The sequence below is a fragment of the Semicossyphus pulcher genome, unplaced genomic scaffold, assembly GCF_022749685.1.
Source record: "Semicossyphus pulcher isolate SPU_LCO1_2020_fin unplaced genomic scaffold, fSemPul1.0.p SCAF_3, whole genome shotgun sequence".
NCBI lineage: Eukaryota > Metazoa > Chordata > Actinopteri > Labriformes > Labridae > Semicossyphus > Semicossyphus pulcher.
The window spans coordinates 21,038,371-21,106,025 of NW_027211704.1; the positions used below are offsets into that span (position 1 = coordinate 21,038,371).

A 67,655-nucleotide genomic window follows, 5' to 3' on the forward strand; every position below is an offset into this window, starting at 1 on the left:
TTGGAGGAACACCTGCACAGTCGTACACACACGATCTTGTTGCTGCTCAGCTGAAGCAGATGTTCGAGGCAGCGCTCGAAGACTGCCCAGATGTCTTCTTCATGCTCGTCTTTATTGGCAGGAAAGACACAAAGCAGACCGCATGCATTTAGAGAGTATTATTCTGAGGGAAAGCATATAGGGACATTTTGTACTTAGCTTAAATTCCTCTCCATGCCCTTCTGTCCCTTTTTCCTCACTTAAAGTGGTTTACTGGAGCTGCTTATTTCTGGGCATTATCTCCGCGGAAACGGGAGGATAAATATAATTGGATTGAATTGTTTATTGAATCGCAGAAGAGGAAAAAGTGACTTTTTGACCCAGAAAAGGGAGCATGTCGCAACTACCGAAGCCTATCCAGGTCAAACGTGCACAAAGCCCCAATTCTGACACCTCTCGTCTTGGGGGATTTTTTGAATTGTAATAACCTTGAGGCGTTTCTGACTAATTGCGTGCCAGTGTGTCACACATCACATTTCTGTGAATTTATGAAGCTATGAACCTCCCTCCATCGCTTATCGCAGGCCACTTTAAATCACTGCTGTTGTGAGATGAAAAAAGGTATGTAAGACTTAAAGTCTTATCCCCAATCTGTAATATAGCTGGTGAAAAATCCATCACTGCAGGCTAATATATATAGCACATAAAGCTTAAGTTATGCTGTCTTATCCGACTATTGTTGCAGGTCAGTAAATGCAGCACTCTGCTGTCAGTGTAAGGGGTCTGTCTTTATCTTCGAACATCCCGTGGGCTTTTACAGTAGGCCAGCCTGTTCCCGTCCTACTTTCCAGCACGCCTGTCCTCCCCTCCTCGATGTCTGTTAACGGTGACGTGCCAGGCCTTCCTTCCACCCACCTCTCCGAGGCATCAGACTGCAGAACAGCTAGCCGTGGATTGGTCCGCTTCCATCCATCTTGTTTGCCTCTGTAAAAATCCAATTCCCCGCTCTCGTGCAAGCCTCCCCACTGACACTCATCCATCTTTTGCTTCTCATGAATCTGGGCCGTCTGGTCAGGTGCTGCAAGCACATCATTTGTTTCAGTTAGGTTTTTATCCCCCTCAGCCGACTCGCTACTGAACACTACTCTCCGTTTAAAAATGTGCAGGCTTACTCATGAAGGGCCGCTATGTTCAAGGCTAACAATATCACACTGGCAGGGAGGGAATGAGGTTCGACTTTTTTCCGCTCTAAACCAATAAGCAGGATGTTAAATTGAGAATCACTGCCAGGTTGTTGGTAATACTGTCAGCAATATTCCAGACGGCGGTAATAGCATCATTGGTAATGCTACGGGTCTCAACGGGCTGTAATTGAACGTAACTTATTCAGTTACACGTATATGTCTATGTCTCCCTGTGGGGCTCGGAAAGTGTCTCATGGTGCAATAAAACCAGCAGAGTTTAATAACAGTAATGGCAGTTTAATGGTTGCTACCTGCCAGTGTAATTGAAAATTTGAGGTGGCATATTGGTCTTTGTTTTGGTGGTTTAGTGATGAGATTCTATTCACACCTTGTTATAAAGCTGCAAATAAAATTAAATTGCAACACATCTCTCCTAGTGATGCTTTTATTGCAGCGTCCCATCACAACATGGGAAATAATCACGCTACAAGCCAGCCTCAGCGCTCGCACGCAGCGTTTGGCCTGATGTGGACACTTGTTAACCCGAGGCTCACTTACCCACATTTCCATTCAGCAACCTTGCTGAGAGGCAGAGCGCTCACATCGTTTCCTGGCAGCTTCCCTGACGTGAGTTTGTTGGTTACAGAGCTCGGCTGGCAGCTGGAACCTGCTGTAGTGAAGACGCGGGCAGGGGAGCTCAGAACAGGCCTCCAGCTACTGTGGCGACCATACAGAAATTCATTCACATCATTAGGTGTCCATCTCCCTTTGTGTGTTGAGGATAAACATTCATTAGTAGACAGCCTCTTACTTTTCCTTCTATAAATGGAAGCGTGTGGGTTGGTTGGTCCACCCCTTTCTTTAAGGCAGAACTGTCTTACTATAAAATGTATGGCCTTCATCGTCCTCAGAGGTGATCCACTGACTTTTCCCTGTAACTTCAAATGAGGTTCATGTTTGAAGTGTTGTAGCAAAATGTCTTGGCAGCTATTGGAGCGACTGTCGACGGTGCTCTTAAGATGAGACCTTACAACATCCTGACTTTTCCTCGAGCACTGACATGAGGTTCACATTTGTGGTTTGGTGAAATAGAGAGAAAATGTCTCAACAAGACGGATTGTCAAAAAGCTAGTGAAAATATTCATGACATCCACAGGCTGAATTGTAATAACTTTTAGTTTCTTTACAAAACCAAAATGTTACACATGAAATTCCAACCAGCCCCAGCTGGAGACTACTTTGTTTTCAGTGAGCGTTCAGCCGATTAGCATATGTTAGCATACTTAAATGCTGTGTGGAACATGGTTGCCATAGTACATCAGCATCTTAGCATGTCATAATTGTGTTCTATTAAGTTTCTATTTACAGATTCTACATAGAAGTGTAGAATCTGTAGGCAGGGATGTGCATTTCCAGGATGTCAAGTGTTCTGGTTTCCGTTTGTACGTGCTTGTAGTCCGAGTAATATTGACCAATCACTTCTCAGCAGGTTGCAGCGTATGCAGGAAAAACAGTCCCTGTGGAGAGCAAAAGCAGCGGGACGTAACGCGCCGTAACGACATCCCAGCTCCCATCAGCGGCTCTCTGACGACGATTTAGCTTCTTATTAACCTCAGTAAACAGACTTCAGCATGCTAACAGCTAACAATCTGTTCTGGATCTAAAATGAATAAAACTTGAGATAAATTCTCTTGACGCTGTGTAACGAAAGCCATTCAGCATTCAGATTTCCCGACTTCCTCGAATGCATCAGAAATGATTGATCCGACATCCGTTCAACAAACGAGCATTTTAAACGTTTTCTCCTCCTCTTGAGGACAGACCTGACAAAGCTTCCTTTTGACTTTTTATGAATCTGCATCGCGATGTTGAAATTTTGGCAAAGGTAAGACTCGGTAATTAAAGTAAATCACAAGAAAAACTGTTTAGTTTTCTGTATACAATGCAGCATGCGGAAAAGGAAGTCGTTTATTGCTAACCGCCGGCTCCATCCCCCAGCATGTTCACCGTTGTGCCCAGAGGCTATATCATAATCAGAAAATACTCCATGGGATCCGAGAGTGGCATTGATCCAAAGGTAGCACTGCGCCCAGCGTCACAGAGCCACTAGCAAGGCACTGAATAATGTACCTGTGTGAGGAATCTTTACCTCGTACAAGAAAATATTGTAATGTCACAGATTTCTTTGTGTGTGGAAAGACTTGTTCCCTGTTGTGACATTTCTGGCAGCAAAGCAAAGACCAGTTGTAGCATCTTTGAATGTCTCTCCTACGTTAGAGTGCACCTGAAACCTGCTATTATCCCATATGCGAGGGGTGGTCAGTGATCCATCGAGCCACAACACAGAGGCTAGAGTAGTTCTGTTTGTTGGAATTTATCAATACTTGACTGGATACCATCCTCATTACATATTGTCAGCAGTGGAACTAAAAACCCGGATTAAACACTTCTGCAGAACAAAACGACACAAAAACATCCACTCACAAAAAACACACACACACTCCTCTGTGTCAAGGATGGAAAGAAAAGGTGAGCTTTCATTATCATCTTTTTCAACTCACTTCAATAAGGTTTTTTTTAATAAGGTACTAAATAATCACCTGTTCCACTTCACACACCGACACGGAGGCAGCAGAGATAACCTTTTTTAAGCACGAAAAATCAGTCTGAAGAAATTTGACAATTCAGTCTGTATTTGTCAAACCTCTTCCTATCGGTCAGTGGAGTCCCAGACTGTGGACATGTGTGTGTATGCGTCTCTGTGTCTGGTGATGCGAAATAAACTTTTATTTTACTTGTTGACTTTTTAACCCTGTGCTATCACTACAGCCCCAGAGAGACAGGTAGAGAGAGACAGGTGTTGTCTGCCTTGAGTACCTGCTTCTTTGTCCTATATGTGTGTGCCCCTGTGTGTTTGTTCATGTGGAAGTGTGTGCCCCAGGATGCACGTTCGTGTGTATGTGTCTTTGTGTCTTTTGTTTAGTAAAGGTATTCATGCACAAAACGCATATGTACAGTATGCTCTGTGTGCGTGCGTGCGTGTACGTGCGTGCATATTGGCTGAGGGCAGTGCATCTCACTCGTGTGCCAGGTCCTGCAGAGCTCGCGTGCTGCGTTCACAGTCGGCCTGCATTATAGCAGCAGTCTCCATTTACACCGTCTGCCGCTCGAGCGTGGACAGCTGAAACATATACGGGTTATCTGTTTTATAGCAGGTACAGCTGATTGAGCTTATTGTTATTAAATGGGGCATCTACTGGTCGTTCTGTGAGGATTTTAAGGAGACAAATAAGGTTATCTTTTATTTTACTATACACGGCTCTGTCTTACCTCCACTCTTTAACACAAACAGTAGAAGTAATATTGATTGCACTGAGAAGGAAAGCTAAAGTACAAAACACCAGGGACTGCTGTCTCAAGTCTAATTTATTGTAATTAAATGTTCTCTCTGATGCATTTAGATGCCTAATTGACTGCTACCTTTTAATTCTAGGGAATAAGGGAACCAAGTTCTCTGTCAACAACTAGTTTCCCCCTGAGGTTTGTCAAGATCGAAGCTTCTTCATCGGATAATTACAGAGGTAGAGGAAAACAAGTTTAGCTATTAGGCACTGTAAGACTGTAAATCAGTACATTGCCCATCACTTAATATAGGTCTGTATCCTCCAGGCCTGATATGTCCACTGCTCTCACACTGGAACAGGTTAGAAGTATATGAACATAAGAATGTCGTCAATCACTAAAGTGACCATAAAACTACTAAAAGTAATTTGTTGATTTCTCTGTGGAAGAATTAGAGCAAAGTTTTTGGAGCATACGACCGGCCAGCTCAAAATATAAATGAGGTTTTCAGTTTCCACTTTCCCACCATTATTATCCGGCCTTTGGTTGGCAATACGACTGCCGAACAAGAACTGGGTCAACAGAGAATTAAATCAGGGGCAACCTCGACAAAAGGTTAAAGCAATTATGTTTAATGAAAATCTGTGGAGGATATTGCTGCTGACCAAATTGAAACATTTTCAGGAAATGGAGGGAAAAGACACTGATTCTCCCAAATAGAGCTGTGTCAAAATGTTGTCTGACGTTTCTGCAGATAACGTGAAAACCTGCGTTAGCTATTTGTAAATGATAAACAGACCAAATAGCTTTAAATGTGCAGAAAGAAATGTTTCCTGTACCTGCAGAATGAAGGTACATGAGGACATGCAGGTCAATGCAGCTTAAAGCAACTTGGATTGTTTTAAAATGAATGCACAAAAACGGATAAAATAAGAATTATGTAATTGTCAGTACATGTAATACATTTTTATTTTCAAGTTTAGTATAATATAATTGATTAAGCATTCCCCTGTATCTGCATCCTGTGTGAGATATAAGGTCTGATAAAAATATAAGAAGACCAATTGATCTTTGTCTAACACCGACACTGCTTCCCTGCAGACGTTATGGTTTATTTAGAACTTTTGAAACCAAAGTGCAAACTCATTAAAGTTCTGAAGATGGGCGAGAGCAGCAACTTGGCATCCACTAGAAGAGTTTTTTTTTCCCTTCTTCTTAATCTTGTGTGTGACTTTTTAGCCCGGAGCACGGGCTGAGCTGGCTGTTTTTCCAGCACTTTCTCTCTGAACTCCATTCCCTCGCTCAGAGCATGGAGGAAGTTCAAAGAGCGAATATGAAAACAGACAGCAGTCCTCAAACGCTGTCTGATCTGCTGCAGAGGAGTTCGGTGCTTTCAGTGACTCGCATAGGAGCAACTAGAACCCTTAAAATCTCAATCTTTATTTGCGCTCAAAGTTTTGGATTTCGTTTTCCAGACTTACAATTTAATTAGTTTTGTCAGTGAATAACTAATGTGAAGAATTTAAAATGTTTGCTAGCAGAACTTAATAAAAAAGAATGGTTATGCAAATGTGTTGCCGGAAAAATAGCAGTGGAATAACCTGGGGACCTATTGTAGTTGGGGAAGCTGCACAGGTGGGAGGTTCATTCAAATGAAGCAGCACAAAGAGAGGTGTTGTTTTTTTATGTTGAAATTGTGTGTTAGGCTTTGCACTGAGAATAGACCTCTCAGAACCATTTGTGATTCTATCAGTCTGCTTCCCATCCGATCAATTTGTCAACAAAGGCATAAACTTCTCTTTCATTCCATCAAAATCCCTGCGGATGTCTGAAGGCAGCAGGACACACTGACAAATCTGCAGCCTCTTTGAGAAGCACTGCACCAGAGTGCAGGGCCCTCACACAAGGCCATCCATTGTGTTAACTTTGATTAAATAACATTGAAATGAAACAGATTAACCCCTCACACCTCTGCACACGTCAGACTGTTTGGCCCTGCATTCTGCTATTTATGTTGGAGAGATCAGATTACTGCAGCCAACCGATCCCTCCTGTCTTTGCATCAATAGAACTTTGTTCTTTAAAAGGTATAATAAGTAGGATTTTTCCTTGCATTTTGTCAACAACACACTCAAACTGGGCCCCTCCTCCTGGGCTCTTCGTCACCAGAAGCTCACTCTCAGTCTCTCTTGTACAAGAACACGCCCACCCCGCTGAGCTAACACCAACAGCATCACGGTTACCTTTGCGCTAGCATGCTAACCGCTGGTTACCAATGCACTAGCATGCTAACCGCCGGTTAGCTTGTCCTACCCTGTTTGAGGCACCTACCTGTCCAACAGAAAGAAGGCAAACTCTGCATCGCTCTTTCGCCGTGTTCGCCGATCTGAATGGGGCCCAGTTGCTAATTTGAACCACTCCCACACTCACCTATACGCTGTGATTGGCTCAGGGAACCACAACAGCTTTCCCCTCCGTGCAAAACAACAGAATAGATGCAGAGGGAAGGGTCTCACAAGGGTCTGCACACACACTCACCAACGCACATGTATATAGCCCCATAAGTGATGATTTATATTATATTATATTTGTAAAAGTCTGTATTTTATTTTTCTAGGAAAATCCTACTTATTATACCTTCAATCAATAAATCAATCAATCAAAACAATCAACAATCAACAACATGTGACCAAACCGTAGCCGCAGTCAGGGGTATGATGTTATTTCTTACAAAGGCAATATCTCAAGATTACCTGGAGCGAATATCTTCAAGGGCAAACTGAGTCGATTTTGGTGGTCAAAGGACAAAGGTCAAGGTCACTGTGACCTCATGTCCGTCATATACTAGTTAACTCAATATCTCATCAACACGGAGAAGGAATGTAATTAAATTCATTATGAGGTTTTTGCCTGTCCTCGAGATCCTGGCCACCTGTTATCGATCAGTGGACAATCTCCCTCCCTCGACTGCTAGTGTACATGTTCGCTCTACTGTCACAAGAAACTACTGACTAACACATGCTCTGCAGGTAGAGAGAGAGATGTTCTCTGGTATTATGTCCCTCCTGTAACTGTTGTTGTCAGTCTTCTGCTTTGTTTGTTTTCAGGGTAATTTATTCTTTCATATAACGTCAGCATACAAATAAATCCCACATCCCAGCCACAGTTACACTGAGGGATGTAAACAGAACTTTTTACATCCCTGTGTTTTCACAGATGTTTCAGAGCGATGATCCAAGTGACTTGATGATGTGATCTGATGTATATTTCACCTCAACTCGCCTTTTTGCACTTTGCCCCGCTGCATCTATTTCAACAGCAGGTGCCCTATGAGACGCAAGCTTACTATGCGTGCCTGAGACAATCTGCTTTGCACTTGTCGTTGCACGCTGACAATTAAAACAAGGCACAAAGCGTGACAGTGAGTGTGCTACGTTTTGAATACAGCAGTGAGATTTACCCCCTCTTCAAGATTGTACTCTTCAGAATACAATATCATGGAGGAGTCACAGAAGAAAAAGACAATGCTACTTAAAAATCCATTTGTGGAGTGTAGCATCTGTTCACTTACTAGCAAAACGCTTAAGACAGGGACGACATGATACGAGTAGCTCTCAGTGGCATCTGAAGCAAATTTTAAATTCCATATTGTGACATCTGTTAATGAACAAATTACTGCTCTTCGTACACACACACGTCCTCAGCTGGGTGCAAACTGATGATACCAAAACCTGGTTTATATGGAAGGAAATAGAAGGAATTCACAAGGATTATTTTCAACATGTTGGCATATGCTTTGTCTTCATAAACACTCACACCTCTCTCTCTCTCACACGCACACACTTACTCCGTTATTGCAGTGACCAGTTAATCCAGTCGCCATTTCCACTGCCAGCGACTGACTCATTAGCATAATTATAACATGCAGAGATTTTTGGAACCAGCGTGCGATTCCTTCCAAAAGCGCTGTCACACTGCCTCACTTGTGGGATTCGTCTTCAGTCACACTCAAGTCGCTTCCCATCTGCTCAGTGAATACTACAAATTGTGTAAGTAGGAGAAGTTCTAATCCTCGTCTTGGTGAAATGGCCCAACACATTTTTGGAGGACTCTTATGTCTGTTTGGCCTCTTTCACCAGCCTGTTCCTCTCTCCGGCTCGATACACTGTCTACAACGTTTGTGTAACAGAGCCTTTGAATAATCAATGTTTGCTTGATAATGCACCTGCACATAGTGACCTTCAGGGCCCGCGGTAAATTGGATTTCATGGTTGAGAAGTGACAACAAGGGATTGTTTGATTGAGAGCTGATTACTTCCACAACTTTGGCTCTCATCCCTGCAATTTGTAATTAGTCTAGAAGAGATAGGCGCTATTACAACGGGCATTTAAAAAGAGCATTTTGTCAATGTTGCTAACCTGGGAAATCATTGTGTGTCTCATATTTGTATCCTAATTCGCACACACCGGACACATCGTCTGTATATAAGCATGTTTTATATAAATTTTTTTAAGTCTTAAGTCTCATGTGACTGTATGCATTTTAAAACAAGCACGATGAGAGTTGGTTCACCGTACAGACCAACTTTTTAACCTTCGGCCGGTTACAATCTGCTACCTGACTCTGTGCTTAATGAGTAACTTCATGAGTAACTTGGAAAACGATCCGTGCAGACATCAAAGGACGCAGAAAGCATCAGCCATAATGCAATCCAGAACACATCAGCTATCGTCTGACAACAATGTACCATTTTATTAATCTTTATAAGCAGAAATCTGCATATAAGTGCAGCTAACAATCCCAGTCATAGTCTTCTCTCAACTCCAAGTCCAATCTTACATCACAAGTTGCTAGTCGGACTGTAAACAATGACTATTGCACAGAAAGGGAAGTCCCTGCCAGGAAGTCATTGATTGCTAATCTGAATAACTGCTGGCTACACTGGAAGCCCCCCAAAAATTGGGTATCAATCCCAGAGGCTACATTAGGGCTGTGCCATATCATATCATTCAGATAATACCCGTATCATTTTTATACCTTTTTTATAACAAAGTGTCATATCACAACATCAAAGATGTAAATTTGTAAGAAAATTGTTACGGCTAACAAGTTGCCTGTTCATAAAAGAAGCGCTCGCCTCTGCTTTAAATCAATAGGAGCATTAGAGATGCCTGTCTGTCCGTGTTAACCCTGCCCCTACATGCTCGGAGTGTGTGAGTTACCATTACCATGTTATCCTGGTAATGCTTAGCAGGTTGATGTTTACCTTCTAAGGTTGCCGTATGAGCATGATGAGATATGCTAATTAGCAGAAACCCCTGTTCGCAATTGTGGCTGGTGGGAATGATGATCATAGATTTGTACATATTTGGTCATAAAGCAAAGTACTGCACATTTCATAACTTGGCGATGATGCTACATGAATAGTTGAGGTACCATTAATGCCAGTACAAGAATTAAATGGAAAATCAACCTTAAAGTATTTGTGATATAGCAGCCTGGACAAAAATACACTTGGTTTGTGTGTACATCTGTACCGTAAGTGTACGTCTTTATAAACTCCTTTTATAGAATCTTGAAAACAAACGTTTGCTAACATGTTTTTTTTTAATCATAAAGCAGGATTGTCCTGCCAGACATCTGTCTTGCTCAACATCTGCTCTGGTAAATAGTAATCCTCACTCATCAATGCACTCAATTTATCCTCAAAATCCCGAACAACTTATCTAATGTAATTGTTTTTCTCAATTGAGGCCAATTTCCATCAGAGAGCGAGCCACTGAACAGACATTTATAATGCTTTCCCCAAATGAAGAGCCCAATCAGCAGATCCCTCCGGCCTGATGCTTCAATCTGTGTCCCCATCTCATTTCTAATTTATCTAACTCAACAAACCTGGTGCAGTGAAGTGCAGTTAGACATTACTCCTTAGAATCAGCGGCGGGCAATGAAGTGAGAGAAGAGTGCTTTGGCGTGAATCCCATTCCCAGTTCAATCTGCAGAACTCCTTAAATCGTCCTTCGTTTGTGCTACTTCTGAGTTAATTTGCGTGAGTTTCTGTTCTTCCAGGAAGTGTAAGGAAAACCTGATGTAGCTGCGGCTGCCACTTTTTTATCTTAAACATTTGCAGTTATTTGGTGTCTTCCTTCCTTCAAAACCATTTTAATCTGAGAGTACTATCAATATAGTTAATACTGAGAATAGTCACTAACAAGTGATGTTGGCTTGTGCTCTTCTAATTCTCCTTGACATGAAGCAACCTTTGTTTGTGTCTGTGCATTTTTTGACCTTTTATTTTGAAAGGCCATGGCACTTTGGAGGTTTGTGTTTGTCTGGAAATCAAAGCTAGACAAAGCAGTAAAACTGTTTTTACAATGGTTGTGAATGCTGGAGGCAGAGTGAGGCCTCTCTGAATGGTGAAGCCGAGGAAATATGACATTTCGTTTTGCCTCCATTTCTAAAGCTGGCTGAATGGCAGCTGGTTCATCCTGTTATTAAAGTCAACCAGACAGACAGCTTAACATTTTCCAGCCATCACTGTCTCATGGTTCTATTTAAGGCTCATCCTGCATTAATATTTGCCAATTTCTTAGTCAGCCTGGTCAGACTTAGATTTGATTTTTGCTCATATTTTTTCTTTTCCGATAACGGTTGCTCATTTTAACATCCCCATCAGCACTTCACATCTGTTACATGGGATGGCCTTTCACATCTCACAAGATGTCAACCATTAACCTCTTATCAATCACTGAATGTTGATTACAGCAATGTCGCTAACTAAGAACTGTGCAACACATTATAGATTATTTGAGAACATGTGCCTATCGAAGATAAGAATACTTACTTGAGGATGCTCATGTAAATGTAAGGCCATGTCTACACGTACACGGGTATTTGATTTAATTTTTTGCCTCCTTCGTTTCCAAATAAAACCCCGTCCAAACAACCCCGGTTATAAAAAATCCCCGTCCAAGCGAAAATGCAAAAACACAACAGAAACGCTGGCATGAGATTGCAACACCAACAGGCGGCGATATAACCCGGTCATGCAAAGTAGAAGAAGAAGAATCGCAGTCAGTCAAAAGTCTGAAAAAATCTATCCCGACGCCTTTGTTCCTCAATATAGTAGACGATAACTGTACATATATGTGTGTAAACATGTAAAATGTCCTGTTAAGCATCACTGTTTATCTCACGGCCGTCATTTTGCAAGGAATGTTGCCTCATTTGTGACGCCTCACATAAGGAGATAACGGCGTTTACCCCGTCTACACGTCTCCGTGGAAACAAAGTTTCTAAAAGTCTTCACCCTGGCCGGACTTTTACAGAAGATCCATTTTCAGGGACTTAAAACGGCGTGTGGACAAAAGGTCAAAACACAGAAAAAAATCTACATTTTGAAAAATACCCATGTACGTGTGGACATGGCCTAAATTGTTCCCTTTGACTCAACAGTTTTGAATGTAGGCAAGTGTACTCACTGACTCTAAATAATAGAATTGCATAGTTCAAACTATAGAAACAAGCACATTTTTCTTGCAAAGGTCCTCTTGTGATGCTACGAATAATGACTGGTTTCGGAAGTGGTGCAACTTTTGACTAAGGGGTTCAGGATGGATCGTTAAGTCAAAAATGTGAGTGACTGTTTGCACATGTTCGTCTCCTTATGGATGACAATCTCGCCAATAGTTGATGCCTTAACCTACCTTATCCATAGAGTTAAATATGTGTTTAAAAAGTATTATGAACGTACTGATAAGCGTTGCAACCCTGACGATATTGACACCAGATTGAACTATGCGCATTTGGTTGACTTTGGCGGTCAGGGAGAATCAACCAAGGTTTAAATTTGCAGAGAGAGTTTAAGTTGCGTTTGTTCAATAAAAGATCTGCGTTAAGAATCGGAAACAATCTTTACCTCATGGATATGAGTCATTCTGAAACAGGAACACAGGTTCCTATGTGGATACTGTAATGGCCTGTAATGAACACTCCTGCTGTTAATGTGCCATCCACCCTTTTGATTATCTTTGTGTGGTTGCAACTATCAAAGTCTCGAACAGATGAGTGCCCAACTATCAAAGAGAATTTCCAACAGTTTTCACGCTGTGAGTCGAATATGTGTAAGAGAATAAAACAGCAGCATTTGAATATTACATCAAGGTTATACCTTTCTACAACACTGTATATTTGATTGCTAGAGGGACTGATGAACAAAGACGTATTCTTTTTCCAAGTAAAAGAGGAATCCAAAATTCAAACCGAGGGGGACAGGATGCAGTTTGATACATGACCTCAGACAGTCTTTCTCCCAAAGATTAGAGATGGCAGTTGTTAAAGGATGAGCCTTTGTAGTTCGATCTGAGTGGCTTGAACTCCTCTGACAGTGGAAATGATAAAAAGAAAACCGTGTTTGTAGCGGGTTTGACGAGATTGTAATGTAACTTAATACAGAAATCATAAACTCACATTCACATGAATACTTTAGATGTCCACAGGCACGACGATGCACACGCACATACACAATCTTGTGTCCGTGCATGGATCAAACTCTTCCGTGTGGACTCGGTAGCGTTATCACACCGGACACATGGTGAGTACGCGCTTGTTTGCAGAGCCCTTGGGTGAAAAGAGGCCTGATCCAACATTGTCATAGCTTCTGTAGCACTGCAGGTGTTATAAAAGCGAATGGAATATGGATGAGTGGGAGACTGCCGTGATTGAAATGTGCTAAAGCGAGTCGGTGCCTCTGTACTACCCTCCCCGGTGTGGGAGAGGAGGAAGAGGAGAGAGAGAGAAAGTAGGGTAGAGAGGAGTTAAGAAGACAACAAGGTGGAGCTGCTTGCTGATACTTTGCCGGCCTGAGCGTGAACACCAGTTGCCCTCGAGCACTGGTTCTCAATCAGATTATTTTAACCCGATTCGCAATGGTGCATGGCAAAGCCTTATCCCCCTCTCTGCGTGTGCGTCTGTAATAAAATCAGCTTTTTCTTGTCGGCTAGAAAGTAACGCACACTTGTTCTTAACACATAAACACTAACACAGATTTTCTCTCATCTCTTTCAGGAAACCTCCTACTCAGATCGAGGCCTCTGAAAAATGAGCTGCCAATGTAAGTCCTTTGCCTGACCTCAGCACTCGTGTGGTAATGTGGCTTTTAAATTAATTAAACCGACTCAGAGCCCCAATTGAGTACAAAAAATGCACCCCTAACCTTTAACTCCCCTCCCCTTGCTAACCATCAGGGACAGGATTCACCTCTGACTTCATTTATTAGCAGCTAATTGCTATTCCCAGCAAACACGCTGATGAGACTTCAAAGCATGACTCACTGCAGGACAAGCTAGTCGCATTCAAATTTCAAACGCAACCCCTCCTTCAGTGCGACGCTACGGAGTTGCCACTTCTGGTTTTAGTTTGTCATCCCGAGTACCAGGAAGGCTTAAGGCGCCATCAATAATGGATGAGGATGTGAGACTTTTCAGCAATTTTTCCTAAAGCTTCAGCGCATGAATTTTAAAGCTAGCAGGGCTGGATCTCTGTACACCTGGAAACTGGTGTTGTAGCTCTCAGGCGTGTGTTGAGGCAGTGTAGTCGGTCAGCGCTGCTTACAGCAGAGATAAGAAGCTTTCAGAGAATCACAGCCGATACAAAAATGTCAGTGAAACAGAAGTTTTGTCGAGCATCACTTATAAGTAGATGAGTGGCCATAGTAAAATGTAGAGCAGATAACAAATGCAAAGCAAAAATCCTGTATTCTTTTTTTAATACTCCATTTATTGAAGTTTAATAAGCTGCAAACATATGCTGGACATACTGTTTTTGATGTTTTAGGATGCCAACAACATCTGGCAAAAGGTGCTACCGATGAAAACTAGCCTTTTGGCTAACTCGGGTGTATTTACATTTTGTTTGAATGTTGATTAATGCACATTGTCCCTTGTCTTCTTCAAATAAACTATCAATCAGTATAAGAAACAGTTTGACATTAGTGTCATGTGTCTAACCACCTGACAAATAAAAGTCCAATGTTCACCCTCTGTTTTGGTCTCCACCAACCCTAAGGGAAATACGTTTTAGCACCTTAATCCTCCAATATGTTACCCAGCTACTTGCTAGCCATATATCTGCTGGTTAGTGCTGGAGAGTCAGTAACCAGTGGGTTTATTAGAACATTTCAGCTGCTGTGCATCCGCTGGAAACATGAGAGTGATAAGACTTAACCAAACATTTAAGTTACAGGCTGTTAAACCAAGAGCTGAAAGAGGCTTAATTGTTCTTAGGATGTAGAGACCTCAGAGGTTGTTGATCATTATTTGTGGTCTCGTTTTAAGGAGCAGCCAATGTGTCTCATTGTTGATAGAAAATAAGTGAATAAAGCAGCTTTTTTAACTAATTAAAAATGTCAGTGTAGAAGAATATTTCAGCGGATTATCGGCCGAGCCGATTATCGGCACCGATATCGCCGACGGCCGATTATCGGCCCGGCCGATAAGAGATCCCACAGCACTGATTGGTTACACGCAGAGCCATGGCATCAGCAGTGAAAGCTGTGCATGCAGAGTGCTCACACACACGGCGGAGAGGAGAGAAAGTTCATTACTTTGCTAATTTTATTTAACTTTGTTTTATTTACTTAATAAAACTTCAGGAAGTTATTTATTTATTTATTTAAATTTTCAGTTAACTTTATAAGAGATGCTGCTGACCCTGGGAACTCCCTGCGCTTTTTGTTTGTTTGTTTAATAAACATATGCGTAAAGGCATTTAAACAAAGTTAAGTGTTGGAGTTTGTATTATTCAAAATTTTGACGCCAATATTTTTACTTTTACTGCAAATGAACATCAGCTCCAAATATCGGTTATCGGCCTCCTTGACTACTAATAATCGGTATCGGTATCGGCCCTGAAAAAAACATATCGGTCTATCTCTATTTCCAATGCAAATCCATATATTTGAAGTAGTTTTTTATGAAGTCAGATTTTTTGTTTTTCTAGTGCAACAACCTGCCTTTTTCAGAGACTTAAATCTAAATACATCTTCTCATCTCGACACTAGTTGCAATGATCACTGAGAAAGTTTTCTTCATTTGTTTCAAGAGCGCACGACTTGCAGGACTATCAACAGAAATTGCTTGAGAAGGTGTACACTTTAATCTGCGTCAGGTGCCATTAGACATTGTTACAATGTAAATGTAATGATTAAAATGGGGAACATGTGATTGTAATATTTCACAGATCATTGAACAATGTTTCTGCAGGACTATATCGTGTGTGTTGGGGTCTTGGACTATGTAAATATCAGTGAGCACAAGATGCATAAATCCCAACGTGAAAATGGCTTGCTAGGGCCTATGAATGCTATTCTAATAGAAAACTGAAACTGTATACAACATACTTCACCGGATTCAATTTCAGGATTATGCCCACGAACCTGACCTATTTTCAGATATGGGGAGAGATGCAATGTCAAGTTATTGTCCTTCATTCCTCTATACACACATACACACACTTTCTGTCTTTGTAGTTCCTCTCAAATATTTACACCCACACGTCCTGTATCACACGTACACACATGCACGCCGAGGCATGCTTCTGCAAGCAAATCCAGCCCTTGACATTCACACGCACAGGCACCACACATGTGCACAAATATCACCAGTTTTTGCGAACAAACAGGGGTCCTGCCAGGCGTGCTGCTGCAGTTCGGAGATAACAGGAAGCTCCAATCACAGTACTCCTCTACATCCTTCCCATAAGGCCCCTGTTGGGAGTCTCCCTAGGGTGGGAGGATGAGAGGGTATAGCAGACATCACACTCACAATAGGCCATGCTAGAGGTGTTACAATTGGATCTGGAGGTTGCATTTGACACCAGCTTTTGTACAGTAAGCGCGCACAAAAGGTGAACAGTCGCTTGATAACAAATCACATCACACAATGTGCTCCGTGGTGGATTAATTCATGCTTTCCTTCTCAGGTCAAAGTGAGACATGCAGCCTTTGCCAAGGGATAATCAGATCAATGATAACTTTGCGGGGGAAAGACAGAGAGGATTCGAACGAGCACCGTATTGAAAGACTCTGATCAAAGCCGGGATCACTCTGTGAATGAGAATGCAGGGAGCAGAGCGGGGCTGCAAAGGACAGCTGTGATTGATGTGTTTCTCTATCCTGGCTGTCTGCACACAGAGAGAGGGAGACTTTGGCAATTTCCCTCAATCACAGGGCAGAACTTCTTTTGTCTCTCTTGTGCTCCACTTGCATTTTAAAGTGCTCATCTCGTTCGATTAAAAAGCCTCTTATGTGTGAAGACAATAAGAAGCAAGCGTGGAAAACCCTTTAAGTCTGTGTAAAAGTGCTTTTACTATCCTACACGTTTAATTCAAACTGGGACGTTTAATTAATTTGCTCTACAAACACATATTTAACTTACCACTTGCCACACTGTTACCTCTGAAATCAATATATTTATAGATGAGTCACAGAGGAGAAAACATTTGTTAAGTGGATATGTATTAAAATGACTTGCATACACACTGTGAATAGATCATGGAAGAAATGAATGTCACTCTGTGTTACTAGGTCAAGGTCAATATCCTCTCCGACTCAGAAATCCTATCAGCAAAGATCGACAGCGCCTGCTTCGGCGCAGTTTAACCGGGTAATGAGTCTCAGAGGTGATACTCAAACCACAGTGGGGAGGAAGCCTCGCGGGAGCAGGTTGATTAAGCAGACTTTTTATGTAGTTAAATAACCTCTAATTTATAAATGGACAACACAGCGGACCAGTAGATGTGTATTTTATTATTTAAAGGTGTTACATGCCTTGCTCTCAGCCCAAGGCAGTAGGGTTTTTTTAGATCATGGTACATCTTACTTTATTCTGGTTATTTTGTGAGCTAAAAGCTATAACTATATACAAATATATATATACACTCACAGAATGGGGGAAACTAAAGATAATAAACAATACTGACCAGGTAGCTTTCAAGTCTTTTTTTTTTAAAGAAACATACATTTCTGAAAAAGCATTACCGGGCATGAGTCACGTTTCAATATTAAAGCTCATTTAATGCCTTGTATCATATAAGCATTTCAAAAAGCTAAGCTAAGATGAAACATTATAGCTGTCTTAATTCAGGCGCTGCATCCTTCAAGGGCATTGGCTAAGAAGGAAGGCTCATCTGTAGCCTAGATCTGAGTAGAGGGCTAAGGCCGAATTCAATGAGACGGTCTGGTCTATGGAGGCTTTCGTCACACAGAAGTCGGGGTTGTTAACATCCCACTGGAGTAGGATGCACATAGTATTCTCATGCAGTATAATACGTGCATGTGACTTTGGGCAGAAGCTTCACAGTCTGATGGTTGTAGCTCACGTCTCCTAAATGTCAGAGCTCTGTGTGATATAAATCGTATATATGTACCATCTACGCCCATCCTGCTGGCTTTATGACTGTTGTCATGGCAACAGCTCATCCCTGTGTCATTGACGTTTTGATAGGTTGACAGACGGCCATTAGGGTATTATTGTGACGTCACCTGGGGATTGTGAGGCCCGAATGCAATGTTGACCCACTTGGCGTCCGGTGGGGACCCTTGTCCACCCGCCCCACGTCACATGACCACCCCTCACATCTCGACAGGAAGTAACTTTTCACCTTTTCCATTTCACAGCAGGAAATCTCGCTGCACTGCTGCTTCCTCTGTAGGGGGGGGTCAAGTCTGAGTGGGTGTGTTAGACTGACCTGTGGCTATTGTGTGTCAGGCCAAGGGCGTTTTGAAGTGGGTGAGGTTTAAGGCTTATCCTGCTGGGATTTATGGCTGTGCTGTGGCTGTTCATAACAGGCTGTGGGTGACTGCTCACGGCTCACACACATGCGATGCAGCAACTCTCAGTCGCCACAGGACATCAGTGAGCTGAAGCTTAGGAATAAGATTTGAGAGCTTTCATTAAAGCTTTCAGGTCTTACAAAAGTTTACTCATGATGAAAACATCACAAACCTTTTTTTTTTTTTACCCCTTTTTGTTGAACTCCGGAGGTCAAACGCAGCTTTAGTTGTGGGAAAACATGAAAGACTGGCTGAATATTGAACTAAACATCAAATATTAATGCTCATTGATGTTCCCCATGTTGTTTGCCATATCTTATAATTATAGGGAGACTGCTCTAATTTGATGTGATATCAAAGAACAGCTGAGGTTCAGAGTTAAAAGCACATTTTAGAGCATATTGCGTTCAGTATAATAGATAATGTCTTTGAGGCTTTAAGTGGATCCTCACTGTGTGTGGGAGATGGTGTGTGTTGTTGAATGGTGTCTTTACATTCAAGCCTTTAAATATATATTCATAAAAATATGCTAGTGTCTGTGCGTCATCTCTGTTTGCAGTAGTACTTGTGATCTGCCCTGAATCTAGAGATAGAGGCCCCAGCTGCAGCACACAACCCTCTCCTCCCACTGTTCTCCAACAGCGAGAGACTCCCATCTCTGTCTCATTCCCAAATATAAAAATACACTGTGAAAAAATAAAGTAGCACAAGGCCATGTCTGGCCAGCTTGAAATTGGGTTCAGATTGGTTATACGACGGGGTTAGTGTTTGATCGTTACGAATGAGACACTAATTCAAGCTGCTAGCTGTAGCCTTGCTTCCTGCAGATTTAATACTAAAAAGAAAAGTTCACATTTTTTCAGGGTTAGTGGCCTTCACAGTGTCCATGACGATATCACCCCAATCCCAGTGTAAAAAGTAAAATCAATAAACCTCATCTGGGCCAAAGTTATATTTTAAAGTTTGACTTAAAATATTTAATGGGTGTAATTATTACAAACTAGTGATAGACCAATAGTGGGCCGATGACATTTTGACATAATCGGCATTGGCTAATGTCGGTGCTCACAAGGCCGATTAAACAAAATATGTCTGCATACACAGGCAGCCTCGTCTGTGTGGCTGCTGCAGGTACTTTCTCTACACAGTCTACGCTCACTTCCCATAACAAACCTGCCAGACGTCTATATGTCACACATAAGGCCACCGTTCTTAAAGGGGAAGGCTCTGCTGTTAAAAACCTAACTCAATAACAATAACTACAATAATGTTGTTTACTTTTTTTTTTAATGCACGTTTTTTTCTTTTTCTCTCAAGTGCACTAAAACTTCATTTTTCATTCATGTATATTAATTTATTACCAGTGGGCACTTATTAAGTAGATATATTTATTTATCTAAAATAAGTACTGCAGACAGAATGCAGCGTTTAATAAATGTTCATTCAAGTTTAGCAATGTTGAGTCTCCTTTGATATTATTATCAAATTGTTGTATTTTATCAAATGGAAAAATAAGCAACAACATGATATCGGCCTCATATATCGGCCATTGAAAAATCCATATCGGTCGACCTAAAACATACAGCCTTTTTAGTCTGAAATCCCCTCTTTGTGTTCCCATCTGTCCTGCAGCTCAGCAAGACAACACTGTCTGTAGGAGACACAGTGGGAAAGATACATAGCCTTCATCTCAGACTTCTGAAGCTCATAATAAGGTCTACTTAACTTTAAAATGTAGGCTACACATAGGAATGCAAGTACTGTTCTTTATTAGGACAGACTTAAAAAATAAATCCTTATCCTTAAATGTTCGATTTATCCATCAGAGCTTCATCTAACCTAAATGAATTGTCTTGCTTCCCAGTGATTTGCTGCATTAACACCATCAAGGTCAGAGGAGTGGAGGATTTATGTTTGAACATGGCTGCCACAGAGATTAGAGGTGAAGGTCAAAATAATAAACATCATTTTAAATCATCTAATGGCTACAGGATAATGTTTCACTTTCCCTTGTTTTTAGTTTCAAGTGTGAAGCAGCTCTGGTTGATACAGAGGTTTTAGTCAGACCCCAGTGCAAACATTTAGAAAACACTTGTGTGTTTGTTTGATGTGTGGATAATAGAATTGATTGAGTAATGCTGTTAAGTCAATAGGTTTTATGCAAACATGCAACATAATTGGTAATCGCTGCTGTCACATCAGAGGCCCTGGAAGTGGATTTCAGTGGGTTTTGTTAACTAGAGGATGATACCAGTTGAATTGTTTCTGAAATGCTGGATATTCATATGATTTTTTAATAATGTTCATATGCAAATGTAGTGGAGGTCAATGGCAAAATTTAATTAAAAGAATCTGCTCGCTTTTTAGCATGCAAAGTTTCTCTTTGACAGTGTATTTAGAGACCAGAGCAATATAAAAATGTGACCTTTAAGCTGACCTCTCGTCTCTTCACTTGCTCCCCTCCAGGCGGATTAGAGGTCACGAACAGTGTTAGCATAGCAAACAGAGCCTTTGTCATCCTCAGAGAAGAAAGATCCCTTGAAGTCTCTAAACACTGCTTATGTTTTATGATAATCACGACTGCAAATTCATAACTCCCGTTAGAGCACGGAGGAGTTGCTTTCTTAAATGCAAAACACTCTGAAGATCTCCAGATGGCAAATTCAGCTCCTAAATTTAATTCTGAAACGAGGCTTTCGTCATCCTGAAAAAAAAAAAAAAAATGGCAGCGCCATCACCCCGCAGCCTTTTAAATGCACGAACTTTAGACGGCGGAATAGTTTTGAGGACATGGAAAGTTCCACCGCCGTCATGATACGCTGTGAAGTGGTGCCACCGACTCCCTTTCTGGCTCGGTCTTCAGAGATGGGCTAAAATGAGTGGGTCATCTATCACAACAGAGGGGAGAGCGGTAAATTTATAGCTGCGAAAATAGGCCAGAGCACAGCACTGATGGAATAGATAGAGTGTAATTAGGACAAGGTTAGACTGCTTCACACACACACACACACGCAGGCACGCATGCACACACATGAACGCGACTGATTATTCAATTACTTCTCACTTCAAAAAGCCTCATGCCTTAAAACAAACTCAAATCTCTCAAGCGTTTGTTGGCATTTCTTTCACACACATATGCCTCACATAATCACACTCACTCTCACCCTCACACCTGTTCTGGGATGAACACATGCATCCTACACTCACACACTTCCCCCTCCTCCAGCAGCTCTCTGTAACTCAAAACTTGGCTTGCTCTCCCTTTATAAAACCGACTCTCTTGACACCAACCTCTCTCGTTCATCCTCCTCCATGCTATGTTTCTGTCACTCATCCCTCCTGTGCTTTTATATTTCTTTACCTTCTCTCCCCGGTGTACAATTTACAACACATTTACTCATTTTCACACCCTCTCGTTCCCTTCAGATTGCTTTCATTTTCACTGCAGTCGAAACCCACACCTTTTCTCCCCGCAGCTTCTTTCCTCACTTCCGTCTGTCCCTCTCCTCCTGCAAGCATTTCTTGTTACATGTAACACAACACACACACACAGAAAGAGCTGCACCCAGTTTTCAGGGGCAGTGCTGTAAGCTTTCGGAGCAGATGGGCTCGCTGACTGACAAACTGCTTCTCTGTCTCTGTACAGTGTTGCTCCGATGAGGGGATGACATCCTTTGCACAGTCTCTCCTCTTAATCTAGCCGGCCGCAGACTCGCCAATCTAGAAAACTGGCATTCGGTCGAAAAATCTGGCAACTCAAGGGCTGCAACACAACCCAGAAGACATTTTGATGCAGAATCTAGCAATCAGTTTGGATATTTAATGGATGGCAAAGTTAAGGTGTGTGAATTAAATATTGGGAATGAAAATTCTCACGTAGCGTCGGCCAGGAAATATGTGATTGGAGTCAATATTTTTGGGATGAAATGGAGGAAATGTTTATTTTCTGCTTTCTCGTAGTCAAATATTGACAGACAGGAGTTTTAATGAATGTAAACAGAGGGAAGGCTGGCTGGGTAGAGACTGACAGGTAGTCCCAGAATGATGAAGCACTATATATTGGACCTGACAGGCCCCATTAGAGTTCAACCTATTTGGGTTTTTAGAGAGAAAAACTTTATCCCACTATTTTGTTTTTGTATTTCATGCTTCTATATATCATTCTTTTTCCATTCCATTGAATCAGTTTCCTCCCAGACATCCTGCCCCTTGGTTTCGCAGCTGTAGTTTGACAAATAAGCAGTTGTGAAAAGTAGCAACAAGTGCAATTACTTCTGTGGTTCATTTAAGTGCAATACGTGCTTCCCCTGTTATGCTCCTCTTATACTTCCTTCCACATTTCAGAGGGAAATATTATAGGCCAAATCTTTACCTTTAAAAAAAGTACAATTTGATGTGTTATATAAGGGTCATATTAATGAAACCTAGTGAGGAGTTTCGAGGGTAAATCTTCGGTAGAACTGCTTACTACTTAGACACATCTGAAGACCAGCAAATGTAAGAATACAATACGGCTCTGCTTTTTGTCAGGGGTTACATAAAATATACTGGTTTTATGTTTAACATTGCAATGTATTTTATAAGCTATATTGTTCTAGTAACTACAGATGTCAAAAAATGCTGTGATGGGGCTCCGGTTTAGCTCAGCGGTGAAACCGCACGTCCCATATACAGTGGCTCGATGCGGCGGCCCCGGGTTTGTCTCCCATCCCCGGCCTTTTAGTCGTGTGTAATCTATGGCTGAACAATTAATCAGAATTTTATCGAAATCGCAATGACCTACTGCAATTTACAAATCGCAGGAGGCGCAATATTTGTTAAAGGTAAAATATGTGTCAAAATTAGGGCTGCAACAACTAAGCGATTAAATCGATTTAAATCGATGATTAAAATAGTTGGCAATGAATTTCATCATCAATTAGTTGGGTCTTTGTTATCATGCACGGCATACGCTGTGAAAACGTCACTGGGGGCAGCCAGCCAATGCCGCAGCTTGTGTAGCTCACGTGATGTATTAAAGGAAGTTACACCGTCTCCTGTCTCCTTTGAGATAAACATTAATTGTTATTCACTAAGGAGTATCCGTTTGTTGCAGTGCTGATGATGTGTCCGCCTCTGGTAGATTAGTGTCTATTTACACGGACAAACGCACGATTACTGTTTCTAACGTTCATTTAAAAACAAACGTAACGGACTGAAACGCCGTCTATTTTCTCCCTTCTGCGTTTTGTGTTGGGCCCATAGCCGGGCCGCTGTTAATAAGCTAACACCACTGGTAAAGCTAATTTAAAGCTATTTCTTGATAAAGCTAATGCCCGGCTTCATTAAACCATCACAACATGAAGAGAAAACTGGGGGAAAGTATTTCTGTCTGTCATGTTGTGTTTGAATGAACCTGTAATCGTGTGTTTGTCTTGAGCAATAGGCTATCTGATGAAATATATTAGGTAGTCACTATTATACTCACTTCATCCCCAATATCCTTTATTTTAGTGGCCTTGTCTGAACTTTCCTTTTTCCTTTTGTGTGGAAAAGAAAGAAAACAAGATATAATATTTTTTGTGTTTTGAAATTTAATGCTAATACTAAAATTAAGCTTTTTTTCATTTTATCCGATTAATAATCAATTAATCGTAGAAATAATCGACAGATTAATCGATGATCAAAATAGTTGTTAGTTGCAGCCCTAGTCAAAATACCATTTTAATGCGTATAGTGCTGCAGGGATGTTCTGGCCTGCACATCATACACAGACAAAAGTATCAAATATCTTTGTTTGGTAGAGATCCCCACAAAAAACACACCATAGTCACATCATAAATACGTTTTTCAATGAAAATGAGAACAAAGATGTAAACATTATCATTCCCTTTAGTATCGCAAATCATATCCAAATCGCAATAACAGTCAAAATAATCGCAAGAGGGTTAGGGTTAGATATTTTTTCTAAATGGTTCAGGCGTAGTGTAATCCTTACTCTCTCTTCTCCTGTTTCCAACACCATCCACTTTCCTCTTTCTCTCAATAAAGGCAAAAACAGCAGGAGTTTGTTTTTTGTCTTTTTTATCATCTCTGGACCCCTCAGACTTGAGCAGACTCAAATCCAAAGTTGGAATCAATGGACTACAAATCCTCACTCTTTATAAAGCAGATCAACACTAGATCCACCCTTACCAGCTACAAAACTATGCTTATACGTCATTGTACAACATTCTCATCTCATCTCTCATGCTCTGGGTCAGATCCTGTTACTGAGAAATATTTCTACCAATTCTGACTTCAACAAGTGAATCCTCCAAACCTCCCAAAAAGCTGAATGAAAACATCAGACAGTGACGTAGCATGGCAGCAGCACACTCCAGCTTCTATTGAGCGTTATCGCCCCCCTCTGGTCAGTAGTGTGAACTGCCTGTGGCTCTGAGGCTGTGGCTGCTGAGAGAATGAGTAAGGTCATGAGTCGGACTCGGTGCCAAACGCTCCTTTTTCCCACTGGAGGAGCAGATGGCAGCTCCCCAGTGCACGAGGCAGGGAGATGCTGCCACCAGACGCTCCGAGCAGGGTGTTAAAACACACAAACACAGACACAGTCACGTTCTTGTGTGCACTTGTTATTGAGAAAAGTATTGTACACACTGCGCGCACACACTTGTCTGTCCAGCATCGAGCTAATGAATGAAGAAGCTTGACCTAGATTAATTTATTTCATTCTCGGAGAGTCAAAACGCCTCAAGACCTCTTTTATAATACTTCGCAGTGCTTCTGCAGCAGGTTACAGACACCAGTGGTTACACGTGATGCTTTTCATTTTCACTAAGCTCCTTTTTACATCTTTAATTAAAACCTACATGAAAATGTTTGAATCTAAACACTAACAAAAAATTATTTTTTTTTTGCCCAGTAGACAATTTATCGCTGTATTTTCCTGCTTCTATAACATTTGAATATTTGTGGTTATATCTTAAACAATGTCCTGTGTGTGTAACATTATAATAATGAAGTGAGTCATTTATACTGAAATTTGATGGCACATTTGGGCATTACAAAATCAGGGGGTGTGTCTTTAAGGAACTATGAATCTATGAATATGACTCAGCACTTTGTCTTGCTCTTAACTCCTGCTTTATTAAAGCCAGAGCACTGGGATGTGAAAATGTGTAACATTCCACATTATCAAGTGCAACCACTTGATTACATAAAAAATCAATTATAAGACACATTTATAAAAGGACTTCTGATACTAAGCCTAAATTAGATTGACATTAAAATTGACATATTTAGTTCATGTCCCCTAAAAATTCATAATTATCTACAATTATTGAGCATTAACAAACAAAAACATTTGAGTTGTTTAAAACTTTCGACTGTCAGTGTGCAGTGTACAGTCCCGCCTCCCTTAATAATGCGTCCCTCACTGTCATTTCGAGCCGCGCTGGTTGACACATTGAGGAGGGTATGCTAAGCTTAGCTGAGTGGCGTGTCACGCCGGGATATGAGGCAGTTAGCTAATGTGGTGTAAAAGGATTTAGAGGATTTGACCCTATCAGCAGAGATGACACTCAGAGAGGCTCTGTTAATGACACTAAATGAGTCTGTGCCTGCAGCATGCTAATGATGGTGGCATGAAAGCCAGCCTTGTAATTATATGGAGACTTTTTTTTTCCGCAAACAGCTAATTGGTAGAAGTGTGCTGAGGACATGTGTGTGTGTCAAGCAAGGTAACACGCAATATGCTTCAGCACATTGTCAGTAAATCACGGCTCACATTGTGCTCTGAATTATGGGAAATGATGTAAGTGAGCTACTTCTCAACTTCCTATCTCTTCTTGTCTGTGTCGTACTGCAATGCAATATGTAATTATCTCATTTTGTCCAGGTTTGTAGCTCTCTGAAGGTGAACAAGCTTCACAACAACATGTCAATAAATCAAACTCATCTATTTTGTAGATTCAAACGGCCTTTTCACAGACATACACAGCAGACATGTATTTATTTATCATTAATGTATTTAGACTGCACCAGATGGCCTGCCCTTATGACAAAATATATAGGCTTATATTATGTGGGGGGGTTTGTCCAATTTAAATCTAACATATGCATGCTATCTTCCATTACAACTACTATGTATCATTTCTGAAGAGGAATTTGATGGTGGTAGTGTGGTATAACTATATAAAAAATCACAGTGAATATGCATGGAATGATCTCAGTATTCAGCATTTCAGTTATAGGGAATGATTTAAACAGGTCACTCAGCTGCAGCTGCCAAGACTAATAATAACTGACAGATGGACTCAGGGAACGTTTGTGAAAGCTTAGAGAAGGAATAAATGGCCCAAATATGTCTTTCTGGTTAGGTAGACATGTTTTACAGAAATAAAATCATGTCTGGGGCTTAGGCTGACCCGTAGGCCCAAAGGAAATCAGTAAACTACATGTACATACCTGAGATAATGAAATACTTGTGTTTGGAAGAGACTTTTAATAAAGTTATCTGCATTAGTCCATTAGGAATTTTATAGATACTCTTTATATCTCATTAATGCATAAATCCTAATAAACCTGAACATAGAAAAGGGAATAGTATACTTTTGTTAAAATGGGAATGTCTCACCTCATCCACTATCATTTGTCATTCTTAGTGACATGAAGAACCACGCTTCTTTTTGCCAGGCAGGGCATTGGCACAGCTTGACTAGCAGAACAAGGAGGTTTGGCTGCCAACTACTGCAACCCACCACCTGCTGGTCAAATCCTCTTTACTGCTTTTACTATGAAAGTCTACCGGCCATCCTTGGCTCGCTTCGCAAAGACAGGACAGCAGCCCCGTGACCAGCGCCAGGGAAACCCACAGTAGGTGGATAGAGGAGATGGAAGGAAAAGTTGGAAAAGAACAGATGGAGTAATGGGCAGAGAAAGAGCTTTACAAGAAAGGGGGCTCTCCCAGATATTTGGCTGCTAAGTTAAAACTAACCTGTAGGCAGTAGCAGCGCCAAGGTGTTAGGCTTGTTTGTTTGTAGCAGATAATGATTTCTGACGCAACAACAATAAATTATATTACTACAGAAAAACGAGATTCAGTTTTTCTGGGAGTATGATCAAAATGCACAAATGCATGTGGAAAAAAGCATCTGTGGCTTTACAAAATACTTCAGCTTTGAGCAAAAACGACTGTAAGCACTGTCAAAGCAGAATCATGCTACATTACAATGTAAACAACACCACAAAACTCCAGCTAGCTAGCAGCCGCGCTTGCAGGCTGTAGCTAAAGTTAGCCCATCACACAGCACATAATAGAAGTAGCTAACTTTTAGCTCATGAAGCTCACTTACAGGATTAATGCAGCTCGTCCAGACAGTCCTCCTTGTCTTCCTCTTCGTTGTCCTCATTATCCTCCATTTTTCGCAGCACTAGGTTTTCACCAGGTTAGCATCCACATTGCTGAAATTAGCTGTCTGTTCGCAAAAGTAACGCGTCAATAGTCAACAATGATCGTAGTTAGCAAATTAGCTAACAACACTAGAACACTGCAACTTTAGTATTTCACAGATTCAATTCGACACTTTTTAGGAACTCCGACACTGTAAACTGTAAAGAGTTGTGTATGCCTACAGTTTCCCATCTCGTAATCAGACTTGTAACACACTGTACAAACGAATCAAATCCAACAACAAGCAGCCAATGTCAACGGTCATAGGTCATTGTTACAGCACCACGTATTGGAACGTCGTTACGTAAATAAGATAGGTAGTTTCTTTTAAATATTATAAACAAGATAGAGGTTTCCATATAGTCTATTTGCCAGCCCATCTTTTTATACAGTCTATGTTGTGAACCTTGAAATTTGGAGTACCCCAAGGTTTTATGTTAGAAATGTGAATTATGGGTCCCCAGAATAGAAACTGCCGGATGTTGTATTACATTAAATATTACAAATGTATATATTACATTGCAACATTCACACCAATGATATTGAGCTCTCTTGATTCTGAAATGCAGGTCCAATATATAAATGTGTACAAATAACCTCAAAATCGACTCAAAATGTATCAAAATTGGCCCACCGGGAGTTGAAATATGGCCACTTCTGGTTTAAACGGCCAATTTGAATTTTGAAGATATCAGAAATGGATTCAGCATCCTCGATAAAAACATTTTTTATTTCATAACTATTTTTCATCACAAAATTACTTGGGTGGGGGGGCTCAGCCTTTTTCAGGGCGGGGCTTAAAACCCTGCCCATGTGAAGACTGGTATTTATCTGTATGCTTTTGTTGGTTTGTTTTCTAATGAAAGAGCACATTATTCAATGTCCACACAGACACAAAGTTTAATTTGTTGATTTGCTGTGTGAATAAATCTTCTTTTTCAAATATCATTACACAGAAAAGAGTGGATATTTGTTCACTGACTTTTGGCATGTACTGTTGCCCCACATAGCTGTGGAGGTGTCTGGAGTTACAAATGACTACCAGCACTTGTTCTTTTTTCCATAATGTATGCCTTGGCCCACAGGCTACAGCTTGTCATTGTTCCACATGTTGTTTTTCTATCCTCTTTCGGCATTTTAACACAGATGTTTGCTGTGGGAAGCAGCAGCAGGAAAGCTGGCCCGTTCTACTGCACAGTATTTCCCTCACAGCCCTAGAGCTAGCCTGTTTGTAGTCTGGTTTGGCACATGAGTGGGCGCATTTGTGGTGCTGAGCTGATATGCGCTGTAGAGTTTGAATGTCGCTGACTGTGTTTATGTTTGTGTTTTGTACTTTACTATAGTAACCAGTTCTAAACCTCTTTCCTCTCTTTTGTGTCGTGTCTTTCTGTCCTGTTTGCCTCTAATTTTTTAGGAATCACCTTCAAGGACATCAGTCTTCTCTCCTTGGCCTGGAGGTCTTCTAGAGGGTTGGACCTCCTCGCCAACATGAAAGGGTTGGGTACCAACCGTAACAGACACCTGTCTGACTCCTGTGACCCTTCCTCAGGGCATCCAGACGCCCTCTACAACCAGAGGACCAGCACTCTGCCGAGAAGCCCTTACCTACTGAGCCCCACAATGGACCACTACGGCACCATGGACCCTCATCTCTATCAATCAGCCAACCCAGGCTCCCTCCCACCGGAATGCATGCTACCCCTCAACAACCAGCTGTCTAACAGCAGCACCTTCCCCAGGATTCACTACAACTCCTATGACCAGTCTGACTTCTCCCCACCTGGAGACAGCATCGGGGGGATAAGCACTGGCACCATGGGCACCTCCATGTCCATGGGCATGGGAACGAGCATGGGCATGGCAGGGCTGAGTGCACGAACGCCTATGATTACAAGCGGCTCTGCAACTATATCACATCACATGACTAAGAACCAGGCACCAACCAGTCTGCTGGAGTTTGATAAGCAGCTACCTGGAGGCCGTGATGGTTTCAGCACTTTGCAGTTTCATCGAACATCTGCTGTAGCTGCCGCCAAGCAGCGCACGGACAGTCCTGGACGCATCCGTTACATGCTGCACTCAGTGCAGAAGCTCTTTGCGAAGTCCCAGTCACTGGAGAGCCAGCATATGAAGGGAAATGTCAACGGACGTTCCACTGGCAGTGGTGGAGGCTCTTCTGGCACAGAAGACGGAGGGAAGCAGACTCGCAGGTCCAAAAGTAAAGATCGGGGTACAAAATCAGAGGCGACTGCCAAGCGACGGCCGCGCTCCAACATGTCAGGTTATTGGAGCTCAGACGATTTGGACAGCAGCGATTTGAGCAGCTACCATAACACCATGGCAATGATGACTCTAGGACGTCCAACTGGACAAGACAGCCAGGGGGGGCAGAGCAGATACATCCACAGCGGCTACAACACTATCAGCTCCTCCAAAAGCAGCCATGACATGAAGTATCAGGCACTTCCTGCTCCTGGGGGTGGGGGAGGCGGTGGACTAAGTGGAACAGGAAGAATGGTAATAAATGATAATGACTATATGAAAGGAGGGTCCTGGTCCACATTGACCATGGGCCAGCCGAGGCAGGTGATCCAGAAGGGCTCAGCTACTCTGGACAGGTCCATGCTCAAGTCCAAGTCCTGCCAACAGGAACTAACCTGCAACTACCTGCAAGTTGGACGAAGGGTGAGTTTACCGGAATGTGGTGCTTTGTAAAGGATTACATTTTATTGCATTGTACAGACTCATAAATGCCTTATTCCATGTGTATGTCGTGTCGTCATCCATCCACTAATTTATTCCATTTAATGCTGCCTGTAGGGTGATTGGAGTAGCACATTAGGCCGCAGTGGTGGTGCCAATGAAATCCCGTGTCGGAGGATGCGCAGTGGTAGCTATGTGAAGGCCATGGGAGACATGGAAGACAGTGACGACTCAGAGGGAAGCCCCAAACCCTCGCCAAAAACGGCCGCACGACGCCAGAGCTACCTCAGGGCTACGCAGCATTCTCTGAGCGAGCAGCTACCCCCACGCAAGTAAGACATAAACTGAGATTTATTATGCAGCTCATATTAGTGTTCAACCTTATGTTATATTTCTGTGTGTGGATAAAATAGATGAAAAATTGCTGTACGGGCCTTTGAAATTAGTTGCTATAAACATGCTGATGTTCGGGTAATAACCAGATCAAAGGAAAATAAAAATGGCACAATTTTCTGTGAATACAGGAACAAAACTATCACGCCTAGCCTCACAATACCAGTATGCATGAAAATACAAATGCATTCAACGTGCACACACAGGGCACAGAGTCCACGCTGCGCTTACTCACGCATAGAATTAAGTGGTGTCAGACTCCCCATTGTCCTCCACATGCCAGCCTTACCAACAAACCTCCTCCGTGATTCACCTTCCTTCTTTTGGACAGTTTAGCTAAGACGATATAGAAAAAATCAGTGAAGTTTACATAAAATGATACTGATTTTTGTTCCCACTCAACCAGAAATATCTCCAAAAATCAGCCTCATCTCTCCGTCTGACTGGAATTGCGACTCACTCGTCTTTGAATTACACGCTTTCTGGAGCAGACATATTGCACAGTATGTGATGCAGGTGCATTGGGACATAGCTGAGTTTACTTTTCATAAAAAGAAAATGAAAACACACTCACACTATTGCATTTGTATCTAGGGCAATGTTAAGTATATTTAAGCCAAGACAGAACTGTCATGTTTTGTAATGTCTCCTCAGATTTCAGAGCTCACGGTGTGTTTGGCGCATTTACAGAGAAACTATCACAATGCCCAGAAGTGGTAAAAAAGTTTTTTACCATCTGCTGTCTGAGATAAAATAGTTTCTAGGTTTCTATCAAACTGTCAGCAGGGATTTGATGTTGGGAAGCCCCAGTGTGTAAATGTAGTAGTTAGAAGTTTTTATAGATATTGCTGGAAGTGGCAGGGTTCATGTGTGGTCCAACTCCTGAAACTCTACTTTAAAATATTTAGCACATGCTTTGACATTATATACAGTTTTACCCTGACCATTGCATTCAGGCACTTGAATGCAATATATTCATTATAAAATAAACGTCTTACATTTTTTGTCAGTATACATAATAATATAATTTTTCGGTGGTGCCAGGGATTGAAAAACAGTGCTGTGTGTGAATGTTGGGGTGTATAAAGCAGCTCTTGTTTTTGTTGTCACGAATGGCCTCACGTAGGGAGTAGCAGTGTCAAAATATCAGTACTGCACTAAGTCTGCACTAAGTGGTTTATCATTTACCGTTGTGACAGTGTGATTATTTCTGGTCACAACCGAGATGATCAGATTATTGTAGTAGAAAATACAATTTCATTAAACTGAAAGTGGACAGAAACACAGCAACGGGCCAACTTGATACACACACCTCCAAAGGATAAAATAATTACATCCCTGTAAACTAAGTCTATGTTTAGATACATATGGTTTTATTCTCCCCTTAAGAGTGATTGAATGACTAACCCTACTCCCACTGACAATCCCTGACCATCCACCCTCACTCTTTCCCGCTCTGCTCCACCTCGCTCGGCGTGAGCAGCAGAACCCTGGATTACTCCATGTTGCAGGGGGAGCTGGATGCCCTGTGGTCTCCTCTCCACAGTGTGTCCTCTCTGCACCAGCTGGGCAGGTCAATGAGCAGGTCAGTGGTAGGTCTGTAAGCCACGTCTCAGGGGTGCGGTGCAAAACGCTTCCGTCTCATTGGATCCACTACAATCAGTGACTCTGCACTGCACCCCTGAGATGTCTGTAAAGTCAGCGGCTACTCCGACTGCCAGATTCATGCCCTGCTGCCAACAACTGCCAGCCTCCCTTAAGCTTGTAAATACCATCTGCCCAGTGCTTTTAGGTGAAAAGTGGCTGAGTGGCTGACACTTCAAGTAGAATGAGGAGACTCTTGTCTCCATAGACCACAACATGGCCTACAGCCATGTTACTATCACTGTGTGCCGACAAAGAATATTTAAACTTCAGAGCTGCTGATTGATTCACCCTGTTCTTTGTCTTTGGCACCATGATGGCGCACAGAGCTGCGTACATACGTCGCCTGACATCACTAGCTTTGCATGCTAACATGCTAAAACTAAATTGTGAAGAAGTTGTATTACAGTAAAGATTTGGATCCATAATGGCTCATAAACAAAGTGGAAATCAAGAAGATAACTTCAATAACAACCTTTTATTTCTCTTTAAATGTTTGCTCATTTTCTCCCCCATCTATTTCCCCCTCTGCCTCACTGACATCCAACATTAACACCAAATGTTTTTCCATTCCTCACGCTCTCATGATGTTGTTTTTAATTTTCCACATACTTAACACCTCCTTTATCTTGTTTTCCCTCTCGTCTCAGCTGTCTTCCCTCTCTCCGAGAGCTCTCCAACAATCGCAGCCTGGACAACCTGGACTGCATCGAGGATACAGTCTCGTCTTTGCCGAACTGGGATGATGATGACTTCAGCCAGGCCTGCAGCACCCTGGGCAGACGTAGCTGCATGGGACAGGTCAGTGGAAGATAAATCATAATTTTCTGCTTCCGGTTCAGCAGATATTTGTCTTATGAGTTGTGAATTTGTACGTGCAAGATTTGCATCCTTTAGCTCCAAGCATAGTTTTTACTTTTAAATCACCAGTCCCTTTCAAAGAGCCCCTTTATCAGCCTTTAGCTATTAACGCTCGTTTCCGTAGTATAATTTGCATATTTACTGATAGAGCTTGAATGACTGACAAAATTAGCTTCCAGTGAACAAAGAGTCCCCATTCTCCATCTGTGTCTCATATTAATGTGATGAACGTAAAAGCCAAATGAGTGACATTGGTAGTTTGAAGTCTAATTCAACACTTACATAAGAGCTATTAGCCTCCCACTGACAAGGTTACTGAGATGATGAACAACTACGGGAAGCAGCTCTGATATTTTTCAATGAAGCAATCAAATGACTCAGTGCAGGCTATTAAGAACCGGATTTTCACCCATTCTGAGTGTTCAAAGCTTGATAGTATATGTGTTTATTATATAAATGTATTGCTATTAATCTGCATTCAGAGAAGCAAATATCTATCAAACATCAAATAAGCATTATAAAGTAGACTTGAGGTCAATTTTTCAACTGTGGAACATTTTCCAAAACACTTATTCTTTATCAGATCAAGTGGAAGTTACCCAAACCTAACATTTAATATGGCTCTAGATTCTCTCCTTCAATTTCTTTTGTGCTGTCTCTCCCGTACTCGCCCCCCAGCTTGGCTGCAAACACATTTTAGACTCAGGCTGCTGGAACCCGCCATCACCCATCTCTGACTTTTTGTGTCAGTGATGTTTTTTTTCTGTAAAATCACAGTTCTTATAAAGAAAAATTATTTAAAAAAATGAGCATGAATGGAAGCAACAGTTGTGTCACTGTAATCAGAAGCTCTACACTAGCACCATTTGTACCTGTCTGTGTAACTGTCAAACAGTTAAACTCTTGAACCTTTTGGTGCCATATTATTATATTTTAACCATCATCTGTTTCTCACAGGTGGAGGACGCCCTTTTCAGAAACATTCAAGTGGGTAGCTAGTGAAAAACCCACTCACACATTGCTGTTCTTCTTGATACAATACGTCTTTTCCAACCTTGTCCTTTCCTTCCTCCAGCTAAGAGACCTGGACATGAGTCATCACTATGAGGACCGCAGCTCCGAGTCCACATTCAGAGATTCCCGTTCCCACTCTCAGGACAACCCAGAGCCTCCAGACTTGCCCATGCCGACATGCTTCCGATCCCGCAGCCACAGCTACCTGAGAGCCATCCAGGCTGGCTGTTCCCAAGATGACGACACGGCGTCCATGGACTCGGGCTGCTCGCCACCTCCGATTGACCCCACTGTTCGCACCTACAGCACCAGCACTGGTGAGTCACGGGCTGGAAAACAGATGAGAAATTTGCAGCAGATAAATTTATTTGATCTTATATCAAGTGGGCAAATGGAAGAATTCATATCATGATTGCATCTGTTTTAGCTATTTATTTAGTGATGAAATCTTGATGATTTTTGGGCAACTTTCCAAAGTGGTATGATCCACATACTTGCTTTGTTTTGTACTTTTTGAATGCTCTTTTTGGAATTGGTTCTGGGTGGGAAACTTTTCTTCCCACATGCACACGCCAGCATTTTTTTTTTCTTAGCTCAAATGCAGCCTCTTTTGCCCATGCTAGACGACCTTTCTACACATTTGAAGACATGGAAAGAACAGTTTGCCTCTTACCTGATAGCCACTGGCTTGGACAAAGCCCCAAAGGAGAAACAGCTTGCAATTTTTCTTCAGCGTTTGAGGATTGACAGACAACGCATCCTACCCACACACACAGGTAATAAATTGAAACCCTAACCCCCCCCCCAAAAAAAACACTTCAAGAACAACATAAGAATAAAAACTTAAACTCTATATCAGGACAGACCTGATCAATAAGAGCAATTGATCAGTGATGCATATGAAGCCGCAGTTTGGATCGCTGATCCAGATGAAGCATTAATGTGGAGCTTTTAATAGCACTGAAATTATCACAGGACATGACTACAGGGCACAGCAGCATTAGAATGCAATGTGCAATTTTCTAATTACCTACCTTGATATTGAATTGGCTATAACAGGGATTTTTTTTGTACTTGTTCTTGACATCTGACAACTCCCCGATTTCAGAAAAAGAGAGTGGGTAAATGTGAATCAGCTTGTGTTGTTGCAGGCTACTGTTCCACAGAGCATCCACTCTGTGGCGCACTTTGCCAAAAGCTAGACCATGGAGCTTATGCTGCCTTCATGCTGATAGACTTTTGGACAGATTTCTTCTCTGACTTTGCTAAATTGTCAAAGATATATTTGTATCAATATTTCTCCATATTTTGACAACTGGCAATGGCTGTTTTGAATGGTATTTTGTTTGTTTTTCTTTTTGTTTTTTTCTGGAAATGAAGACAAAACAAGTTACCTGCACTTCAAACTGAAGAAAATAGTCACAATTTTTTCTTTCTTTTTTAATTATTATTTTTTAAACATAACACAACATAAAGAGGATTTCTCCTGCATGCAAGTGAAACGAAATAGCATATGGTTTGTCAAATTTTGAACAAAAGCACTTCTGTGCATCAAAATCGCTTTTCGCTCGCCCGAGTGCTCAAACTGTTGAGTTTGAATGTCCGAGCCGTTATTAAAGGCACCAGCAGACACGCCTCCCTCGGGCTCCGAGACACCAACAAAAGGCAACCGGACCCGGCTTCTCTTCCCACACCATTGACAGCGTCTGTGAATGTCTGTTGTGGTCCCAGTTGCCCTGAAAATATTTTAAGTGTTAATTCAAGAGACTGCTGTGCTTATTTACTGCGCGTGACAGCTGGGTAAGTATTTTAACCACTTAAGTTGCAAAAAACTGAAAGGTTGTTATTATAAAGTAGTAACGTTTACTATTACTTTACGTCAATTTTGCTAAGATACTTTCCGTTATTAACGTTAGTAGTAATCTCATCCTAGCTTGTTTGGTGACTGACAAATATACTTATAGCGTGTACTTGCTTCTTCAACTATGTGCGCAACTTAACCGACAGTAAATTGCCTTAAAGGGAAGGTTTCACATCATCGTGTTGTGGACAATAGCTTTGACATAGTGTAAACTTAGGCAGGTGCCATTGAAGAGTTTGTTACCGTTGGAAGCTTTGCTCCACAAAATCTACTCGTGACTCCAACAGTTCAACAAGTCTGCAATTTGTCTGTCTCTCCATACATATGTTAACATTTAAATACGCTCATTTTGTGCCCAGCCGTAGATATGTTTAGATGTAACGAAAAAAACGTTAAATTTTAGAATATATCTGCTTAATGAACAAGTATATACTGACAAATTTAGACTATGAAGTTAAACTTAAAGTCATCTTAACTAAAAGTGTTTTCTCCAAATGGTCTGTCATGCCTGCAGAGTCTTTGCTATATAAATAATTGAGTATGCCCAACCATGTGTTCAGCACACAGTGTCCTGTTGCTGACATCAGAAAATCGTCCTACTTTCCAATATGTGCACTGCTCAAAGCTCTGATGCTCCACCATGGAAGCCAAATTGGTGGGGTGATATGTGCACCAGGACATGTTACAGTATATTTCTGCATGGCCCTTTAGCTGCAGATAGTTTAATGCATTCACGTGTCTTTGTAAAAGCTGCTTTCTTTTTGGTTGCTGGGATGGAAAATTGGCCTCAACAGGGGATTATTTGAGGGCTGCCCCACTTTTGTCCCACAGGGTTTTCCTATGTATCCAACATGGATTAAATCCCATTTTGAGGCCACATTAAATATCTATGGCTGTGCAGTTTCATAGCCGTGCTGTTCTAGAAGGCATTTATTGTGATAAGTCATTGGAATAATGGCTCTGGTGATAAGGGAGTGGTGATAGTTGCAGGGAAGGTTTGCCTTGTGTGTCTGTTAACTGATTAAACAATGCAGATGGGTCTACTGGCAGACAGCAGGCAACTTGGCAAGCTACACTGGACTGTTAAATAGAGCATCACAATCTACCTTTTGTCTGTTATTGTCTGGCTCCAACTGACAGTAAAACAGCTCCACCTCTACCACTCAGCTTAAAATGTATATTGTAGATGGCCAAGTAGATCAACAGGCTTTATTACATTTGATAAAGTACAACCAAAACGATCGTTGTGGAAGTTTTCTGCATCAACACAGTGGTTTAAATATGCAAGATTGGAGGCATATCAGATTGAATATAATCTGTGACTAGATTAGATTGGTGATGCATCATGAAGAATAGAAAAATAATTACAACTGAGTGAATTTTCAGTTCTGCCTCTGAGAGGGTTAATGGAAAGCAGTCATGTGCTGGTTGAAAATTGTTTCCCACCGCTGTAGCTTCTTGCAACTAATTGTTTCCCAGCCCTGAAAATCACATCCTGCACCGAGGCTTTCAGTGGACAACAGAACCACTGTCCAGATGGCATGAAAACACCAGTGCTCAGCACCCACTCCAGATTCCACTCAAACATTTTGGCACAAAGCGTCTGCTTGTTTCTGTTGTTAAATTCCCTTCTGTTCTGTAGACCTAACACTCAGTTATACTAACCGAGCAGCTCCGGGCTTCATGTCCTTTTTTATAGGAGGATGTTTAGGTTTAGGAAAGACTTTGTCAGCATTGGTACTGTTGTCAGTGACTGTTACATTCAAGGATGTGTTTTATGCTTGCACAGCTGTGAATATTTGTTTGGCCGAGTTCTGTAAAATAAGCATGTACAGGAAGTGGTCTGAATCAGAGCATTTTCCACTTACTATCCAATCCATGATTTGTCTGTGGGAAGTTTTTTTTGGCACAGCTGCATTTTTCTGGCTTTTATCAGATTTTGTTTGCTACGCTGTAATCCATTTGCTGCTCTGTAAAATTCTGTTTTTACAACCTTTAATTTGTAAGCTTTGGCAATTATTCTATTATCAGTTATTTACCAGCTTCATTGCTGAGAAGCTGCCATGAACAGAAAACGATGTGGTTAAACTGAACCTGTCCAAAACCTGTCTGATCACTTATGTGGTTGTCTTGTGAACATTGAACTGGGGCTAGTATAATAACTGCATTGTTTTTTAATATCTATATAAAACATATGCAAGTATTTTGGTAAGGATCCCTTTATATTTGGACGTGTTAATATCTGCAGGCTTGCAGCTCTAGGAGACAAATTAAATCAAATTAATGTTATCTTTTCACTTCCTGTACTGCATTTCCGCGATACCTTCGACCCACATTTCTCAATCAATATATTCCTTTTAAGCTAGAAAATCGTCTGATGATATTGGCCGGCCCATTTATTGTCTCCAGCTCCAAAACTTTATCTGCTGTGTAATCTCAGGAGCAGCTGTCAGATATGATTTCAGGCTTGTTTTGGTGGGTAAAGCAGATTCTGTGGTATTAGGACTTAAGGGGGAATTCTGTTCAAAATGACGAAAGCACGATGTGACACTCGGCGAACTGCGGGTCAGGAGGCCGACACACACACACATGCATCTATGCCCTTTCTCACCCAGTTTGTCACAGCTATCCGTCAGACTGGGATGCTGCATTAAGCTGGTGCATCACGTAGCTGCCACATCAGTGACAGCCGTATTCTGCCCAGCATCTATCTTTGTCATGAGAGGGGATCATGGACGGGGAATAGCCAGGCAAGGATGCTGGTCAGAGGTTAGTGGATAATCCGTTGCTGGTCGCACGTGCTGTTTAGCTTTGACGGATGCTAAACTGCAGGTTTCTTAAAATATATTTGTTAGTCTGGATGTCTGTTGAAGTTACAAGAGTGGGTAAGATCTCTTTTGAGATGGTGACTGATCAAAAGAGACACTATGGTTGGAATGTTAGGTGTGGCATTCAGACTAACAGACTTGTTTGGTGGTGGTTCCCATCGTTAAAATGTAGAGCTATCAAAGCATCCTAGTGAATTTGTTCTCTTCACTTTGAAGCAATGTGTGGATTGGCAACTTGTCATTTACTTTGAGGGTCGGACATACACAAGAGTGAGTCCATTCTCCTCTTTGTGATGTTCATTTGATGGCTATAAAGGCACACAGCCTGGATATCGTCCAATCTGGGTGTGGTTTGGGTGTCACACTCAGTGTCAGTGTTTTGACTTGCGTTTAAGTGCATTAGAGCAGCTTGCTGTCTACTGTCCCAGCAGGGACTGAGGCCCCTGGTTATAAATCTGAATTGAAGACTGTGTCCTGGAATAAGTCAGGTGTAGAGTTCAGGTTTAGGGTACTAATTATTCATAAAAATGACATTTGCTCCTCGCTCCTTTTGCACAATGCAACACAAGAGAATGGTCAGACTGAATCGACCATCACTCCGGGGTTACATCAGGAGGTTTTTGTTCGGAGACTCATGAAAGGTCAACCCAAACTATGCAAAGCTGTTTGGTGGTTAAAACCAGCGAGAATGGACTGGCCGATCTTTTGGTGAAATATCAGCCCATAGCAGACTGCAGATGAACTGTGAATAGCCTACCATTCAAAATAATATTAGAGATAAGCCACCAAAAATAATTCACACTCACAGCTCTTTGAGGAGCAGCTTGGAGACAGTTGTGGTGCAGTAGTTCAGGCTGACTGACAACTGGCAGTTTAAACTAAGAGTTTATTTTGGCACAGAGTGTGAGATCATGAGTTTCATGCACATTAGAGAAAAGCTAAGTAGTGGATTACAAGCAACAATGGCCCCTTTGTTTAACTGTTTTTAAGCAGCTCACATGTTCGCTGCAAGGTTTTGTGTAAATCCACGATGGCTTGTCGAGATTTGCAACCGTAACATTCAGTGAAGGCTAAAACATTGTTCACAGAATTATCTGTTGTGAGGCTTCTCGTCTTCCAGGATCCAATCTGTTTCGTGTCAGCGGAAGTATGAATGAAGAAACAAACCATGGTGTTTATGAGACAGCAAATCTAGTGATTGTGCATCGTGACTGTGCAGACTTTTACGCTTTTTTTTGCAACAGCTTTTAGTACACAATGGGGAGTTTGCAGAGAAGGTATGGGCCCAATTACTAGTGGCCATGTGGCCAGTAGACAAACTTTGCTCCTCTTTATATCAATCTAAAATTAGAAGTCCGTTCCTCTCTCTTCCCTTACCCTCTCCGTGGTGTTGTTGATTTACACTCTGTGGTATCAAATAAAGCGTCTATTTAAGGGATCACGTAGTAGCCACAGGGTTCATAGTGCAGGAACATTCCCTGTTTAGATTATGGGTATTAGTGGTCCAGCATCGCACTCCCTGCTTTTACTATGTTTATAGCATTATGGGATTTCCGTGGTCTCTTTGTTGAAGGCATCAGAGAGTCTTTGAATTTTCCCTTCTGCAACCGAAAACGAGATTTTATATAATGAAATATCTGCTTGAGCTTTCTGTCTGTTGCTGTTTATTTGCATTGTAACCGTCCTGATGAATGAAGTCTGCAAAAACAACTGATTCATGCCTTAACTACACGCAGTTGTAATGTTGCTGGATCTCTTCTGATGACAGAAGAATGAGCAATGAAGAGATATGTTTATGCTGTGTGGATTTCATGTAAGCCCACATAAAAGTTCCCACTGTACGGAGCTCAGCTTCACATTTCTAACCCTGTATATGCCGCCGTATGACTATTGATCTGAGTTGTCGTCTAGTCGTCAGTGTTCGACTCGTTCCGGCACATCAAACCAGACATTTTAACAGCAATAAAGTCAATTTGCAAGAGAATTGGAGTGATCTACTTTTAAAAGAGATAACTATGTTTATTCATGTAATACAGTACATTGATTCTCTTGCGAGGCAGATTTGTCTGAGTAGTTTCCTCTTGTCTCTGTCTGTGTGTTTAATTTGCCTCTCTATTCTCTTCCGTTTAGTCTGCCATCGGGGAGCGGTGTAGAAAAGTGTCCGATTTCAACTTTTCAGCCGTATTTCCTTAAAATCAACGAACTTTTTTGGGCTTTGAAATGTAGTGTGTGAGTGAGATTTCATTAGGTCACGCGTGTGGAACGGTATGTTTGTGCGTTTTCCTGTCTGATTTGATTTTACGCTTTCCCGGAGGCTTACCTGATCTAGCTGGTCTTCCAGGTTTTCATGCAACAAGATGAACTAAAACATCTTTACACTTCCGTTACTCGTAACTCCCTCTCCTCTCTTCTCTCCTTCAGTCTCTACATGCATAACCACCTGTAAGAAAGCTGCTCCCCCACCAGTGCCGCCCCGCACAACCTCCAAGCCCTACATTTCCGTGACCGTGCAGAGCAGCACGGAGTCGGCCCAGGACAACTACCTGGACCAGCAGGATCGAAGGTCGGAGGTCAACAGCCAGTCGAGCCACGCCCACAGCAACTCCTCCGACAGCCTTGACAGCACCCGTGCCAACAGCCTGGCTCGGGGAATTCCCCGTCCTCCGCATATCATCCCCACTCCCATCGCTATCCCGAGAGAGCCAATTGCCCCGACCACCTCCAACGCTTCCACTGAGACGAGTGACTCGGTCATCCAGCATGAATCCCTGAAATCAGGATCTAGTAAAGGGAATCTAGTAGCAGAGGAGCCGCTAGTGGCGCCAGTACCCAGACGGAAACTGTCCTCCATTGGCATACAGGTAGGTGATCGGACCGTCGCAGTAAACTACACTGGTACATTTGAATCAGTGCAGGTAGCTCATATTAACAGTAATGCTGTTGAGATAGATCCATACTCAGGGCCTGATTCACTAAAGGATTGCACGGCTTTTGCGCCCGCCTAAAGACTCTGACACGGGCTGACACGCTCTGAGCTTACACTCATGACAACAATTCCACCTTTTGTGTGATCAAAAAATGGATTTGTCTGTAGATACATTCTGTTAATAATATATTGTCATTATTATTATAATCAGGAGACCAATCAGTCCGGGGCTGTGCGAGGCTCAACACCTGCACACGGGCATACTTTGGAGCCATTAAGCATGACAGGGATTATTATATGGACGAGCTGCTGTTGCGCACTCGTTTTAAAAAATGAAGCTGCGTTACAGAGAGAAGCTAGTAAACACCTGTTGAGTCTGGACTGCACAATAAACCGTTAAAAGAGCTGCCCCCTCCTCTCCCTGCTCATCGCCGATCTGTGCGTGGAGTGTGCGCTCAACGACTGCCTGAGAGCGCAGCACCGCACAGCAGAGAGTGGAGGTGCAGACAGCTCCTCTCCGCAATCAGACACAGAACGAGCAAACTGCACAGATCTGTGAAACCTTGCGCCTTTGCGCTTGAATATCACTAGTGCAATTTGATTTGTGAATCGGACCTTAAGATGGGGCAGATAGCGGGTGCAAACGATGCGCAATTTATGGTGCTATCAGCGGGTGCAATTCACTCTTAGTGAATTCCCCCTTCAGTCTTTTCTGAAGTTTAGCTCGTCTCTCCTGTTAAGCTTGAATCCAGGAAGAAGACCATTTTTAACAGTAATCCCATGTGGTGTGTTGCTATGTCTGCATTTGTCACTTAAAGCTCAAGAATGCGCTTGCTAGCTAACGGTCTCATTAGGGTGAACAGCCCTCTATCATTACAGCTGGCTGTATGATGTAGTATAAAGGCAGAAAATACATATTTTTGTTCCCATGAAACCATACATTTCTACCCTGTGTGCTGGAAAAACAGCAATTTTCTCAATTTTCCAGAGCCTGCACATTTACAAACCTCAGTCAGGGTAACCGTTAATAATAATATGTAATAGAAAACCAGCTTTTTCTTTGATTTGGTTCACCACCTAGAAGACTCAAATCAAGCACAACTGTACTTATGCTTCATAGAAGTGATTGGTAAGAGGTCTATTAAAACATTAATGTCACAGCTTGTTTCTTTTGAGTTCATGTTCCCGACTTTGTCACTGATTTGTGCTGTTTTCATTTCATTGTTTGTTTTTTCTAAGGTTGACTGTATTCAGGAAGTTCCACGAGAGGAGACCCCGCCTTTGGCCAAATTTCAGTCGATCGGAGTACAGGTGGAGGACGGGTGGCAGTAAGTCCTCTTCCTGTCCTTGTAACAACGTGAGGAATTTATATTATAGCCACACACACTGCTCTGACTGTTCTTTTCCCTTTACAGAAGCTGTGCAGACGTAACAGCAATGTGAATGTTTGAAAACTATCTTTGTTGTGTTGCTGTTGTTAAAGTCGATTCCTAGCTAAGACACTGCCTATTTAAATGTTATTGGCGAGTAGTTTGCATTCTGCCCTCATGATGTTTTAAATGCCATGAAGTGCTGGGGCGCTTCATTCTCTCTTTTTCACGCTGCATTTTGTGTGTTGCATGCAGCAGCTGTTCTGACTCCTGACTGATATTTTATCAAGAAAACCAGCTGAACAAGAGGTCCTCTGTTTATTTGTACATCGTCTTTCCTAAGTTTGTGTCAATGCTGTACACACGTTTGTGGTATGTGACAATCCGTTCTGGTTCAACAAGTAGCCAACCCTGTGTTTTTCCAGTCTTTTCTCCTCTTCTGATATGGGTTGAAATAACTCGCAATGATAATATTTCATTATCTGACTAAGTCACCACATGGAAGCTTTTTCTTATAACAGGAAATGGAAAAAATGCTCAGTCAGACAACATTCATGTTCACTGTGTTGTTTCATTTTCCAAAGAGAAGAAAAGCCAAGGAAAAAAAAGGCTAGATCATGAGTCATAAAAGATCAGGTGATGCCAGTCAGTGCTCTGTCATCATGTGTATGAAGGCCAGTCTCTGATTGATCCTGTGTATCTACTGTGTATTGACCAGCAGGAAACACTCAGTCAAAACAAAGCATTGCGTGTTTGTTCCAGTAATGGACACTTCATTCTTGAATAATTTATTGTCTTTCTTTTCCACTGCTCTGCACAGAACAGTGGATTTAAAAATCAGAATGGAATGAGGATTCTTGTTATACACGAGGTCAATCTGTAACTGTCTCACCCCGTTTGTTTCAGGAACAGTCGCTCCAGTAGCATGGCCTCAAGACAAGAAACAGACTCAGAAACACAGGACGTCCCTGTCATCACCTATATCAATAATGCCAAACACCCCGAGAAGAAAGTCATGGTCAATAGCGGCAGCCAATCCATGTGCTCCCCTCCCGGACGGGACTCTTTAGACAACGGTGACACCACCGCCTCTTCACCTCCGCCGCCCAGGCAGATCCTCAACCGCTCCACCACACGAAGTAGCTCTTCCTCCTTCTCAGAAAGCATGGACCCCGCGCTGGACCCCTCTTCTCTGCCGCCTCCGGACCCCTGGCTGGAGAGCGGGAACGGGAGCAACAGCAGTGTTCCCCAGAGCGGAGGAGGGGGGACCCTGTGTCGGAGAGACGGACACTGGTTCCTAAAGCTGCTGCAGGCCGAGACGGGACGCATGGAGGGCTGGTGCCAGCAGATGGAACAGGAAACCAAAGACAACCAGCTCTCAGAGGAGGGTAAGGCCAACTCCATACTCCCTTTAACAACATATAGAATGTTTGTCCATCTTACCAAGTTCTCCCAGAAGTAGCGCAACTAATCCAAATGTGCAGTCAAAGCGCTGCCGAAATCAAACATGAGCAGGACCTCTGTATGAACCCAGCATCTTGAGCCTCTTTCGGAGGTCAGTATTTTTTCTGTCCGAGGCACAACCCTATAACTGAGCTCTGTTGTAGCGCGGTGCCTCAGCCCCTACAATCACTCTATCAGACACACACAGCATGAAGGGGATGAGGCGGTAATACCTGGGGTTACCACACACAAGCAGGCCTGTAATCCCCAGAATTACACAAATCTACTCTGCAACTGATTAAACCTCCAGATTAGATTAGGGCTTCAACATCAGCAACACACACACACACAAATATACGCACAAACAAACAAACACTGTGGAGGCTTTGGTTGCTCAGTTCATATCAGAGGCTCTGTGTGTCTTCGTGAGTCCATACGTTTTTATGTGTGTGACCTTTTACAGTCAAGTAGCCGGCATTAAATCTAATCACCACACTATGATCACGTTGCCATCATTTTGAAATCCAATGATCAGAGAGGAGTCCCAATTCTGTCAGGGCAGATGTTTGTCCTAGTTTAGATACAGGGACCACTGACCGACAGAAGGCTGGAGTATCTATAGAAGCTTAAATGCCTTTAAAGAGGATAATAATGCCCAATACACTGTAATCCCCTCCATGCCACCCTGTTGGGCAATGCATATCAAGGCAACCCTAAATATATAGACACCTGCAGTCAGCTTCTGGATGCATCAAACCAGAGTTATACATATAGTTGAGGCTGCTGCTCTGCCTTTGATAATTGCACGCCGTGTTTTCTATCTATAGCTGAAAAGAAAAAAACGCCTCTGCAATCAGCAGTCCTAAAATAATTCTCTCACAAATTCAAGTGTTGATTCTTGTTCTCTCCTCAGTGCTGGGGAAGGTTCGCAGTGCAGTAGGAAGTGCCCAGCTCTTGATATCCAAGAAGTTCAAGCAGTTCCGGGGGCTGTGTGATCAAAACTTGGTGTGTATAAAGCCTCTCTGTGACGCTTCCACTCTGCAAGACGTGGGTTCCCAAACACACGTTTTAAGGACAAGCAAACCCTATGTTATAATTTGCTTGTTCTGTCCGTTGCAAGATTTGCTTGCCTCAGTGCACATGCGTCTTTCAAACAAGCCTTTTAACAATTGAGTAATATGGGGAAAGCTATTATACATTGTGTATTTGGTCTGCAAAGAAAAGGGCATGGTGGCCCACCAGCACAAAATACAAGGAGCTTTTATTAAGCCAATAAGTAATTCCTCTCAGGTGACTTGTTTTTACTGGAAATTGTTTTATACAAATTGTGTAACCACAGCACATGACATGGCCAGATAAACACGGCTGGTTAATTAAGAACCTTTCTGCCAGCTTAACTGAACAAAGGATCCAAAACAGAACTTCTGATGTGACATGTCTATACTTTCAACATATGCAGGTACAGTTCTGAATGATGATTGATTTAAGAAGCCTTTCTTGTGGAGAGAGAGAAATCCTTCTAAATAGCTTACATTTTAAGGTAATCATAATCACAAATGGCTCTGCTGTTTCCCGAACTTTAAAAGTCCATTAGCATGGAAGCAGCATAGCGCCCGTGTTTTGCACACATGTGTGGACATCACAGCAGTGAATGCAGCTGTGTGAATATGAATCGAGTGGAGCGTGAACAAACAAACACCAGTCTGCTTGAAGAGTTACACACAGTTGTGCGGGAAAAGAAGTCAAAGCAGGATTTACTTTATATCTGACGGACAATCTGCGAAGGCTCTGCACAAACACTGAGCACAGACAGGGCTGTTTGTAAACAAGTGAGGGCTTTAGCCTGTTGGCTGAATCCTGAATGATTGCAATTCTTTTTGTTGACATGGTGAATAACTTCCCATTTGGATTTCTCAGGCTCGACACACAGGATTATTTAACTTTATTATGTTGAAGCTTTAATAGCATTTTCAATATTTACCCAACAGTTAGTGAAAAGGATAAAGCTCTGTTGTGATCCTTATTTCGTTCTAGAGTTCAGCTTGACTAAAGAATTGAGCTGTAACATGGCTCCCTCTAGTGGTGAAAATAGAAAGAGCAGCACTAAGCGACGTACAGTGGGTAAGTAATGCAGTAAAGAGGTGAAGCACAGTAATAATTGTTTAATAAAAACCGTCAATTCTGGGAGTCTAAGGGTCTGGGAACGTGAGACGTTAAGCATGGCCCAGTAAATATTACTTGTCATTCCCTATCTGCCTCCACACGTTTACTGTCATCTCTTTACACTCAACTACCTTATAAAGGCATAGAATGCGCCGTGAAATAGTCAGCAACCTTGCATCAGAACTGCCGTCTATCTGATCACACCTAAAGCAATCAAAAGGAAACGAGGAGGACGTTACACAAGCTATACAGAAGTGGAACTAATATGCTATAGCATTATTTATTTCTAGTAAGATGACAGCAGTGCTTATTTGAATCATACAAACAATAGTCAAGCAGCTATGAGCTGCTGCAGGGAATTACTTTTAGTCTGATTCTTGCTTATTTTTCTGTGGTGGCACCAACCTCTTCACATACCCTCGCCTGTCATCGTTGCCATTTTCATGTCATTTTCATCCCCCCCTCTGTCCCTCCTCTGCTCAGAATATGAATGCCAACCCGCGGCCCACAGACCAGGACCTGGCTGGTTTCTGGGACTTGCTGCAGCTCTCCATCGAGGACATCAGCCTCAAGTTCGACGAGCTCTACCATCTCAAGTCCAATGACTGGCAGCCCGTGCAGTCTGCGGCTGCCCAGTCGCCCCCTGAGCGGAAGGTACTTCCCACCCCTGCTGCCCAGTGCCCTGGCTGGGGTAGGAAAGCCGCCGAAACCGGCCTCTCTCCTCCCACCACCACCACCATTTCTCCCACTTCTTTTTACCTCCCCTTTTTTGACTTCCCCCGTCCCTGCGTGGGATGGACTCTAACAGGGCCTCCCTGTCCAATACAAAGGGTCCGGAGAGATCCCTTTAGGCATGCATGGAGAACTTCATCTCAAAGAGGGCTGTCGTTGGTGTGTTTTTAAATGTAAAGCCCTTCTTTGAGCATGCATGTGTCACTTGATAATATGCGTGTTGCAGTGGAGCATGGCTAAGATGCACTGGCTCATGTGACTAAATGCTTCCTCTCTGCTTAAATGTCTTTCCTTGTGTTTGTGTGTCCTTGTCGTTTTCTCCGTCTCTCTATTTTTAAATGTTCTGTGGTGTGTTGGTGTGTGCGTGCTTTGTTTTCTAATAATAACTGTTGCAGAGATGCTTCATGTTGCTTTGCAAATGCATTGACTGTTTGTCTCGTGAAACTTTACTGTGCTTTAATTTTAATCCAGTGTTCCCTTCAATTCATGTTCCCATTTCATGTCAGAAAATGTCATATAAATGACTGTTTTTCCTAATGTTTGCCTATTTTTCCAAGTTGTCTCTCTGTGTTTTTCTGTTGACACCTCTGAGCTTTAACAAAAACAATCAGCAATGGCATAATGTTTTTGTCTGTCAAAGTCCTGTCTGCCAAAGCTGCCTAATCAAACAGAACCTCTTGAAGCCAGTTTGCATATCACACTCTCTCACTGTCTTGTATCTGTCTTTTCTCCTCCTTTCACACACTGCTCTCTCCCTCTGTCCTCCTCCTGTCTGTCACGTTTCGCTCCGACACTACAGGACGAGGAGAAGGCGGACCCTCTAGCCTCAAAGAAGCCCGGTAAGGGACGACCATTGCTGAGCCGCGAGAAGAGCGCCGACTCCTCCTCCACCTCTTCTTCGGCCTCAGCAGAGAAGCAGAGACAAGAGGCTCGCAAGCGTCTGCTGGCTGCTAAAAAAGCCGCCTCGTTTCGCCAGAACTCCGCCACAGAGAGCGCAGACAGCATCGAAATCTACGTCCCCGAGGCCCAGACTCGCCTCTGAGAGAGACAGTGAGGGGGAAGGATGTAGGGTCGGATCAGAGGACAGATAAGTGTCGCTGAAATACCTGGAGAAAAGAGAGGAAAACTTTTGCAATGCAAATGAGCTACTCTGAGTAAACATGAATGGAGGTGGGGGGAGGAGAGATCAAACTCCGAGATATATGGAGCCGGGTGGGCTTTGATTTGGGCATTTTTGACGCACTCGTACAATGATAGGCTGGTCCTGGTGGAATCAAACACTTATTATACAAAACAGGAAGTGAAATTAGAACTTTGTCGGACTCGACGGACTGTGAAGCAGGAGACTCCTCGTTTGAGGCCGCCATTGAAAACCTCAGCTGATGAACTTTTCTTGTTCCTACTCTTGATATCATAAAGTTGTTAATGAAGGTATTGTTACTACGACGATTATATCCAAAAGAATCTATATGAAGACTGTTTTAAACGTTCCTCTATCTTGGCTATAAGATGTATTAAGCGGACAGAAGGCAAACATTTATGCTCTTCTGTCTCCCATCGTCCTCCTCTCTTCCCAGATCATTGGCCATCTTGTAGCTTTGCACAACACCACCTTGTGGCCATCGGAAACACTGCACACACACAACATCAACAGCACTCACACACACACGCGACAAACTCAAACCTATGTACGTCTTCCTTGTATTTATTTGTTAACACCCTTTGTTTTGTATAAAAATCAATTTAGATCTGCTTATTATGAATATTTTTGGTATGATGAAACAGAAAGTCAGATTTGAAGGGGTATTTATATAGTTCCTAGCAATTTACTCTTTTGTGTGTCCTTCAAACTGTTGTGTCAAAGGTTTTAATCACCGGTGAGAGGCTGGTTTCTAAATGGTTTTGAATGAGAGCACCGAGCATGAGGATCTATCAGTCAGCGGCCACAACATTACTGATTATTTGACATCTTCCACTCTTTTGCTTCTCTCTGTCCCATGATTTGTTTTCCACGTTTGTGCTGTAACTGCAGATCTGTGATTATTTCAATGCTTCTTTAAGTGCTTTTATTAACCTCACTAACCATTCAACTCACGCAATACATCTGAAAGACTCTAGGGCTTTTATTGAAGTAATGCTTCAGGCTGAGTACGCAGGGTAACATTGTTTTATTGTTCGACACGCATACCAACGTGTCATTTTTATACTGTCTCCATAAATCGACACAATCAATCTTAGTTTTTGTTAACATTACTGTTCCCCCTTATTGAACATCATCCAAAGTACCTGCACTTTTTTTATTCAAAGAAAAAATTACTTAATTAAAAGCATTACATACATTAGTCATTGTGTTTTCATCATTTATTAAACGCTCTTTGCTTTTTTCTTTTGGTGGAAGACTGCAGAAGCCAAAGATGAATTCACTGTTCCAGATTCATCTCGTGCAGCAGGGAGCTCTACAGTTACTGTGAAAATAGATGGGCTGTAGCAGCAGCACTGTTTGTATTACAGGGTTAACATTTTGATACGCACATGCCAGGAAGCTTAAACAGAACTGCCCTTCATCACAACAATACTCAAAGATTGCCTTTTAAGCATTCAGGACCCCCTCCCCTGCACCGCCCGGAAACTCCTGTGTTTAAAAAGTTACTTTTCTGGCCTCTAGAGGGCCACAGTGAGTTATTTCCCATCCAATAACACAGCACATTGTGGTATACTGTAAACACACAATGAAAAAGGATTCACTCAATAAGATAATACTCAGCCCTGTGATGTTATGCATTAAGGGGACCTCATTTGAGGTCTGACACCAGGCCTCTCAGTTAATGAGTGATTCATATGGACACACTGTAGGATTTCACTCTTGAAGTACAGATAAAATCATAAACTTAACCCTAACTACCGTCCTATTCCCCGTCTTCCACTCACATTTGCTTTCATCCAAACGGTAAGCAAACAAACCCTAACCTCCACTTCCTAATTAGTTATGTTAAGCAGCGTCGATGCACTGCTTTATCTGCTGCAATGTCTCTGTCTCACCCACTGTGACCCGCAAAATGCGTCCCTGGGCTTTGAATTGGAAAAGACCACTGATGATGACCGCCATTCTTCTCTCTGTCTTGGCAGGAGCTTTCTCTTGATGGTGGGCCTTTGTTTGACTGTTGTATTTGCCTGTTTGGGGATGACTCTCTGCAAGGAAAATGGCTCAGGGGTGTCAATAGGCTGTTCCCCGGTGGCTGTCAAAGCCCCCGCTCCATTTGACTGGTGTGGGTCGCATTGTTAGCACCTGAAGGCCTTTTGTGTGACTTGAACGGAGTCGTTAGCTTGATGTGATTTCTGACTGCAAGGGGAGAAGTTGTGAGTGTAAAAAGTTGTTGTTTTCCCACAGGCTTCTTTTTAAATGATTTTAAATTATATCTAGGCCAATGGTTTTAAATATACAGTCTTAAGAACTAGAAAGTCTTAAGAGGGAATTTTTGTATGTGTAAACAGGCTAGCTTAAAGGCAAATTATAGCAACAATAAATCTGTTTCCCTTATGCATCCACTGCCAATTCATTTTCATTTACAACATTTCAACCTGAACCCTTCCAAATACAAAACTGAAGGTCTTTGCCTCACTTGAACACACTTCAAACACAACGTTGCATCTGAAATACGCTGAGAAAAAGAGAGGCGGGAACAGAGAGAAAGTCGTTCTATGATCTAACCATCCAAAACTTAACTATGATTCTTTTCCACCCCGCTAAAACTTGAGAGAAGTCAGTTACAAAACTTAAAGAGAGAAAAGAGAGCTCCTCTCATGCATGTAAAAAAGCCTTTTTTCCAATACACACAGATATCACTGGGACACACCTAGGCCTATTTCCTGGGTAGGGTTATCCATGATCCAAACAGCTGCACTGTGGGGGGTTTGTGTGTCTGTAAAGCCATTGCTTTGAGGGTGCTAATTGTTTGATAGAACTGACCTTTTAAAGTCAAAACTGGCAGTTTTCTTAAAGCTGCAATTTGAGAACTTGTTTTTCAACACTTGTATTCAGCTGCGCTCTTTAATGTGCCTCCTTCGACCACAGTAAACAATGCTAAAGTTGGTGAAATATGTGATCATCCAGAAATGTGAAAAAGGCAATAGTTTAAATGTCAAGCGACAGAGTTAGATGTTTCCTCTGTGAACCAATGTACCTTTCATTTTTCACCCTTTTTCCCTCCTTCATATTTTATTTCTGCAACCCAGGACTGGAAAAATAAACTCTGACCCAAAGAGAGAAACAAAGAGAAGCAGATTTATCCCAGGAAGACTGTATTCCTCAGCTGGTTTACCAGTGAATCTACTCCCATACAGTCATCCAAAGGCCCGCTTACAAAACACACCATGCTCATTAACATCTCAGCTTTGTTCCACTGAATCAGGCATATAACTGGTAAAGGGGTGAGGGGCAGCTCTCACCACAAGAGATATGATATAACAAAAAGTGTATATTTTATGGAGCAAGCACATATTTAAAAGAGTAGGATATCTTCAGTTTAATAATCTATAGGATGTGTGTATGTCAGAGATTGTGGGGATTAGAATAAAAGGTTGTCTGACAGAGTCGGTGTGTTGTCGATAAAATGAGATTTACCTAGATTCTTGTCACTATACTCTGGTAACATTTAAAGTATATGTGCAATACTGAGTAAAAGGGTTCTTTGATATTAAGATGAAACTAATAATCCTGCATTTTTCTCCCCCATGTGCTTCTTTAAAGTCGTCTTCTGTAAATAAAAACAGACTGAAAATCATCTTTTACAATGCTGTAGATCTATTTATACGATTTCAAGGTTGTTCAAATGTATAATGAAGAGAGAAAATACTCAATAAAATGCACACAGTACTTTCTCAAAAAGTCCACCATGGCTGTATTTGCTTACATTTTTGTGATGTTTGCAGACTTTTCAGTTTTGCTGTCTGTCAGTTGTATTTCAAAGACTGCACGTTGCGCTTGTTTTGTCCTACTTTTTCCAGCCTCAGAGCACAAACAGTGACAGCTTTCTGAATCTGCTCTCCCGCTCATTTTACCAGGGGAATCTCACATAGACTTTGAGGATTTAAGCATCCCAACATCTCTGCAACAGCTAGTTTACCAAGCCTGGAGTCAAACAATCTGTAGCGTTAATGTCTAATTATCACACCTGAAATAACTCTAGACAGTATGAGCAGAAATAACTCGGTTATTTATACTTCTAACTGTACAGATGCGGTCACCAGTCGACGCTCTCGACGTTTATGATTTATGTAACCAGAACATTTTGCTCCGCGTTACATAAGGCCCACCACACCGTGTAGCTGTCTCCCGCACGCTGAAATAAAAATGGCCACTATGGTTAAAAAAATTACCACGTTGCTATATTTAAACGCGCTTGAGTTGGTGAAACTGTGTGGGGTTTCAGCCGTGTCGAGAAAATAACATTGTTTGAATGACTGAGATGTACTTTGAATGAAATGGTTCTCCCGTCAGTCACAATGACACGGAGTCTGTCTGCTGTCTCGCGAACGCTGTGATTGGCCAACGGCCCCAATGGAGGCGTCAGGGAGGCTCGTGATTGGCTGACAGCTCTTGATGAGGCGGGATCTTTTCAGCTGCGACTGTCAAGATTGGCAAAGAGCTGGCGCTGCTGCGTGCAGGTAAAAAGGAACAAGCGACACAAAACAGAAAACATTTATCCTGGCAGAAAGCGAGGAGGGAAATGGAAACGGACGGCCAGGTGAAACGTTATCTCGCTGCAGAAGCTAAAAAGCGACACATTTAAGTGGGTGAAAAAGCGCAACACCTTCGGCTTCTTGGAAGAAAGTGGCGTTGTGTCAACCATCGTTCAGGCTCGCGGGCACGCTTTGTACAGCAAGCAACTTGGACAGCTGCGTGTTTTCAAGCAAGCCATCAACAAAGAATGAAAGCATTCAAACGAGGTGAGTTGTTTTTTATCACTGCCATGCACGTCTATAAGGCTCAAAGTGTCTGTCTGCCTCCATGCTGTGCCCTCTCTGTTGGTTTTGCCTGGTATGCGGGCTTTTTGTTGCGAGCAAATGCAGCGTGTGTTTGTGTTTAAATTTGGAGGGACAGCTAGCCAGCTAGTTATCTGTGGAGGCAGGCATGGTGTCCATCTGGCGGAGTGACATGCGGGAGGCTGTGCTTTCCTGCCTGCCTCCTTTGTGCGCTCCAGATGGCTAATTTACCGAGTAGCTCCTCCGTTTGTCTCGTTTGAATGTCACATTTTTCTTCACGCTGGTGTTTTTTTTTGAGCGTCCTTCATTTCACTTAAAGTGTGACGTTATCGATGAGACAAAGCGAGCTGGGCTCTGAAGTTGATGCTTGGTGTTGTTGACTGGATCAACTAACGGTCAGATTCAAATGTTACCCCTGAGTGAGTGTGTTTTTAGAGTAAAGTTTGCCTTTGTGCTTCGAAACTTACCGTTGGACCATTTGGCCACATTTTTTAAAAGGATAATATTATAACCACTCTACCAGGGCACTGATTTACCCACTTTATGCAGGTACAGAAAACATGTTAGAAAAACTAACTTTGAGATGTTAGATGTAGCTGATGTGACACTGTACAAAGCTAACATCTGTTAGAAATGTGTCTTGGCTTGTTTTAAATCAATCCCACATTGAATGGGTGTAGATATTTTATGGCAAACCTTTAAATGTCTATCCAAGGATCCAGTTCTTAGAGTTGTGGGAATTCAGCTTTGTTGTGGGCTATACCATATCTCTATCCGAGATGTCTTCCCACGAGTCTGTCTTTTAAATGTGGAATCTGTATTTCCAGGCCAGATTAAACTTGATTTAACTTGTTACAATACGACTCAATTCTGTTTAGTTTTAGCACAGAGTTGGGTGATATGATTGAAACAACATAGTGACAGTTGTAGGGGTACTTTTCGCCCATATGCACAGTTACATCAACGTGATGTTCAATGCAATCTGCTTGTCTATATTGTAGTTTACTGAAAGACACAACTCTTTTACAAAAACTACTTTTTAAAAATAATTAATTTGAAAAAACTAGTTGTATGGATATCGTGACCAGATATGATCCAGCCCTACTGTTGCATATAATTTTAGGTGCTATGGTAAATTTAGCTCATTTACACAATTCAAGGTAAATGTGCTGACTTTGAATTTGCATTTGCATGTTTTTAGTCCCCCCACGTCCTTTCTAACTTGGTTTAGGACTTCCCTCGTTGTCCAGGAATGCAGCATTCAAAAGATTTGTCAACAGCTCCGGCAGTCTTGAGCCCAAGTGGCATGAGGTGAAAACGGCCCCCTTTGCATGGTCAATAGGTTCCTGGGCCACTGGCTACTGTGATGCTGATATGCACACAATCTTCTTTGTGAAGACAGCCGCTGCCCCGGGGGTCAGGTTTCACCCAGCCCCAGAGAAAGACATTTACTGCATTCTGCGGCCCACCCCTGGGATCAGGCATGCTCCATTTTGAGGGGAGATCCTCTCCAGTGGCCAAGTAGAGCCTGACAGGAAAAAAAACCCACAACAAAGTTCAGACCCAGACTGAGCCATTGTTTTAACATGTTAGGCCAATGAAGCTTCCGTGAAACTCATTTGAATTGGTTTTCAAATGTAACTGAAAAGAGAAAGGATTGAAGAAGAGTTTTTGGGTCATGTGGGGTTTTTTGTGCATGTAGGGAGCTCAAACCAAACCCCTTTGTGCAGAAGCCTGGGTTAGAATAAAGCCACCTCCTATGAGATGCACAGTTCTCCCTTCCTCACACTTCACATATGACAAAAGTTACACTAAAATCAACACATCTTTAAATCAAATGACTCACAGAAAGCACGTTGTCTAAATGGCATACTTTGGTAACATTAACACTGAGCGTGACTGACACCTCTCCTCCTCCTCCCCCCTCAGCTCTGGAAGACGAGCATCGCCCGGAGCAGGAGCACTCCTCGGCTGTGTCGGACAGCGATGACGGCTCCCCGCTTGACCTGTCAGGAAGAGGGCTCCTTGGGAAGCGCCGTCGGCGCGGCAACCTGCCCAAGGAGGCGGTGCAGGTTCTGCGGAGCTGGCTGTACGAGCACCGCTTCAACGCCTACCCGTCGGAGCAGGAGAAGCTGAGTCTGTCAGGCCAGACCAACCTCTCCGTGCTGCAGGTGAGCAGAGGAATTTTTAGTTATTTATTAGTCGTGCACACTGTTTCCGGTATTACTTGGATGTATTTCTATTCTGAAGGAGATGTTCTCTGACATGCATGAGGTTCTTTTGGATGTCAAGACCTTGTTGCACTTAAGGTAGACCATTATCTGCACACCAGACTGTAGTGATAATAATCTAAAGTCTGAAAGTGTCAAAACTTTGCCGAACAAGTCACCACTAGATTCAGATGGTATCACAACACTGTTCTGCTGATTTACCCAGCTTCCCCCTTCTCACTTCATTGCATCAGCAGTAGGAATTTCCTCTTTCCCTCTCAACACACAAACAGGCAGCATTAGCGGAGGCATCACAGATCAGCATGAGGCGGCAGCGGAGCCTCTTGTTATTCAGTCAGTTCGCTGGAATGCTTTTGGCTGACTGCTCTGTGGCTCAGCATATTTGAGCTCAGACCTTCATTATTGCCAGCTGTCTGAGGGCTCTCATCTCTGTCTGTCTCACCCTCTCCTTTTTCTTCTTCCCCCGTGTGGGAGGCTGCACCACTAGAGGGGGTGAGTAAGGCCTCGTGTGCAGATGAAGATGAAGGCAGCGTGTAGGCGGTTGTTAAAAATCACAGAGCGCAGAGCAAATTTAAAGCTCGAGTGTGATGCAAGGGCTGAGTTATGAATCTAGCTTACAGATAGCCTGAAGCTGCCTTGGCAAGAAAATGAGTCTTAAAAATGTAAAAGAGCTTTTTCTTTTATCTGTTTATAAAAAACATCCATGTTAACAGAAATTCCTGCTGTTTACCCAGATATGTAACTGGTTCATCAACGCTCGTCGCCGCCTCCTCCCTGACCTGCTCCGTAAAGATGGCAAAGATCCCACCAAGTTCACCATCTCCCGCAAGGTCTGCGGTAAGAACGACAGCCCCTCGTCAAACGGAGGCGGAGGCAGCTCTCCTGAAAGCAACTCCTCCACCGGCTCCTTTCAGCAACGCCCGTCTGTCATCCGCTCAGCTCCTACGTTGGACCTCAGCCTCCTTGGGAACACGGCGACAGCTATCCTGGCCGGAGCAGGCTACCCCGGTAAGGAGGGCTCGGTGCAGGCGCTGATGAAGCTGGATACGCAGAGTCTGCTCAGGGAGGCGGAGGAGCAGGGCGCTTCTCTCACCAGCACCACAACAGCAGCTAGCCCCACCAGCGGCCTCTTCAACACGCCTCCCCCGACTCCCCCCGAGCTGTTCCCGACACAGGACTTCAGCGACCTGAGGCTCCTCGTGGACGCGGCTCTGCAGAGGGCGGCAGAGCAGGAGAACCTGAAGAGACACAAGGAGAGCCAGAGCAGACCCGCAGAGCCTGTAAAGACTGAACCTGTAGAGGCAAAGTGCAGCGCGTATGGAGGTGACATGAGACCCACGCCTCCTCCTGAGGACAGCCAGCAGATCATGGATCCTTCCAGGGCGCAGAGTCTGATGGAGAAGGCCATGGCTGCTCCAGCGTCGCCTGTAACCTCAACAAATGATCCAGTGCCTCTCTCCCTACCAGCCTCGGTCCCAGTCCCAACTCCAGTTTTAGTCTCAGCACAGAGACCATCTCCTCTCCCCGTGACTAAAGTCATCTGGAGCCCCCTGGAGAAGGACCCTACCAGAGCTTCCAACCCGAACCAGCCGCTGCTCCTCCCAGCTCATCTTTCAACCTTAGTGCCAGTCTCCACCTCAGTTTTAGCACATTTTAATTCTCAGCCACCAGCCAACGCTCCTCCTTCCCCCTCAGCTCCTGCTCCACTGCCCCCTACAAGTGCATCAGTAGCAGTCTCATCACCAGTGCCATCACAAGTGCTTCTCCCAGCTTCAACTTCCCCCTCGGTCACCGCTCCAAACCAGGCCCCCTCCCACACCGTAGCTCTTGTTCCAGCTGCCCCTTCTCCAACCATCACCACTTTTAACCCCCCAGGAGTCCCATATTACCTGCCGTTCCACAAATCCCCTCTAATCCCAGTTTCAGTTCCGTGTAAACCATCCGCTTCAACTGCCGCGGCGCCACCAGCCCCGGTTCACACCTCAGTCCTCACCTCTGCACAAGCTCTGACTCCTCTTTCCACTTCAACTCAAACATCTTCCCCTACGCCAACGATCACTCCTCTTAAAGGCCTGGCATCGCACCACGCTCCTCCTCCTCCTCCTCCTGTTCAGCCCTCCTCCACCAGCAGCAACACCAGCAGTAGCAGTATTATCAGTAGCACACAGAGGAATTCAGCAATAGTGCCCAGCGTTTGGAGCATGGTCCACGCTGAAACCAGACAACCCATCAGCACTGTGTGGGGCTCGCAGCACGGCCTGCACACAGTGAGTGAAACTGTTAACTAGAAGCTGGGAGTTGTTTTTTTCTATAAATACATGTAAATGATTGGAGGAGAGAGGCGTGACATTCCCTTTGTTGGACAACACTGTATATAGGAGAATGTATCTTCATCACTCGTCTCTTTGTCATTGAAGTCTGTGCCTGCAGAAAACTGGGATTGAACGTGACGAACACGAGACTTTTAACGTTTAAATATGTGGTTCTTGATGGAGGCACCTGCTGGTCAACACACTTTGAGCATTCCTCAGTTTAGAGTCGATGTATTGTACAAAGCTCTTTACGGTATTTTTACGTCTCTTTCCACATAACATTTATGAACGAGGAGGAAAATATCCGGTAATTGTAAAAAGATTCAGTCTGTATTTTCCAGCACCAGCAGTTAGCCGCTTCAGTAGCAGTACGGGACTTTGTTGAATGTACAAAAGACTTTTATATCGTTGGCTAGGCTGCCTTTCATCCATTCCTACAGGAGTCAAAGGAGGATATGTTGTTTTTTTTCTACCTACAGTGGCATCATTACTCCACTACAGCCCCCATTTTTCTTTGTAAATTAGCAGAAGGGAAATTGATCGTACTCGAGCGAGCCTGACTGGATGTCTCGCCTTGAAGTGTCTGTCTCCATCACTCCCCCTCCCTCATCTTCCTGTCTTTTTATAGCTAAGTGGATTCATTGGCCTTCATGAGTTGTCAACACTCAACACATGGTGTCACTTCCCAAGTGTTTTGAATAACATCAACATTGAAAAACTGGTCATACCTCTGTTTGTTCTGAAAATGAAGCAGTTCGGGCTTCTTCTTTAAGCGACCTCGATCAGTTGTGCATGTTTTCCAGAAGCTGTTGAGGGGAAGGATGTAGGATGAAGGAGAGAAGGTCACATTGGATCTGTTACAGAAATCGATTGCAGAGGAGAGGTGAGGAGCTCGGTGACCTCGCAGCTCCTCAGCTGAAACATTACACTTGCTGAGAGACGGGGCGCCTTTTTATCTTCTGTGCTGCAAAACACTTTAAATGTTGCATCCTCGTATTTGGGGGAATAATTAAATTATACAGATTTTCCCCGTCGATTTGGGGCCATGGGATTTGGTCGATGTATTTCAAACCTGAATGTCTTACTCGTGGGAAGGTAGCGTGATGCGTGTAGTGTCTCGGCGAAGCAAATGTAGCAGATGAACTGAAATTAGCATTAAAATCCCATCATTCCTCGTCAGTGCTTTCATCTGTGTTTAGAACTTTGAATTATAAAGCTGTAGTTTCCATGAAACTGTCTTAGCATAAATCACAATATATGGCTGAACGCCACCTGGACATTTAGTATCAGTAGCATCATGTGGACACGTTCCCATGTGGATAATACTATAGCAGGATTTATGACTGTCTTTACTTGTGTCATTGAGCTGTTTAGTTCAAACGGTTACATTTTGCATTATAAAGGAGAAGGTCAGATCACTGCTGAGCACTGAACACATCATCACCAGAAAACCTTTTTTTTTTCATGACCTCTTGTTGTGTTTGTGGCTCCTCACTGACATGTCTTATCTGTAGATGTCAGCAGAGGGTTTGTGTTATGTTGTTACAGGTACTCACTAAACTGATGTGCATTTATACCTCAGATTCCACAGGTCATGTCAGGCGTGGGTCATTTGTAGAATACTAAGTATTAAAGTGATATTTTTATTGTTCAAACCGCATCATGCCACTGTGACGACACCTTATCGGTTATGATACTGGAAACTGGCTTCAGATTCTTTCTTTTTTTTTATAGCAACGTTTCTATGTGATTTTAGATGCAGAGTGTCGCTCCAATCAGATCAGACAATGTGATCATGTGTGTAAATATTTTCAGTCGTGTTATTTTGTTTTGTTTGTATTGGCATGAACTTTATCTTAAACTGTAGTTTCTTTACAGCCAAATGCATTCAGAAATGTTTTCATGTTGTGAATCATGACCGTTAGCAGTATGACTGGCTGCTGTGCCTTAAACCTACGACTGAGGGATGATGTCCCTTTTTTATATAAAAACTTCTCAATAGTCTGTGCAATATATGCCTTAAACTTTAAATGTGTGTTTTGTATAAACATTTCAAAGAAATAAAAGTTCAGTTTTTCATAAATGCTGGTCTGAGGAATCAATCAAAATTGCATAATGCATGTATCATGAAATGTTCATTACCCTTTTACAGTTTACTTAAAAAGCCTTTTTTATGGAAGACATTTAACTTGTCAAAGCAGGGGCATGGTATTGTGTTATTCTGACACTTTTATTAGAACCGAGCCATCCTTTGTTAACATTAACACCTGTGCATTCCCTGCTATGACAAGTGAAAAGGTGTGCTGGTAAAATAGAAGCCTATAGGGTTATTTCACAGATTTCTATACTTGTGTGTTTTGTCTGAACCTTTATTAGTGTTTCAGCTTTTCTCCTGGGATTTGTTGAAATTAGTTAATGATAATAGTTAATAATTCTGTTCACTAGCCAGGACTTATCAATATTTGAATCTGAATGTTACGATCGTAGTTAGATGACAATTAATCGTTGGGCCGTCGTTTCTTCAGACTAAAACCAAACATGCTTAATGTATAGAAAAGCCAAATATATAAATGAAAGTTTTCAGTTGGTAATTAACTAGAAGTAGACTATCAAAAAAACGTATATCACTCATTTACGGAAGCCCTTTGCAGACATGCACCCATGCATACCATTTACTCCGTTTTCCCGTGGGAACAAGTCATTCATGCTTGTTTTCTTGATCTCGACCTTTTATCGCGAGATAACCCCGCTGCACCACTGTCACCACGTCAGACGATCATAACTCGTATCCCCAGAGTTGCACGGGCACAAAACGAACATATAAATTGCCTTCGCTTACCTCTTTAGTGTGGCAGCATGGCATTTGGTGACCAGCCTGTGGTTTCGTTTTCTAGATCGCCGGAAAATTGGCGCATTAGGAGAAAACAAGGTTTGTTATCTCAAGATGATGGGCCAAATTAATCCGTTAATATGTGAAAACAGGCTTTGTTTTTCTGAAATAACAAGAAACATAAGCAGAGATCTCGGGAAAACAACCGGAAATTACTCATTATCACGGGAAAACGGAGTAAATATTTGTAAAGACAATATTCTGCACTGAAAATCAAAATCATGTGAAGGATTGTACAACAAAGATGTTTGATAATTGATTAAATGTTTTTTTCTTAAATGTATCACTACTGAGAGATACTGAGCTTTTTGTTACATTAACTTTTAAAGTATACAGCATATTGCTCTGTATGACAAAGAAATAAAACATCCAAAAATGGATGATTTCAGCATGTAAAGTAATAAGACAGAAGAATCAAACATCAACACATTCTGCGGTCAACGGCATGAAAAAACTTCCTTTATTTGCCTGAGCGAGTTCAGGACTTACAGTAATTCCTTCAACAACACAGACATACCTGATCCTTCAAAAACACACACGACCAGCTGATGGAGCGAAGAGTTTAAACTAACAAGCTCATAAAACCATTTCATCAAGCGGAAGGACTCACCACTTTTTATAAACACCATCCAAATTTCTAACGAACAGGGATACACATTTTACAGATATACTTATTGCAGTGCTTGTGCAGGTGTGACGGCTGATTGGCAGTTGGAGGTAAACATAGCTGGCACTGTATGAAGCACTGAATCTGCAGTGATGTTTGATGCATCTGAAAAGTCCAACAAGGCTCCCTGTAACTCTCTACAAGGGTCAGAACAGCTGCAGATCCCAAATGAATTCCAAGCTCTTACCTTTCATAAACATGCTCAGATTAATATAAATGTAAAAAAAAATGGCAACTTCTGCCTTTTTATAAAAGATCTTAATATACAAAACTCCTATTTAATTACTCTGAAAGCTACAAGGTCGATAAAGGTAAGACCCAGGGACTCATTTGTGGTGCAGTTTGTGAGCGCAGGCCCGAGGCAGCTGGTTTCTTGCTTTACTCGTCATCCTTGTCTTTAGCGCCGTGTTTGAGGATGCGGGTGAACTCTGCGTAGTTGAAGTTGCCCTTCTTGTCGATGGGCGCCTCTCTGAACAGCTCGTCCACCTCCTCGTCTGTGAAGCGATCCCCCATGGTGGTCAGCAGCTCCCTCAGATGGTCCTCGTGGATCACACCTTGGACACAAGTCGGTGTAAGTGCGCTGATCTGTTTATACAGCATGTTTTTACTGTGTATACACTGACTCACCAGATCCCTCCTCGTCAAAACAGGCGAAGGCGTTGCGGATGACGTCCTCAGGATCGGTGCCGTTGAGCCTCTCTCCAAACATGGTGAGGAACATGGTGAAGTTGATGGGCCCCGGTGCTTCGCTCATCATTCCCTCCAGGTATTCATCAGAGGGGTTCTTACCTGAGGACCAACAAAAGTTACACCTCATTCTGCTTTATCTTAGGTAGAAGAAGAACTTCTTTACGCTTTATTCTCAAGTAAAAGTTAAATTAAAGGGTCCAGCAATTTAGCATTGCACTTTCAAAAAGTTGGAGAGCTTTGGAAAGACAGATTTGAATAAGAACGGTCAAAATTGAAGCTGCAGAGGCCAAGATGTCCTGACTTCTTGCTCCAATAACACTGGATCCTACATTACCCATAATGCAGTGCTACACAATCCTCCCTAACAACCACCACCACTGATAACTGTTGATATCATGATGTCATCAGGGTAATCTCTTTTTTACTCAGACTTCAGAGAGCTCTAAGCTACAGAATTGTTCTACTTTCCTAAGGTTGTGTAGTACTCCTTGTGCTGAGTATACGAAACAAAATGTTAAAAGTACACGGACTGCCCCTTTAATGGCTGTGTCATATTTCTGCTTTAAAACCTCAGATCTCCACATGTAGCCGTAAAGACACAGTGTAGTAAGAACAAGCCTGTGTACCCAGAGAGGCCAGCATGTCATGCAGATCCTCCTTGTCGATGAATCCGTCTCTGTTCTGGTCGATCATGTTGAACGCCTCTTTGAACTCCTGGATCTGAGACTGGTCGAACATGGCGAACACGTTGGAGGTGGCCCTCTGGGGGCGCTTCTTGGTGGTCTTTCCCTTGGCGCGCTTGCTCGACATGGTGGCGGCTGGATGTGGGCCTGCGCACATTCAGAAGGAATCATCGATTAGATTGTTTAAAGCTTGGAGTTAAATCTTTCATAATTTCCCTTTTGTTTCCCCTCACTTCATCTGCAGAGAGAATCACATCCTCCCTGAATGTCGGGTACATTGATGGGTGTGAAAAAGGGTGCTATAGCTTCGGAGCCTTCCAGAATTAGACCTGTCACTCATGTTCAGGTCTGTAAGGATTTGTCATGCGTGTGTGTGTGAGGGCGTTGTGTGTGTGTGTGTTATCCCCAGCGGCTTATAGCAGACAGAGGAGAGGCAGGAAGCAGCAGGTGAATGTGGCTGATGAGTCACAGATGAGGTGACATGACATCATGCCCTGAGAGACACTGAGGTCATGTGATTACTGGAGGTGGCACCCACTCACACGATAAGATAATTTGAAACGGTGAACTATAAAATTGTTCACCATTTGTTTTCTGTCTTTAAATGTACACTTTGAAGATTACATCATATAGCAATATAGCAACTAGTATAACAAAAAAAATGTATGGATGGAATTATGGTTAACAACTACATTTGAACACATCTCTGCATTTTGGCAGCGTGATACACCTCTACATCCCTGTATTTACTCGCACAGTATAGTAACAGCTACACAGAGTGTACTGCAGCACTTATAAATAGCTCTTAGCTGTCCTATATTCACCAAACCTCTGTCTCCAAGGGCACTGTCTGTGTGACACTCTCTGTCATGGTGTCTAATAAGCTGCTGCATGAGGTAGTCCTAAATTTTATGTCTGCCGTCTCTGTTGCTCCAATGATTCACACAGAGGCCTCACAGGACTGAGCAGCTTTGCCTATCTCCATCTCAAATATAGAGATGTTTCTCCCTCTGTTTATGGCTATCCAAATGAATGCTATTATAAAACATGGGTAGATGTGTGACTTTTATGGTCAGTGCAAATTAGACAGATCAGGGATGAATTACTTGATTGTCCATAGAGACTTTTAATCCAAATATGGATCTGTTTAGGTGTCGGTTCAAAGGTTAAAAGAAGGGAATCCATGTACCTGAACGCAACAACAAAGCAGGTCAACAAAGATCTCTCAATACCACACAGTTGTCATCAGCTGTGGATGCACTCCTTCCTTCCTTTCCCTGCAGACACATGCTGGATCATTCTTCCCTTTCCTCTCCTACGACTACTGTTTGGCTGCGTCTGCCTCTTCACGTGCCAGAGAAATGAACAAATCTGGAAGGTGTGTGTTGTTGGCCTGAAGCCCCTCCATTCTCCATCTTTCAGTCAGAGGGGAAGCTGGAAACAAAACAGCGTCCAGCTCCAATTTAAGGCTCCAAGAGGAGAGGAATTCCTCAATCCGATTAGGGCTACTCTCTCCTGCTTGGACGCTATCGTCTTCTCACAACACCCCTCATTTTTCATTACGCTGCAGTTGTGTGGCTGTAATAGAATTTGTTGGGGCTCAAATGAAGTGGCTCAAATGTAAACAGGCCTATTGTGCATGCTTGTTTGGCTCCACTGATACAGTAGTGTCTCCTGAGAGAGGCTTATTGATGTTTAACTCGACCTCTCTTTCAGGTAATCAATAAGCTGGATTCTCTGAGTGGTGTGATCTCACAATTTAAAGACGTAGGAAGCAACTGCTGAAAAATGAATCAACAATGAGTCACAGAGACGCAGGCAACAACTATTTCTGACTCCAGCAGCGTAAGCAGCCGTCTGACGTGCCTCAGCTTGGCTTGTACTGACAAATGCATTTGTTCTCTGTCCACCACCAAAGCTCCTCTGTGGACCCTTTTATCCTCTCGGATGACAAAGCTCCTCTGTCCCCTCGTCCAGCGGGAACACACGCACGCACGTACACACTTTGATATCACCAAACAGTGAGGCTGTCATCTCTCTCCCTAACTGCAGGTCACGCAGGTCAACACTACTTAAGAGAGGACGCCAACGGTCAGGAATTCCAAAAACAAACAGAGAGTGAAGTGGAGGTTAAGCTCTCATCGCCTGTAAAGAGGAGACATCAGAGGTGTGTGTGTGTGTGACTGAAATGGGTCAGCTGCATTCAGAAATTCCTCTGTCTAATGTGCCGTAGTGATGACATGGAGGTAAACACAAATGCATATAGTACATTTATACAACATAGACAAAGATATACACAGGTTTAAGTGAGTATCATCTACAGGTGTCCCCTCACAGGAACAACAAAGTTTTCTTTTAAATAAAAGATCCTCTTCAGATGCTCTCTGTAACTCTATCCTCTTTTATCTCAGCACTGACAGATGAGCATTGTACCTCTGAGCAGTCCTTCTAAGACACATGACAAATGATCTTTCATAAACTTTTTACACTCTACTAAAAAGCTGCTTTTATTCTCACCTTGATTTCAGGTAGGAAATATTTGGAAGTCCCTCAAACTCCTGCAGCCTGGGTCCGACACAGCAGTGCGAAAGGGAAACAGGCAGTCCCACTGGAAAGTTTGTTTAAAGAATCAGACTCCCGGTGGGTCCCTCCCCTTTCCGCCCCGGCCAATGGAGAGGCCGTCCCGTCCAGTACAAAGACATCTCAGGCAGGGCCATTTCTCCATACAAGGCAAAAGAATGCACAAGGCTGCAGCCTGCTACTGCCACAGACGCTGCTCGGGATGTTTGGGAAAAGGCAGAAATGACAGGAACTACGATAAGGCTGCCTTATTTAGAGAAAAACGCCTAAACATTTGGAGGCGGCTCTGTATGGTGGAGGGCTGGAAACATGAGGGGAGACAGTTGTGAGCAAATGCAGAGCAGTTTTGAAAGGCTGTGTTTCTGTTGTAGGGCTGTGGCTTTCCTTAAATAGGCAGTTTGGCTGGCCGTCACTGAGGCCTGAACGTGCAGGGAACACCTTGAATTATATCTCGGTGGTAACATCTGTTTTGTGGCTGCACCAAACATGTTTTTCTCAACATGTTCCAAGAAGCATAAATGTGTCAAAGTATCCCCAAGGTTTTGTATAACTACTGTCTTGACAAAATGTGTAACATCATCATTTCCTTCACTTTGCAGCATATACTATGTGCTGTGGTATGAAGAGTGTGAATTAAATAACATTTAGAAACCCCATAGTTTAATGTATTCTTTGTCCTCTATATGGGTATGATACATCTTATATTTTAGTATGATAATGATACATTTCTTCGTCACAAGTGCATTTGTCACAACACAAATTTCAATTTACAAGAGTATCTAAAATATATATTCTAGCAGTAAAACTTATCTGTTTACATTTGTTTAAGAAATGCAGCATTTGCCTTTTGTTAAACCAGCAAGAGAGAGACACTAAAATATTTCCTTTTTTTATTCTTTTTTTTTTAGATTAAATTATGAAAAAATAGTTACTGAGCATGAATAGAAGCGTTCAGGCAAAGATAGAAGGCGTCTCTGTATAATAAAGCTTTGTGCAGGTGCAGTGATGCCCTCTGCTGGTCAATACTACTTATCATATCTGATACGTGCTGAAAACTCCTCAGTGAATGATGATGTGGATGGGAGTAATGTGGGAGGACTGTGAGGCACACATATTGTGTTTGTAGTTCATGACATACTCAAATATATGTGTCTGAACTAAGGCAATATATTCAGACAAAACAGGGAACCAGCTTTTATAAGGCTTAAAAGACCAAGGCTTGATGTTTTTACAATGAAAATACACATTAGATATTAAAGTAGTAATCAAAGTAAGGTAAAGCTTGTAAACAACAGTCCATTATATCACTGCATCTTTTTGAAATATGTATTTTTAGGGACTATATCTTTTCAGCAAGTCCTCCAGTGGACTGTTAGATGCTGTGGCACAATATAGCAGTAGTAGTGTGAAGTCTTTAAAGTGCCATATATGTACTGGCATAGCTTTACACCATGCATTTTATTGTGACCCAAAATGTGTGCATATGTCTGCAATCTACATTAACTGACTACATATTTATTTGAGTGTGTACAATATACTTCTATATACTTGCAGCAACAAACTATTCATGTTAACGTATATAAATATTTATGTAACTGTGTTTCTGATAAGTTATGTAACTTCCATTTGATTACTGTTCAATGTGGTTGTTGTTTTTTGTGTGTGTTTTTTTTTTTACAGTAGACAGTACATGGGGTAACCTTTAAGGCTTTTTAAGGGACCAGATTTCTGTCAAGTGGGTTTGGTTATTTTTTTCTTGTTTGTATCGGAGACTGTGAGTTAAACTTTATACACCAGTTTGAAGGTTTTGTAGCCGATCTGTTTTAGTCTAACTATAAGGCTGTTCTCAGAGATAGTGCCAATCAACAGCCAAAATCAGCCTTTGCTACTTTGCTGTATGTTTTGTGTTTATTGTATA

The 67,655-nt window shown here is 42.5% G+C and overlaps 2 protein-coding genes across 4 annotated transcripts; one reads left to right on the top strand and one right to left on the bottom strand.

Annotated features, from left to right (window-relative positions):
* Positions 1 to 29,252: 29,252 nt before the first annotated feature.
* Positions 29,253 to 52,565, top strand: dlgap4b (discs, large (Drosophila) homolog-associated protein 4b). 3 transcript variants are annotated; one of them, XM_069677902.1, is made up of 12 exons: positions 29,253 to 30,449; positions 30,585 to 30,799; positions 32,344 to 32,445; positions 33,155 to 33,305; positions 34,441 to 34,696; positions 35,003 to 35,155; positions 41,490 to 41,929; positions 43,234 to 43,322; positions 44,271 to 44,752; positions 45,721 to 45,812; positions 47,454 to 47,624; positions 48,502 to 52,565. In XM_069677902.1, exons 1-12 carry the CDS (start codon positions 29,253 to 29,255, stop codon positions 48,742 to 48,744), a joined length of 3,591 nt encoding a protein of 1,196 aa, XP_069534003.1. In that variant the 3' UTR covers positions 48,745 to 52,565. The 3 variants fall into 3 exon arrangements, with proteins under 3 accessions (XP_069534003.1, XP_069534004.1, XP_069534005.1); XM_069677903.1 differs by lacking the exon at positions 35,003 to 35,155 and having other exon boundaries at positions 32,341 to 32,433; XM_069677904.1 differs by lacking the exons at positions 32,344 to 32,445; positions 35,003 to 35,155.
* Positions 52,566 to 61,546: 8,981 nt separating this feature from the next.
* On the bottom strand, positions 61,547 to 65,760 carry myl9b (myosin, light chain 9b, regulatory). Its single transcript, XM_069677907.1, has 4 exons — positions 65,675 to 65,760; positions 63,101 to 63,304; positions 62,412 to 62,573; positions 61,547 to 62,338 (listed from the first exon to the last, which is right to left on the bottom strand). Exons 2-4 carry the CDS (start codon positions 63,282 to 63,284, stop codon positions 62,163 to 62,165), a joined length of 522 nt encoding a protein of 173 aa, XP_069534008.1. The 5' UTR covers positions 63,285 to 63,304; positions 65,675 to 65,760; the 3' UTR covers positions 61,547 to 62,162.
* Between the last annotated feature and the right edge of the window lie 1,895 nt (positions 65,761 to 67,655).

Excerpts from the sequence above, each read along its gene's own strand:
- dlgap4b (XM_069677902.1), top strand. The coding sequence starts at position 29,253 with ATGAAAGGGTTGGGTACCAACCGTAACAGACACCTGTCTGACTCCTGT. Across the intron at positions 30,450-30,584 it reads ACCTGCAAGTTGGACGAAGG|GGTGATTGGAGTAGCACATT; the intron begins GTGAGTTTACCG and ends TGCTGCCTGTAG. Across the intron at positions 33,306-34,440 it reads GACGTAGCTGCATGGGACAG|CTAAGAGACCTGGACATGAG; the intron begins GTCAGTGGAAGA and ends TCCTTCCTCCAG.
- myl9b (XM_069677907.1), bottom strand. The coding sequence starts at position 63,284 with ATGTCGAGCAAGCGCGCCAAGGGAAAGACCACCAAGAAGCGCCCCCAG. Across the intron at positions 62,574-63,100 it reads TGACATGCTGGCCTCTCTGG|GTAAGAACCCCTCTGATGAA; the intron begins GTACACAGGCTT and ends GTTGGTCCTCAG. Across the intron at positions 62,339-62,411 it reads TTTTGACGAGGAGGGATCTG|GTGTGATCCACGAGGACCAT; the intron begins GTGAGTCAGTGT and ends CTTGTGTCCAAG.